Genomic DNA, 72,089 nt, shown 5'->3' on the forward strand with positions numbered 1-72,089 from the left:
AAGCAAACATCTAGAAAGCCAAAAGCTTTCTCAGCCCTGAAGTCTTTTTCCTTCTGATATTGGTTCTGCCCTTTTAGCAGTTGCTTTGGTAAGTTGCATAATGGTTTTTAGATATTTCAAATCATATTGTGACTCTGCTCTTTTACCAAAATGTCTCTAAGAAAATTACCAAGGAAAGACAAAAAAGAAAACTAAAGGGCTTCTGTGGTGGTCCAGCAGTTAAGAATCTGCTTTGCAAATCAAGGGATACGAGTTTGATTCTCTGGTTCGGGAAGATCCCACATGCTGCAGAGCAGCTAAGCCTGTGAGCCACAACTACTGAAGCCTAGTACTCTAGAGACCATGCTCCACAGCAAGACAGGCCACTGCAATGAGAAACCCGTGCACCACAACTAGAGAGTAGCCCCCATTTGCTGCAACTAGAGAAATTCTGAGAGCACAGTAATAAAGACCCAGTACAGCCTAAATAAATACATAAATATAAATTTAAAAAAAAGAAAACTAGAATTCAAATCAACATCTGTTTTACGTCAGGACCTGTTCTTAGCGTTCAGCTTGCATCATCTGATTTAATTTTCATAACAACTGTTATACAGATGGGAAAACAAACACTATACACACACACACATACACACACCCACACACATAGGGCTTTTAGGAATACACATTGTGTTTGTTCAGCCACTCGGTCATGTCCGACTCCTTGTGACCCCATGGACTGTAGTATGCCAGGTTTCCCTGTCCTTCACTATTTGCTGAAATCCATGTCCATCGAGTTGGTGATGCTAACCATCTCATCCTCTGCTGCCCCCTTCTTTTGCCTTCAGTGTTTCCCAGCATTCAGGGTCTTTTCTAATGAGTTGGTTCTTTGCATCAGGTGGTGGCCAAAGTATTGGAGTTTCAGCTTCAGCATCAGTCCTTCCAGTGAGAATTCAGGGTTGATTTCCTTTAGGGTTGACTGGTTGGATCTCCCTGTAGTCCAAGGGACTCTCAGGAGTCTTCTCCAGCATCACAGTTCAGAAGCATCCCTTCTTCGGCACTCAGTCTTCTTTGTGGTCCAACTCTCACATCTGTACATGACCACTGGGAAAACAATAGCTTTGTTGGCAAAGTGATGTCTCTGTTTTTTAATATGCTGTCTAGTCTTGTCATAGCTTTCCTTCCAAGGAGTGAGTGTCTGTTAATTTCATGACTGCAGTCACTGTAAATAGTGATTTTAGGGATCACAAAAATAAAATCTGTCACTGCTTCTACTTTTTCCTCTTCTGTTTGCCATGAACTGATGGGACCAGATGCCATGATCTTGGTTTTTTGAATGTTGAGTTTTAAGCCTGCTTTTTCACTTTATTCTTTCACCCTCATCAAGAGCCTGTTTACTTCCTCTTTACTTTCCGCCATTAGAATGGTACCACCTGCATATCTGAGGTTGTTGATATTTCTCTCGGCAATCTTGATTCCAGCTTGTGCTTCCTCCAGCCCAGCATTTCACATGATGTACTCTGCATATAAGTTAAATAAGCAAGGTGACAATATTCAGCCTTGATGTACTCCTTTCCTAATTTTGAAACACTCTGTTGCTCCATGTAAGGTACTAACGGATGTTTCTTGGCCTGCATAAAGGTTTTTCAGGAAAACAGGTAAGGTGATCTGATATTCCCATCTCTTGAAGAATTTTCCACATTTTGTTGTTTTCCACGCAGTTATAGGCTTTCATGTAGTCAAGCATAGTTAATGAAGGAGCAGAAGTATGTGCTTTTCTGGAATTCCCTTGTGTCCTCTGTAATCCAGTGACTGTTAGCAATTTGATCTCTGGTTCCTCTGCCTTTTCTAAACCCAGTTTGTACATCTGGAATTTATCGGTTCACATACTGCTGAAGCCTGGCTTGCAGGATTTTGAGTGTAACCATACTAGCGTGTGATACGAGTGCAATTGTCCAGTAGTTTGCACATTCGTTGGCACTGCCCTTCTTTGGGATTGGAATGGAAACTAACCTTTTCCAGTCCTACGGCCTCTGCTGAGTTTTCCAAATTTGCTGACATATTGAGTGCAGTAGCTCAGTTGGTAGAGAATCTGTTTGCAATGCAGGAGACCCAGGTTCAATTCCTGGGTTGGGAAGATGCCCTGGAGAAGGAAATGGCAACCCACTCCTGTATTCTTGCCTGGGGAATCCCATGGACAGAGGAGCCTGGCAAGCTATGGTCCGTGAGGTCACAAAAGTCGGACACAGCTTAGTGACTAAGCCGCCACTGAGTGAAGCACTGTAACGGCATCATCTTTTAGGATTTTAAATAGCTCAGCTGGAATCTATCACCTCCACTAGCTCTGTTTGTAGTAATGCTTCCTAAGACCCACTTGACTTCACACTCCAGGATGTCTGGCTCTAGGTGAGTGACCACACTATCATGGTTATCCCAGTCCTTGAGACCTTTTTGTATGGTTCTTTAGTATATTCTTGCCACCACTTCCTAATCTCTTCTGTCTCTGTTAGGTCCTTACCATTTCTGTCTTTTATTATGCCCATCTTTGCATGAAACGTTCCTTTGATATCTCCAATTTTTTTGAAGAGATCTCTAGTCTTTCCCATTCTATTATTTTCCTCTAACTCTTTGCATTGTTCATTGAAGAAGGCTTGCTTATCTCTCCTTCCTATTAATGGATATAATAAAGCAGTATGTTAAGGAAAGCAAAGCAACGAAGAATACAGGATTTAGGGTGATGGTTATTATATATGAGGGAAGGAAGGGAAAGGAGTTGGTCAAAGGACTTCATAGCTAGATGAATGTTATTGTCAAGGTCCTAGTTCAAGTTCTGAGAAATGGTTTCATGAATACATGCATCATTTAAAATAGCTAATTATATAGTGAATGAAATAAAAGTGGCTCATGCAAAGATCAGTGATCAAAATGTGTCATGAACCATTAGGATTAATTCAGTTTCTATTTACCTGTGGTCGCCTAAGAACAAAACAAGTCTCCACAAGGCATTTTGCCTGGCTTTCCATCTTTGGGCTAACTTCTCCTGTGCATAAAATCACATGAAGGTTTAGAGGCTCTCCTCCATCCTGTAGTCACACCAACTGGACTATGTGACCTCCCAGGTAAGTAGGGGCAGAGAAGGGTAAAAGAAATACACTGGCTTTTAACTATCTCAGTCTGCAAATAACACATGTCACATTTGCTCATGGTTCATTGGTCAAAATCAGTCACATGACCCCAGAGTAATTGCTGGAAAGACTGAATGTAGAGGAAGAAATGAATATTTAGAGAGTATGATCTGTCTCTGCCACATTTCAATTTTTTTCTCCTTGTTAGAATAAAGATGAACAATTCTGGATAAGATTATATTTTTATCTGTCCTTCCTGTGAGCTTTCATAGACAAGATAGCCTCCCTGAAATGGTTTAAAGTCAGATATGCCTGTGTTTGGGTCTTCAGTTCAGTCACTCAGTTGTGTCCGACTCTTTGTGACCCCATGAATCACAGCATGCCAGGCCTCCCTGTCCATCACCGACTCTCAGAGTTCACTCAGACTCATGTCCATCCAGTCAATGATGCCATCCAGCCATCTCATCCTCTGTCGTCCCCTTCTCCTCCTGCCCCCAGTCCCTTCCAGCATCAGAGTCTTTTCCAAGGAGTCAACTCTTTGCATGAGGTGGCCAAAGTATTGGAGTTTCCGCTTCAGCATCAGTCCTTCCAATGAACACCCAGGACTGATCTCCTTTAGAATGGACTGGTTGGATCTCCTTCCAGTCCAAGGGACTCTCGAGTCTTCTCCAACACCACAGTTCAAAAGCTTCAATTCTTTGGCGCTCACCTTTCTTCACAGTTCAAGCCTTCTTCACAGTCCAACTCTCACATCCATACATGACCACTGGAAAAACCATAGCCTTGTCTTAGCTCTCCTCTAACTGAATTTGGTGAACTTGGGCAAGTTATGTTCCTTCTCTGAGCCTGTTTTCTTATCTGTAAAGTGGGGATAAAATCTAAATGTTATAGGATTAGTGTAAGGGTGAAATTAGCCAAGGCTGTAAGGAGTCCATTAACACATTGGAATCTGAGTAATTTACTAAATGGTAGTAATTATTACTATGAAAAGCTGCTATGAGGTCATTGTTTAAGTTATCTAATTCTCAGTGTAGTTTTAGGGGTTGTCAACAAAATTTTCCCTAATCGTTCCATCAAAATAAGGCCACAGAGCCCTCTCTGTGTTGCTATCTTGAACAAATTCTGTCTGGAATGAGAATGGCATCTATGAGTGTCAGATGCCTGGTACAAATGAAATCGCTATCTCTTTCTCTGACCTTAAGAATGCTTAGGATTGGGAGCCTCAGAAAAGCAAGTAAATGTATAAGGTCAAGTTGTGTCTTCAGAACTCATGGTATATTTTCTGCAATGCTTTGTATTAGTCAGGATAAACTAGGTTATGCTGCCATAACCAACATTTCCCAAATCTCAATAGCTTGACACTAGAGATGATTCTTGTTTATGAAAAATACACATAAGACCCAGGAAATTTTCAGAGCCACTTCCACTCCACATAGCAATTCACTAATGCATATGTAAGCAGCCTCCACTATGTGGTAGCTATACTATTTGGAAAATAAAACCTTTTCTGTTGACATGGCAGGGACAAAGGTGCTGGATATTACTGAACTGGCAATTTCTCTGGCCAGGAATTGACACTTACCATTTCTATAAACAATGCATTGGCCAGAACTAATCAGATAGCCCTTCCTAATTATAGGGGTGGTGGGAAAGTAGAATCCTCCCGTGTATCTAGGAGAAAAAGAAAGCTTGTTCTCTACCCAAAATCCGCTATAAAATGACCATCTTTCATGCACAAGGGCACAACAATGTCGTGTGTATATAGGGTGTACCACATAGTCCACATACATCAGATGACTTACTTTTTTTATTTTAACTTTTTGTTTTGTATTGGGATATAACCAATGAACAGTGTTCTGACAGTTTCAGGTGAACAGTGAAGGGACTTAGGTATACATTCAAACTCCTTACTCTTTAAAATCCTTTGAGTGTTTTGCTTCCATGGGACTGTTCATGTTTTTCCACTAGCCCCAGAATACACTTCCCTTCCATTTCTACATTTTCAAATTCTACCTATCTTTCAAGCGTCTTAATTGCCACCTCTTTATTCCTCACCTCAAAAATTTCACTTTTTCAACTCTTCTCCAACAGCATATTATGCTTCTCTTGAGATTCTCCGATCCATTTGCTTTCACTCTACGTTTTTGTTCAAACATTCAGATGAGCCAAAAACAGAGTACTGAAAAGGAACACGTGGAACTTGGAATTACAATCAAAACCTTAAGTCTGGGGATCAGGAAATAGAATTGTGTTCTTTATATGGGTAAAATTCTGCCTGCCTCTTAGAGTCACAGTTTGACTGGAAACCGAAAAGAGAAATAAGCAGAAAAGCAAGGATAGCTCCAAGAAGAAGCTCTTCCCTGGACTTAATCATTGTATCACTTAGGTCAGTCAACTCATCTGGCTGATGTCTGCTCCATACCTAGGGCGGATGACACTTGGCAGCCAGCTGCTACTCGCCAGATGAGCCAAATAGTGAGACCCAACTCAGGACCAAGATAGCAGTTTCTGGCAATTATGAAATTTCCTTTGGAAAGTGCCACTGCTTTGCCATCCAAATGAAACTTGGTTATTAATCGTAGCAAGAGCAGGTACCCGAGTAGTTTTCTAAAATTGGCAGCGTTCTTGGATTTCTTACACTTTTGGGGTCAGATTCAGAATACCTACTGGTGATCTCTCAACACTTTCCCTAGGGACAGACACTATTCCCCAGCAGCAGTTCTGACAAAGTTTTCCCCATAGATTTACACATGGAAAGCAGAGCCCTTCTTGTTCCATGCCCCAGTGGGATTCTCCCATGCGAAAAGCAGTGGCACAATGTATGCAAACCAAACCAAATTTTCAAGACTAACACATGAGGGAATAAACACCCCTTGAACTTCCCTGATGTTCTGGGCACTGTGCCAGTGTGTTCACACATTTTCTCTTACTTAATCCTTACAACAGCCCTGTAAGGTAAGGAGGCAACTATCAGTTCTATTTTAGAAGAGAGACCGAGGTTCGTACAGCTGTCTCACATAGCTAGAAGGCACAGCAGCCGGAGAGAGGCATGAACTCGCTTTCACGGTTCTTGTGATCACAGTGGACCATCACAGTCCTGACCTCAAGTTATTCTGTATTAGGCAAGTGGATATGGTCAGGCTGCTGCTGCTAAGTCACTTCAGTCGTGTCCGACTCTGTGCGACCCCATTGTCAGCAGCCCACCAGGCTCCTCTGTCCCTGGGATTCTCCAGGCAAGAACACTGGAGTGGGTTTCCATTTTCTTCTCCAATGCATGAAAGTGAAAAGTGAAAGTGAAGTTGCTCAGTTGCGTCCGACTCTGTGCGACCCCATGGACTGCATCCTACCAGGCTCCTCTGTCTGGGATTTTCCAGGCAAGAGTACTGGAGTGGGGTGCCATTGCCTTCTCCAATGGTCAGGCTGGACTTCAGTAACTAGGTCACACTCTGAGCAGTCTCTTTAATTCTTCACTGAATATTAGCAGGATGCCTGCCTCTTTCAGAAGATGACTTAGTATCTGAGTGAAGGACTCACAATGTTCCCTGTGACTTTAGTAACAACCTTCCCAGGGGTTAGATGCCCTGGGCTGTAGGAGAATACACATGTATTGTCTTGGTTAATCTGCACAAACACAGAGGCAGAAGTCAAACAGCAGGAAACTGTGGCTCAGAGCAGGTTAAGGTCAAGGTCCAAGGGCACACCCCTGTTTGGGGTGGTGCTGGGATTAGGATCATGCTCCTACCATCCAGGGGTCCTTCTTTGAGTGGCCACAGTCATAATGATAACAGCCAGAGCGATGCTATAGACCAACAGTGTGATGCTTGGATGAGCCTGTGCAGAGAGAGTCAGTTTCTCCCTTCCCACCTGGCTGTGAAATGGGAATAATAATTCTAACATGTCAGGCTGACTGTGAATAGGAACCAGAGATAATGTCAATGAGAAAGCCTCTGGCCCAGCTCCTGGCACAGAGGAGATACCTGAATTAACTTGTGCTGAATATTAGCCGATCTTCCCCGATGATTTCTAGAAGGCTGGAAAGAGGCTGCTCTGGGCTCTTCTATAAAGCCTAACTCATTATCATATGGGATTCTGGGTTAGGGTTCAGTTCAGTTCAGTCGCTCAGTCATGTCCGACTCTTTGCGACCCCATGAATCGCAGCACGGGGGAGGAGGATAGACAGGGAGTAGATAAATCACTCAGGGATGACCTTTGCTTCTCACTTACTCCTTCTGGCTCTGCTGGTTTGTAGGGCAGCTGGGGAGGGAGAAGAGAATTCTTCATTAATGACCTTATAAGAATTTTGCCCTGTCCTGAGAGGGGCAGGCTGTGCCAGAGCCCTGGGAAGCAGAGCTGCGGGCTCTCTGGATAATGGCTGTATTTAAGCATTATCTGGCTTTTCACAGCCAGCTGACTGATAAAAAGGATCTTGACAGCGAACCCACCCCAGCAGCGGGTAGTTAATGGCACTTTCGGCTGAGCTCATTCCTGGCTCGAGATGCAGAGGATCATAAACCAGAACTCTAACCTCAAGATGGATTCGATTTTCCAGATAGGGATGATGGTTTCTAAGCCTTGAGCAATGTCGAAGCATCCTATTTCCAGGAGAAGTTCTGCCCTGATTGGTGCTTCCCTGTTTGCAGAGCAGGCTACTTCACATAAACACTTTGATCCTCCTGGCAGCTCGGCAAGATAGATAAATTCCCCAGAGGTTATCACTCTCTTTCCTCCAGAAGGAAACTGAGGCTCTGAGAGGGTAAAGGGCGTGCCTGACCTTGCACCGCTGGTCCTGACCCTTGACTTTAAGACCCCCTGACTAGAATTCCTTTCCCTTATGATTTTGTTTTCAGCGTAGGATTCCAGGAGGTTTTCTCACCTTTAATCAGTACGTTGAGGAAATTGAGGCTTTAGAAGAGATTAGGTTCCCTGCCCCAAATCACACAGCTGTAAATGGCAAAGCCAGGATTAAAATCTGACTTCTGACTTCTGAATTGCCTTGCTAGTGTTTCTCCAAAAAAGGACTGATTTGTGGTTCATTCTTAGAGAGCCCATGGTTTCATAGTTTTACACATGTTCATTTTTGTTTTAATGATGTTCTTCAAAATAATTTTACATATTATACATTAAAAAGTACTTTAAACAATACTAATGATTCATTTGAAGTGCAAGGATTTTTTTTTTTAGTACATAAAATGAGCCATTCATTGCTTCAGTTTGAGAATCTTAGAGACCATATCCCATGCCTGTGGCTATTTTCTTAGGGTTCTATGAGGAGATTTTTTTCCCACCATCTGAAGGAGTTTATACATATTATACAAGCTTCAGGAGCTCAGAACTGAGTCCCAGCATCCTTGTCGAGTTGTAGAAATATTTCCACGTTCTCTCCTTGAAGTATGTGAGTGATTATCACAATCATTTTGAAGATGAGAAATCAGAAGAGAGGTTTATATTCATACCCAAGGTCACACCCCCAGGAACTAGCAAATTCTAGCTCCAATCTCTGACACCAGATCCATCCACAGTACCTCTTTATGAAAAATCCAGTTTTCTAGCCAGAGAATGACTAAAAGTCTCCAATTTCTCCCTAAAAGGCACAGATTCAAAGAGGGAGGGACTGCAAATGAAGAAAGTTAAAATCTTCCTGTTGTCAGGTAGAGTCCTCATAGGAGAATGAAGGGCTGTTGATCTCACTGGCTTTGGCCATTCACTTGTCCCAAAGCAGAATCATCTCCGTCTCTAGGCTTTGACACGGTAATGATTCCCCAGATTCACTGTGGTGTTTACAGTGCTGCAGCCAAGCACTCGTCTTACTTCAGATTTGAGCAAAGACTTGCAAATGTCTGCGTCCACTCTCGTATCTGGACCGGCTCTCCACGTCTGCTCCATGTGGTTTTCATGTGGCTTTCATGAACGCCCGAAGTCTGTTCCAGCTTGTTCTAACGTTGCAGTGTTTTAACTGCCATAGCTCAGTGGTATCAACAGATAAATCAACTAGATATGCTGAAAAGATGGTGGGCAACCATCCTGTTCTCTTCACCCTGCCTAATTCATCCATGAGAAGAATCTGCCTGGGGAGTCGCAGGAAGAAGAGATATGTGGAGTACAGACCAGAGAAATAAGCCAGCCCAATGATTCTGTTATTCCTAAACTTCTGGACTGTTTTCATTTAAATCAATAGCAATTTTCTCCAGAGTTGCCCGTTGTCTGAACCACGTGATTCCTCCGAGCTGCTTCTCATATTCGGCTGTCTCTTCTTTCTCCCTCAGTGGTTTCATTTGCTTAATGGGACTTTCTGCTGTGAATCATAGTACAGGTTGCCGACTCATAATATTTTTGTATCACTAAGGATGTGCAGACCTTAGATTCAGTCCTCTCACTTTAAGATTTCTGAGCAATTGTTAAGAGCACACAGTGCAAGGGGCTTCTTTCCCTGCCCTCCACAGCCCAGCATCCAAGGCTTTCCTCTCTGCCTCACTCTCAGCATCTTATGTAGAGTGGGATGTGGAGATTTGGGAAACATTAGCTGTTGGGAAGTAGGCTGCGTAATCCTTGGTCCCTGAAGTGCTTTTTCAATAGGAAATCTGAATTCCTGCTCTATGTAAAATGGGTCTCAGATGCTGAGAAATGAGTATTTGAGAATAATTTATGATTTGCTTTTCATAAATCAGTACTATTTTGCCTACAAATCATTCTGAGAACTGGATATGGCTTTATAAAAATATGAGTCTGGGCAGAGAAGACTGACTGGGAATTGAGGGCTGTATGTTGATCCTTGGTCCTGTCACCAATTAGTTATGTGACTTTGGCAAGTTGCCCCAAGTTTCTGACTTTCACAGAGGGTTGTAAACTTATTAAATTACATCCTTCAGCAATTAATTCATTAGTTCAACAAACATTTATTGCCCGCCAACTCCCTGCCAGTAACCATGCTGGCCCTTTCCAACTCTTGCATGTTATGAGAACCTGATCCTGTCATTGGTTACATTCTTATAGGATGGGCTTGAGAGAGAGGAACTGCCATTATTTAACATTTACTAGCAATCAGAAAGATAATTATATCTACCTTTTGCACTAACTCTGCAAAGTGCAGGCTCCACTTTACAGACAAAAGACTGAGGTCCAGAGAAGTTGAATGGTATTTGCAAGATTATGTGACTTCTAAGTGTTGAACCTGGCTTAGAACTCACTTCCACTGGTCCTTTCTCCAAGCCTTGTGTGTGTGCTCAGTCATGTCTGACTCTTCGTGACCCTATGGACTGTACCCCACCAGGCTCCTCTGTCCACGGGATTTCCCAGGCAAGAACACTGGACCAGGCTGTCATTTCCTCCTCCAGGGGATCTTCCCAACCCAGGGACGAAACCCAAGTCTCCTGTGTCTCCTACATTGCAGGCAGATTCTATACCACTTAAGCCATCGAACTCATTGACTCCCTAAGACAGCTAACTTTTATGTCCATTCTTAGTATTTTCAAGTGCCCTAAGAAACTTGGGACACAACTTTTTCTTCAGTGAAAATGGAGATTGAGTTGCTCTAGCTGACTGGTTTTGCCGCTTTCTTATACAGGGCAATTCCTTCCCATACCTGAAAATGGAGCTAGCTGCACACAGTCCATTGTATGGGCAAAGGGAGAACTTGGCCCATCTAGGACACGGGCTCAAGCTCTCCAGGATATTTTCACATCCAAGGAAGAGGAGGTGCCTGAAGTTTGGAGTCCATCAAAATGCCCTCTCTGCCTGGTGAAAATCATTTCACAAGTCATAAAGGAAGGTCCCAAAGAATGGTCAAACTACTGCACAATTGCACTCATCTCACACGCTAGTAAAGTAATGCTCAAAATTCTCCAAGCCAGGCTTCAGCAATATGTGAACCGTGAACTTCCAGATGTTCAAGCTGGTTTTAGACAAGGCAGAAGAACTAGAGATCAAATTGCCAACATCTTCTGGATCATCAAAAAGCAAGAGAGTTCCAGAAAAACATCTGTTTCTGCTTTATTGACTATGCCAAAGCCTTTGACTGTGTGGATCACAATAAACTGTGGAAAATTCTGAAGGAGATGGAAATACCAGACCATCTGACCTGCTTGCTGAGAAACCTGTATGCAGGTCAGGAAGCAATAGTTAGAATTGGACATGGAGCAACAGACTGGTTCCAAATAGGAAAAAGAGTAGGTCAAGGCTGAATATTGTCACCCTGCTTATTTAACTTATCTGCAGGGTACATCATGAGAAACACTGGGCTGGAGGAAGCACAAGCTGGAATCAAGATTGCCGGGAGAAATATCAATAACCTCAGATATCCAGATGACACCACCCTCATGGCAGAAAAGTGAAGAGAACTAAAGAGCCTCTTGATGAAAGTGAAAGAGGAGAGTGAAAACTAAGATCATGGCATCTGGTCCCATCACTTCATGGCAAGTAGATTGAGGAACAGTGGAAACAGTGTCAGACTTTATTTTTTGGGCTCCAAAATCACTGCAGATGGTGACTGCAGCCATGAAATTAAAAGACGCTTACTCCTGAGAGGGAAAGTTGGTCGGTCTGACCAACCTAGACAGAATGTTAAAAAGCAGAGACATTACTTTGTCAACAAGGGTCTGTTTAATCAAGGCTATGGTTTTTCCAGTAGTCATGTATGGATGTGAGAGTTGAACTAAAAAGACAGCTAAGCACTGAAGAATTGATGCTTTTGAACTGTGGTGTTGGAGAAGAATCTTGAGAGTCCTTTGGACTGCAAGGAGATCCAACCAGTCCATCTTAAGGCTGATCAGTCCTGACTGTTCATTGGAAGGACTGATGTTGCAGCTGAAACTCCAATCCTTTGGCCACCTGATGTGAAGAGCTGACTCATTTGAAAAGCCCCTGATGCTGGGAAAGATTGAAGGCAGGAGGAGACGGGGACAACAGAAGATGAGATGGTTGGATGGCATCACTGACTCAAGGGACATGGGTTTGGGTGGACTCCAGCAGTTGGTGATGGGTAGGGAGGCCTGGTGTTCATAGGGTCACAAAGAGTCAGACACGACTGAGCGACTGAACTGAACTGAAAGAAATAAGTTAGTTTGGGGTCTGGGCTATCACCCGAAGCTCTGGACTTCCTACAATTCTTTCTGTTTATGTTTACGTAGGAGACACTGACAAGTTAATGGCTTTGAGTTCCAAAGAGAAGTCTTTAAAAGGGTGGATTTCGATTGATGAAATAGATAGCAACTGGTTTAGAATCAGAAATCACTGTAGGTAGTTTAAGCAGAATAGGATTTAATATGAACAACTCTGTGCTTAGGGGCTTCTCAGGTGGCTCAGTGGTAAAGAATTCGCCTGCCAGTACGGGAGATGCAGGAGACATGGGTTCGATCCCTGGGTTGGGAAGATCCCCTGGAGGAGTAAATGTCAAGCCACTCCAGTCTTCTTGCCTGGAGAATCCCATGGACAGAGGAGCTTGGTGGGCTCCAGTCCATGGGGTGGCAAAGAGTCAGACGTGACTGAGCACATGGCAGATTGTGTGCTTACCAACTAGTTGTAATGGCTGAAGGAGCAGGCTCTAAGCTAGGTAATATAAAACTGATCACCAGAGAAGCTGGTACTTCTGAGGGTGCCACTGGTGCTGGGGAGATCTTGGGTGGGAGCCACCACCATTCCAGGGAACAGGAGAGCAGCTGCCCAAGCTGCAGGCTGGCACCAGAAGCCAGACCCAGAAGCCAGTACCACCACCACTATCTGTCAATACGCAAACCCTGGAGAAGAGACACTGCAACCCACCACAAGAAAATAAAACTTTCCTAACAGTAGAGACAGCCAGAAGCCGAGAAATGACCCCTGCTTCACTTCTTTCTTTCAAAGCCTATAAGTGATTCTAATTGGCTTTTCAATCTCTTTAAATATAAGAAGGGTAACATGAAGTTTTGCCTGGAAAATCCCATGGACAGAGGAGCCTGGTAGGATGTAGTCCATGGGGTCATGAAGAGTTGGACATGACTGAGCGACTTCACTTTCACTTTTCACTTTCATGCATTGGAGAAGGAAATGGCAACCCACTCCAGTGTTCTTGCCTGGAGAATCCCAGGGACGGGGGAGCCTGGTGGGCTGCCGTCTATGAAGTCACACAGAGTTGGACACGACTGAAGTGACTTAGCAGTAGCAGGAACATGAAGTTTGAAAGTATCTACCTTGATGGTGGAGGGTAATTCTTCAAATAGATTCTTTTTTAGCCCTACATAAAACTCCAAGTATAGAAAACTTCCTAAAAAAAAAATAAAAGGCAAAACAAAACCACTTGGACATTGAACATTTACTCCTTTGCGAGTAGAAACTAACCCAATAATGCAGTCGCTCCTGTCCAGTATTTATGTTCTCTCTGTTCTATTCAGGAAAGGCCAAGCCATTCGTGCTCAACCTAAGACTCAATGCTTTTTTCTGCTTCAGTTCAGTTCAGTCACTCAGTCATGTCCAACTCTTTTGCGACCCCATGGACTGCAGCATGCCATCACCTGTCCATCACCAACTCCTGGTGCTTACTCAAACTCATGTCCATCAAGTCAGTGATGCTATCCAGCCATCTCATCCTCTATTGTCCCCTTCTCCTCCTGCCTTCAGTCTTCCCCAGTATCAGGGTCTTTTCCAACGAGTCAGTTCTTCACATCAGGTGGCCAAAGTATTGGAGTTTCAGTTTCAGCATGTCTTTCCAATGAATGTTCAGGACTGATTTCCTTTATGATTGACTGGTTTGACCTCCTTGCAGTCCAGGGCACTCTCAAGAGTCTTCTCCAACACCACAGTTCAAAAGCATCAATTCTTTAGCATTCAGCTTTCTTTATAGTCCAACTCTCACATCCACATGTGACCACTGGAAAAACCATAGCTTTGACTAGACGGATCTTTGTCAGCAAAGTAACGTCTCTGTTTTTCAATATGCTGTCTAGGTTGGTCATAACTTTTTTTCCAAGGAGCAAGTGTGTTTTAATTTCGTGGCTGGGGTCACCATCTGCAGTGATTTTGGAGCCCCCTAAAATAAAGTCTGTCACTGTTTCCGTTGTTTCCCTAACTATTAGCCATGAAGTGATGGAACCAGATGCCATGATCTTAGTTTTCTGAATGTTGAGTTTTAAGCCAACTTTTTCACTCTCCTCTTTCACTTTCATCAAGAGGCTCTTTAGTTCTTCTTTGCTTTCTGCCATAAGGGTAGTGTTATTTGCATATCTGAGGTTACTGATAATTCTCCTGGCAATCTTGATTCCAGCTTGTGCTTCAGCCAGTCCAGTGTTTCTCATGATGTTCTCTGCATAGAAGTTAAATAAGCAGGGTGACAACATATAGCCTTGATGTACTCCTTTCCCAGTTTGCAACCAGTCTGTTGTTCTATGTCCGGTTCTAACTGATCCTTCTTGGAATGCATACAGATTTCTCAGGAGGCAGGTCAGGTGATCTGTTACTTCCATCTCTTTAAGAATTTTCCACAGTTTGTTGTGATCTACACAGTCAAAGGCTTTGGTATAGTCAATAAAGCAGAAGCAGATGTAGACATCAAGCCCCCTCTATTTCTCATCTAATACGACTTCAACCCAGTAGGAAATTTTCTTATCCAAGAAAGCCTAGTCCAATGGGAAAAGCGCAAGCACAACAGATGGCAAGTGTTGGTTCAGTTTCATTTAGAACAGTCTTGGAGCACCAGCTCTGTCCCAGGCCCAAGACACTGTCAACTAGGAGAGATAAAGTATAACATTCATGCTATGAATGCTACAATGGCTCTAAGTCAGAGAGAGTGATCATACAGAGCTAACATGGAAGGAGCCAGAACTCACAGCTCGTCTTTGTGCAGTCAGTCTGCTGCCCACAGTCCACATCTTGAGACAGGAATAAATTTTTCCTAGTGGCAATGATTCTGAAGCTCAAGATGCCCTGATAACTCCTTGTGGCGGGCAGCTTCTGCAGTGGCTCACCACAAATCTCACCTCCAAGTATTCATGCCTGTCTAAAACCCTCCCCTAAGCTTAGGGACTTGCTTCTAACAAATAGAACTTGGTAAACCTGATGGGAGCTTCCCAGGTGGCTCAGTGGTAAAGAATCTGCTGGCAATGCGGGAAATGGGGGTTTGATCCCTTGGGTTGGGAAGATCCCCCTGGAGAAGGAAATGGCAACCACTCCAGTATTCTTGCCTGGAGAATCCTATGGACAGAGGAGCCTGGTGGGCTACAGTCCATGGGGTCGCAAAGAGTTGTACACAACTTACTCACTAAACAGCAACAACAAACCTGATGGGATGCCACTGCTGAGATTAGATTATAGTCCAAAATGAGAAACACGTTGACATTGAGAAACCCTGGGCTAGAATGTGCTCTTTCTTCCCTGACTCCGATCTTGGTTTTCCTGGTTGACTAGATTCCAGATTCTCCCTCTGACTTGTCTACCTCCAGGCCCTTCTGGGAAAGCATCCATCCCTGCCAGCACATGATACCCCAATGCCAACTCCAAACACGACCCCCATTCAACGTGGGTCCAGGTGAACATCCTGTCCTACCAGTACTCTCTAACAGCACCCATTACTGATGGAAGCACATCCAGTCTCTTCTCTCTGCTTCTCCCAACCATCACCTCCCTGGAGACCTGAGGAACCCAAGGTGGTGGAGGCCAAGTCGTGGCCCCATGAGTCAGTCCTCTAGAAGCCAGTCCCTGTAGCTGTTTTCAGTTAGCTTCCCCACTCCCACACACAGCACCCTCAGTTCAGGTCCACTGAGCCCTGCAATGACAGTTTCGGGCAAGGCCAGATGTATTTTCCAGGAGAACACAAGGTAGCCAGGTTTTCTGGGGAAACCAGAAAGACAAACATTAAAATTCACACACACAAAAAGGAAACATACCAAAACATTCAAAACAATCTTTTCTGTTTCTTAAAAGCAGAACACTCATTGTTAACTTTGTCATTCCCTTTTATTTCTTCTGAAAGCACCAACTCGGAGAAGAATGGTTTCTGCCGACACCCTTACCAGCTGGCGGACTGAAACAACGGGTCTGCAGTGAGTAACCTGAGGGCAGGAAGGGAGTTAATGAAACCAAACGGAAGTTGCTGAAAGAAGGCTCTCCTTATTGTCACTGGAATCTCTGCTTTATTATGAGATGTCTTCCCAAAGCTTTTTAATTAAATTTTTTTGAGCTTTTAAATTAAAATTTTAATTTAATGAGTGTTTTAATGAGCTGCATGTATGGGGGAAAGGTCTACTCTACACATGGTGGTCATCTCATATTTTTCTTCCACATCTGAAGTCTGTTCCTTACCACTGGCAACCTATCTGTCAAGTTCAGGACGCAAGAAGTGGACCACATAGAATGTTCCACTCAATGGCATGCTTTTGCAGAAACTCAGTCCTACTCATTTCCCCACCCTGGGAAGGCAGAGAAGAGACTGGAAGGTTCTTGTCACCTTTGTTTGGTTCATTCATTCTTTCATGTATAGACATGGAAAGTCTAACATGTTGCAGACGCCATTGCTAGCTGGTAGAGGTTCACAGTTGGCTCAAACACATTTCCTAACCTCAGGAAGTTTCTGGTCTTTGGGATGCAGTGGGGATATGGACAAGGAAGAGTAGACCAGGAACACTGACAACAAAGGGGACGGAGAAGGGAGATCACAGATGGCCTCCTGGAGAAGGTGACACATGAACGGGGTCGCTAGATTTACTTCCCCTCTTTGCCTGTTCTTCAGCACTTGAGAAAGTTACAGCATGCTTGTATTCTGACAATTTTTCTATTTAAAATACATATACATACTAAAATATGCTCTTTTCTTAGAGATGATTTTTTAAAAAGCAGTTTTAGATTTTCAACAAATTTGAGATGATACAGAGATTCTCAAATATACTCTGAAACCAAGTCATATCCATTCTGGGAATTTATAGCATAGAGAAGACACTAAAACATAATGGCAAGAATATGCAGATTTTTTTTTTTTTCCGCAATGCTTATACTGGCAAAATAACTGGAAAATAAAAGAATTACTGAGCAATTAATCATACTTTAATCTCATGGGATATTTTGCAGCTATTTAAAAGAAGAATAAAGAATGAATGAAGTTCCAGAAGATGAATTAGAGGGTTGGTCTATGAGCTATTATTGAATGAAAAAAAGCCAAATAAGCAAAACTGGGGCAATATGCTGCCTTTTTTTGTAAAAAAAAAAAAAAAGGATAAAAATCTCATGTATGATATATATGAATATATAGGTATTTAGAGAATTAAATGGGGCTTCCCTGGTGGCTCAGTGGTAAAGATTCTACCTACCAATGGAGGAGACACAAGAGAAGAGGGTTTGATCCCTGGGTCAGGAAGATACCTTGGGGAAGGGAATGGCAACCCACTGAGGTATTCTTGCCTGGGAAATCCCATGGACAGAGGAGTCTGGTGGGCTACAGTCCATGGGGTTGCAAAGAATCAAACCAGACTTAAAGACTAAAACAACAACAAAGAGAATTAAATGTCTGCAGATAAATCTTTGGAAGAATGTGTATTAGGTTATGCTTGGTTTTTCTGTTTGTCTCCCACATCCATCCCCTACCTTCCCCAACCAGCTCTGTGCCCTCGACCCTGACCTTGATGAACTGTGCTATAGACTACTATACCCTTCAGCTTCCAATTGGTTTAATATGGGAAGTACCAGCACAAGACAAGAAAGAAGGAGGAATGTGAGGTCAAAGGATATTCCCCTGGCTTCATTCCAGCCAGTGGTGGTGGCTGCAGGTAGGCGCCACTCCTTCTTTGAAAACCCTAGTGCCTGGTGGGGGACCTCTTGATGACTCTTTTCTTTGTTTTATAATCTGTATTTTTGGCCCTTCAAGCTTAGAAGCCCGTCTGCTCTTGCTTCATCATCTTTTGCTAGTTTTTCCTGACCCAACTCACACTTTTAAAACTGTCTCTTTAATAAAATCTTCTTAGTCTGTATGAATGTGCCATCTGTTCCCTGTAAGGGCCCTGACTCATCTTGTTTAGAGGGGGTCCCTGGGGGAAGGGATCTCTTGCAGAGGCAAGAGATAGTGCTGGCAGGGAGAGGAGAGAGAGATGAGGAAGCCAAGCCAGAAAGAAAAAGAGGGGAAAACACACACACACGTATATGGAGTTGAATCAGTTTATGTAAATTGTGGGTATTTATAGAATGAAGCTAAGTAGAATAACAAAAAAGGATTTAAGAACCACTCCTGCTGTCCTACCTCTACTTTCCAGTAGCACTCTTGCCTGACTCTAGCCCTGAGCCCAGGCCCGGGCACTCAAGTAGTGTTCACTGATTGTGCATTGAGTGGAACTGATTTGTAAAGATTTCTCAATGGACTAGATCTCCAAGCTGGACCAGTCCACTTTGCTATGTGAGGTACGATGACTGAACTTCGAGAGGGACCGTAACACCCTTGCAGACGCAGAGCCGGCAGTGACAGAGCTGGTCGGGAGCCCTAGTCTGTTGCCTGTTTTGGGGACACAGGTGGCCTCATGGTCTGAATCCTCTCACTGCTTCCCTGCACATGCTCTCGGACTCAGGGGTTCTGGCTGGAGAGGTGTGCATCTTAAAGTGGCCTTTTCTCTTGCCACACTGAGCACTTCTCATTTAGCTCAGACTCGCTCCTCTGCTCCTGACAATCTCCATTCCAGGGGGGCTTCTGGTCACCAATCCCACAGGGAGAGGCCGCCGGGGGTGCCTGACTCCTGAGCCCTGACATATTTTCCTTTCCAGAAATCTAGAGTGAAGCAAGGGAAGATGAGAGTCCTGTTTTATTTCAAGAGGGAGAGGGGCTACTCACTCTGCACGAATAACCAGAAAAGCAAGGCTTTTTCATCTTTTCAGGCTTCCAGAAAATTTATATTCCTTCCAACCCAAAGCTGGTTACAAATATCTCCCTAAAGAAATGATGGGCCTGGTGATTTATGGCCCAAAGCTGACTGCCATCCAAAAGGATTATTAGACACTCTGGGCCGAAAAATGTAAGTTTGTGTCACATACACAGATACACATTCTTTCTCTCTCTCTCCCTCTCCCTCTCTCTTTCTGTCTTTTTCCAGTAAAACCTAGACACCAGCTCCATTACTAGGCTGAAGACTTGCCAGGGTCCACAATACCACTGTGGCATTAAATTCATCTCACTGTCACTTAGAAAGACTATTGTTACAGGTGTTTGGGTCCCTTGAACAAGACATCCTGGGCTATACTTTGAAAACCATAAAGAAATGTACAAATATGAGCTATTAAAGTTAAGATGATTGTCTCATTCAGAAGGGAAATTCTCTTTTCACAATCGAATAATTTAGGGAAAAACATTTTGACTTGAATCCCCCAGATGATTGCTTCAGGTCTCCAACACCCATGGTCTGTATTGACGCAGCTTTTGAAATTTGGCAAGGAATTCTGCCTTGGACATAAAGTTGGAAATTGCTTTCTCCGGGGTGTGTTTGCAGTATTTCTGAATAATCCTTCAGACTCTTCAGACTGGCTTTCTTATGACTAGAGTTCTCAGGTTGGCTAGAGGCAAACCCACCTCTTGTTAAACAACCCTGCTCCTCTCTACCTGAAAGAGAAGTGAGAGTAGGCATGCAATACCTTTAAACACATAAGGTGGTGCCCACCTTTATTTACTGGCTAGAAAAGAGAGTTATCTGCAGGGCAACGTGACAAAATCGCATTGTGATTTCTGGTTCTCCAAAGAGGAAGAGGGAACACAATTCCTCCCCAAGAATTCTTTGGTTTGGCAGTTGGGATTGTTTGAGTTGTGATAAAGGCTAATATTTATCCAACCTGCTTCCCAAATCTGACCTGCTACTTGGAATCTGCTCAGTAATGACCAATTGGTTATCTCAGAGCCCTGTTTGTTATCACAGCCAAGAACCTAGGCTGGTATCAAATACCAGTATATCATCCATCTGGGACTGGCTTGTTGAGCCATGTGGCAAGGCATGAAGGGAAGTTTCTTTCCAGTTTAGTTCATTCAGAGTTTGTAGAAAGATAATGCACAAAATAATGAAATTTAGGAGTTGACTGTGGGTTTAAAAACAAACTGATGGTCCCCAAAATATAGCAGATGGAGAATAAGACGCCCAGAGAGGATTAATAACTTATATGGGTCACGCAACTGGCTAGTTGCAAAATCATAGCTAGAGTTGTCTTGGCTAGTGTTCCTATTTATTAACAACTATGTGGCAGGCCTTGGGCACTTTGCATTGTAAGTAATAGAAGATCTTTTATAATGGAAGTAATAGAAGATCTTCACTTCAAGTGGCTTAGTGTATAGAGGAAACGCACCGCTTACAAAATTGCATACAGTCCTAGTAAGGCGGGCTTCGGGGTTTGATTCAGCAGCTCAGGTGAGTAATTAGAGAGGACCTGGCTTCTCTTTTTTTCTCAATCCTTCTTCCTTAGCATTGGCTCTCTTCCAAGAAGACTTTTTGCAAGATCACTGACAGCAACTTGTGCGCTACCAACTCCAAGGTTCAAATTCAACAGCTAATAGAAATGTGCTTTGCATATAGCTCCCGGTTAAGTCTCCATTGGTCCCCACTGACCTGATTTGGTTTTTGAGCCCGTTGCTGAACCAGTCACTGTGATCGGGGGATGGAATTTGTTGATTTATTTAAGTCAATCAAGGTACACTTCTGTGAATGGATCCAGAGCCAAATCCATCCATATCCACATGCTTACTGTCCATGTTAACTTGACTTTATTATTTGACTGTCTTTACTAATATGACTAATGTGAGTATTCATGATGTAGTTTCACCTTAATAGGGAACTTTTGCCCAGAAAGAGAATAGTTTCAGGTGATTTTATTGTTCATTTCAGGAAATTCCTACCTAGTCTTTATAAACAAACAAGCAAAGAGACACAATTTAAATGGACATCAAACTTTGAATTTTAAATATAGCATCAAATGACTGTCTGTTCTCCAAGACTGTTTGAAACTCTGCCTCAAAACACTTGATTGTCTACCAATCTCAAGCTCTTATACCATGATCCTGTTCTAATCCTAATTAAGCCTCCCCATTTAAAGCTTATCTTAAACCAGACTCCAGAATCTTATAAACATCTCAACTCTGCCCCTGTGATGTTAGTATGACTCTCTCATGGTAGATTCTCCCTTACCTTGATAAAAATATACTCAGCTTTGTCTTATCCACTTTATTTTGATGGCATTTCCAGGGAGTCAGCATTCAGGATTAATTCCACTCAAAACACTTTATTGGGGAATTCAGGGCAGAGTTAGGAAGAGGTGAAAAAAGGGATGGATGATGAGGATAACCGACAAATGTCTACACGAGCTCCATGAGTGAGGGGCTTCAGCCTCGGCATCTTACCTAGGAAAATGACTAAGGAAGTGGCACAGAGAGATCAAGCATTTGGTATTTCTCATGTGGCATGTATTGTAGAGAAGGAAATGAATGAGAAGCCAGATGAGCAACGGGGTGAGAGATGACAACACAGACTCAGCTGGGATGATATGAGTGCATGGTCTTTCCCTCACTGCCCCTCAAGAAGTTAAGGGCTTTAAGATAAAAAGTCTGAAGCATTAGGGAGAGTCTGGGTTTATTTCTAGGCAGCAGGAAGTACACTGAGCTTAAAGTCAGAGACCCTGGGTTCCAGCTCTTGTCTCCCTTGGCAGTTATGCGACCCTGGGCAATCACTTCACACTCCCTCTCACTCTAAGTGCCCTTATTTGCAGAGTGAGAATGTAAAACACATCCTGTTTTATTTTGGAGATGCAAAGTAGACAATAAACAAGAAAAGGAAATTTAAAACACAGAAATGTCATACAGATGTTCTTATTCATTATTAATTTTGTTAGCCATCCACAAATTCTTACTCAGTTACGACTGTAACCAATTTGGCTAAACTCTCCCGGTTTGGTTAAACTCTCCCGGGATTTAGTTTAGGTCACTTGGACAGAGAAAAGTTGATTGCCCTGAACCAAGTCCACAACCTTGTTGCTTCAGTTTTCCCACTTGCAAGGGACAGAATTTCTCTCCTGCTTTGATTCCCGGTTTGGTCAGTGGAAAGAACACAGTACTTAAGAGTCAGAGAAACAGGGTCTAAGATTTGATATGACATTTACTGGATGTCTAGTTTGGGACAAGTTGCTTAGCCTGTTGAAACCTTAAGTTCAGTTCAGTTCAGTTCAGTCGCTCAGTCGTGTCCGACTCTTTGCGACCCCATGAATCACAGCATGCCAGGCCTCCTTGTCCATCACCAACTACTAGAGTTCACTCAGACTCACGTCCATCGAGTCCGTGATGCCATCCAGCAATCTCATCCTCTGTTGTCCCCTTCTCCTCCTGCCCCCAATCCCTCCCAGCATCAGAGTCTTTTCCAATGAGTCAACTCTTCGCATGAGGTGGCCAAAGTACTGGAGTTTCAGCTTTAGCATCATTCCTTCCAAAGAAATCCCAGGGCTGATCTTCAGAATGGACTGGTTAGACCTCCTTGCAGTCCAAGGGACTCTCAAGAGTCTTCTCCAACACCACAGTTCAAAAGCATCAATTCTTCGGTGCTCAGCCTTCTTCACAGTCCAACTCTCACATCCATACATGACCACAGGAAAAACCATAGCCTAGATTAGACAGACTTCAATCGGCAAAGTAATGTCTCTGCTTTTGAATATACTATCTTGCTTATATGTAAAATGCCTATGCAGCAGCCAGTTCATATGCTGTTGCAAGAACTGTTTGAGTATTCTCAGTATTCTCAGTATCTCAAATTCTCCAATTTGAATCTGACGGTCAGGTCACTTTGTGTGATGTTTGTGTGGCAAAATTACACTTTTGTGTTTGGACGTCTTGGTGTATCAGTGACTACAGAGAAAGGAAGCATATGAGGGGTGCTTCTGTGTCACTGTGAAGCTAACTGATTACAGCAATGAGAACTTTTGTAATCCTGGGAATGAAACATCCGGTGAGTACTGCAGAGAAAATTGCTATGCATTATAGTTGCTGGTATTCCTGGACAGGACATTTCCTGGTACCCTGGAATTCTCACAGAGTGGCAGAGGTTGGGATAATTGCTTTGCATGAGATAGTCTTACATAGCAAAGCATTTCACAATGACATATGTTTCGCCCTCCCACACCAAGAACCCTGGTGTAAATGTCCCTTCCCTTCATGGTTGTAGACCTTATTTTCCCTCAACAGACTGCTCAAGGAGGCACACAAATTTGTCTGAAATGTTGGCAGCAGCATGGTTCTATCTGTACAGTTAGCAGAGAGTGTGGTTCTGCCTGTATAGCGATGGTATGTGTGGGTTATTTAACTGATATGATAGCTTAGGTTTTTGTGGTAGAATAGAATGGAAATTGTATTCAGTATAAAAATTGAAGAATCAGGGACTTCACTGGTGTTCCAGTGGTTAAGACTCCACTTTCCATTGTAGGGGGTATGAGTTCGATCCCTGATCAGGCAGCTAAGACCCCGTGTATCTCATGGCAAAAAAAAAAAAAAAATCCAAAACATAAAACCTAAGTAATATAATGACAAATTCAATAAAAACTTTTAAAATTGTCCACATTAAAAAAGAAAACCATATTGCACTAACATACGTGAAATAGCTAGCGACTGGGGATTTGCTATATGACTCAGGGAACACAAACCTGGGCTGTGTGACAAACTGGAGGAGTGGGATGGGGTGGGAGACGGGAGGGAAGCTCAAGAGGGAGGGGACATATGTATACCTATGATTGATCCACGCTCATGCATGGCAGAAACCAACACAATACTGTAATTATCTTTCAATTAAAAATAAATAAATAAATAAAAAGAAATGGCTCCCACCTATTAAAAAAATAATTTAAGAATCATAGAGAAGAAATTCACTTTACTAAGGGCTCTGTGTCCTTCCCTTTAAGTGGAAGGATGGAGGACCAGGAACATGGAGCCTTGGGATTCTCTAGTTATCCTGCATCAGCTCAGCGTATCTTGTGTATGGTGAGAGAAATCTGATGGTCACTGCTAGTCAAATGTCAGGATGGGAGAGCCCAATGGTCAGTGTAATGATGAAGGGGTAAAACCAGCATGGCATTGAAATACACAGATTAGGAATGAAGGGAAAAGACTGAGAGATGGAGAAAAGGAAAACATATCTCAAGAAAGCTTGCTTTTTGGTGGTTGTATTCTTTCAAATATTTGCCTTGATTCCTTTGAGAAAACCTATAGTGTAGATCGGCATTAATTCTAAGGGTTTTTGGAGTTTAAAGCTGTTATTGAAGACAATTCCATGTAGGAATTAGCCCGTGTAAGGATATAATAGATGGGAAGGTTGTGATTATGAATTCTTAAGAGAGTTTTTACCACTTTACTTTTTACCAGAATGTGTGATGTGCAGTTATCTTTGTGGTCCCCTTTGAGGCAGTAGAAACCAAGTTGATATCGAGCTCACCATTACAGTGAGGGTGTAGACATCTGGAAATCCAACTTTATGGATTCTTATTAGGCTCCTTAGAACCCTAGGCTTATTCTTTCACTCACCATAAGGAAGCAAAATAATGTTCACATTCATCAGTCTTTGAAATGAAACTTGGTTCCAGGGCTCTACCAGTCTTTCTTAGTTTTCAGCTTTATTCAATCCCTCATATGAATATTCCTTTATTTCTTGATAGCTCATGTATTGGATGTCCCAACCAGAGAAATTAGACCAAAAAAAAAAAAAGGCATAAAGAGCATCTACATTGAAAAGGAAGAAGCAAATCATCTCTATTCTAAACAATAGAAGAAAAATAGACTGGAAAAAAAAATTGAACAGAATCTCTGGGAGATGACAAAGACGTAACATTCATGCCGTTAGCATCCTGGAAAGAGATGACTCCTACACAGAATCCTATACTTTGTAAAAATATCATCAATCAACCAGATACAATTGGTACTTGAGGTGTATATTATAGCCTAGGATATACTCTGCATATGTTCTGTGAACCCTTGAAATGAATGGTTTTATGGAACAATATATACTCCTTTCAAGGGCTCACAGAACATATGCAAACTATATCCTAGGCCATAATCAGTTCAGTTCAGTTCAGTTCAGTTCAGTTGCTCAGTTGTGTCCAACTCTTTGCAACCCCATGAATCGCAGCATACCAGGCCTCCCTGTCCATCACCAACTCCCGGAGTTCACTCAGACTCACGTCCATCGAGTCCGTGATGCCATCCAGCCATCTCATCCTCTGTCGTCCCCTTCTCCTCCTGCCCCCAATCCCTCCCAGCATCAGGGTCTTTTCCAATGAGTCAACTCTTCGCATGAGGTGCACAAAGTACTGGAGTTTCAGCTTAAGCATCATTCCCTCCAAAGAAATCCCAGGGCTGTTCTCCTTTAGAATGGACTGGTTGGATCTCCTTGCAGTCCAAGGGACTCTCAAGAGTCTTCTCCAACACCACAGTTCAAAAGCATCAATTTTTCAGTGCTCAGCTTTCTTCACATTCCAACTCTCACATCCATACATGACCTCTGGAAAAACCATAGCCTTGACTAGACAGGCCTTTGTTGGCAAAGTAATGTCTCTGCTTTTCAATATGCTATCTAGGTTGGTCATAACTTTTCTTCCAAGGAGTAAGCGTCTTTTAATTTCATGGCTGCAGTCACCATCTGCAGTGATTTTGGAGCCCCCCAAAATAAAGTCTGACACTGTTTCCATTGTTTCCCCATCTATTTCCCATGAAGTGATGGGACCAGATGTCATGATCTTCGTTTTCTGAATGTTGAACTTTAAGCCAACTTTTTCGCTCTCCTCTTTCACTTTCATCAAGAGGCTTTTGAGTTCCTCTTCACTTTCTGCCATAAGGGTGGTGTCATCTGCATATCTGAGGTTATTGATATTTCTCCCGGCAATCTTCATTCCAGCTTGTGTTTCTTCCAGCCCAGCGTTTCTCATGATGTACTCTGCATATAAGTTAAATGAGCAGGGTGACAGTATACAGCCTTGACATACTCCTTTTCCTATTTGGAACCAGTCTGTTGTTCCATGTCCAGTTCTAACTGTGGCTTCCTGACCTGCATACAGGTTTCTCAACAGGCAGGTCAGGTGCTCTGGTATTCCCATCTCTTTCAGAATTTTCCACAGTTTCTTGTGATCCACACAGTCAAAGGCTTTGGCATAGTCAATAAAGCAGAAATAGATGTTTTTCTGGAACTCTCTTGCTTTTTTGATGATCCAGCAGATGTTGGCAATTTGATCTCTGGTTCCTCTGCCTTTTCTAAAACCCGCTTGAACATTAGGAAGTTCACAGTTCATGTATTGCTGAAGCCTGGCTTGGAGAATTTTGAGCATTACTTTACTAGCATGTGAGATGAGTGCAATTGTGCGGCAGTTTGAGCATTCTTTGGCATTGCCTTTCTTTGGGATTGGAATGAAAACTGACCTTTTCCAGTCCTGTGGCCACTGCTGAGTTTTCCAAATTTGCTGGCATATTGAGTGCAGCACTTTCACAGCGTCATCTTTCAGGATTTGAAACAGTTCAACTGGAATTCCATCACCTCCACTAGCTTTTTCGTAGTGATGCTTTCTAAGGCGCATTTGACTTCACATTCCAGGATGTCTGGCTCTAGGTGAGTGATCACACCATCATGATTATCTTGGTCATGAAGATCTTTTTTGTACAGTTCTTCTGTGTATTCTTGCCACCTCTTCTTAATATCTTCTGCTTCTGTTAGGTCCATACCATTTCTGTCCTTTATCGAGCCCATCTTTGCATGAAATGTTCCCTTGGTGTCTCTAATTTTCTTGAAGAGATCCCTAGTCTTTCCCATTCTGTTGTTTTACTCTATTTCTTTGCATTGATTGCTGAGGAAGACTTTCTTATCTCTTCTTGCTATTCTTTGGAGCTCTGCATTCAGATGCTTGTATCTTTCCTTTTCTTAGGCCATAATACAAACCTCAAAAAAACTGAAAACAACAGAAATCCCATAGAATGTATGCCCTTACCACAATGGACTCAAAGTAGACGTCAATGACAGAAAGATTAGAGAAAAATCTCCAAATACTTTGAAACTAAGCTATATACTTCTAAATAACCCCAGGGTCAAAGAAGAACTCTCAAGAGAAATTTTTAAAAATACATTGAACTGAGTGCAAACGGAAATGCAACATATCAAAATTTGTGGGGCAAAACAGTAGTAGCCTTGCAGCTATTAAGGAAATTGAATTTTTAAGTTAGAAACTAAAGAAAAAAAAATCTCCAGGATTAAATAGTTTCACTGGAGAATTTTACCAAACATTTAAAGAATTAACCCAGAAAATACAACATCCTCCAGAAAATAGAAGAGGAGGAAATGCTTCTCAAATCATTTTATAAAACATTTATAGTGCTGGAGTTCTAGCCAGTACAAGAAAGCAAAATAAAGGGGGAGGGGAATAAAAGGGATATACAAAGAGGGAAATAAAAGGCATACACATATGTGAAGATATTCAGTTCAGTTCAGTTCAGTCACTCAGTCGTGTCCGACTCTTTGCGACCCCATGAATCACAGCACGCCAGGCCTCCCTGTCCATCACCAACTCCCAGAGACCACACAAACCCATGTCCATTGAGTTGGTGATACCATCCAGCCATCTCATTCTCTGTTGTCCCCTTCTCCTCCTGCCCCCAATCCCTCTCAGCATCAGGGTCTTTTCCAATGAGTCAACTCTTCGCATGAGGTGGCCAAAGTACTGGAGTTTCAGCTTTAACATCAGTCCTTCCAAAGAAAACCGAGGGCTAATCTCCTTTAGGATGGACTGGTTAGACCTCCTTGCAGTCCAAGGGACTCTCAAGAGTCTTCTCCAACACCACAGTTCAAAAGCATCAATTCTTCAGCACTCAGCTTTCTTCACAGTCCAACTGTCACATCCATACATGACCACAGGAAAAACCATACCCTTGACTAGATGGACCTTTGTTCGCAAAGTAATGTCTCTGCTTTTCAATATGCTGTCTAGGTTGGTCATAACTTTTCTTCCAAGGAGTAAGCGTCTTTTAATTTCATGGCTGCAGTCACCATCTGCAGTGATTTTGGAGGCCCCAAAAAATAAAGTCTGACACTGTTTCCACTGTTTCCCCATCTATTTCCCATGAAGTGATGGGATGTGAAGATATTAGTCACTCATATTTTGGTGGTGAGAATGTAAAACAGTGCAGACACACTGACAAACAGTTTGGCAATTTTTTAAAAAATTCTAATATGTCAAGACCATATATTTCAGCACTCCTAGGTACTTTTCTCAGGGAAATGAAGACCTATGTTTACTCAAAAACCTGTAGACAAATGTTCATAGCAGCTTTATTCAAATAGCGCCAAACTGGAAACAATACAATTATTCTTCAACAGGTGAGTGGTCAAACAAGCTGTGGTACAGCCACACCGTGGACCACTACCCAAAAAGAAGAAACTCCTTACATAGGCAACATCGTGGATAAATCCTCTGGAGTATCATAGTGAGTGAAAAAGCCAATTCTAAAGGTCATATACAGTTTGATTCCATTTATCTAACATTCTTGAAATGAAAAAAAATGTAGAACTGGAGAACAGATCAATGCTTAGTAGGGATTCTAAACGGGGTGGCGACAAGAAGGAAGTGAGTACACTATAAAAGGGCCACGTGAGGGATCCTTGTAGTGATGGAAACGTTTTATATCCTGATCCTATCAAAGTCAATATCCTAGTGGTGATACCGCACCATAGCTTTTCAAGATGTTACCACTGAGGGAAATAGGGTAAAAGGTGCATTACAAATCTCCCTGTATTATTTATTACAACTACCTATGAGTCTACATTCATTTAAAAAGAAACAGTTTTCTTTTTTAATTAGATCAATTAGAATCAATCCTAATTGATCAATCGCCTTCATGTGATAAAAGGACTTGCCAGCTGCTGCTTGACAACAAGTACACAGACTGCCCTGGCAGTGCCAACAGATGTCATTTGTGCAGCCTGTTTGGTAATCATACCTCTTGGTTTCCATCATAATTACAGTGGGGCTCACACTGTATTTCCTAGGCAGGAAATCACCATATCCCCTTAGGAGTTACTCAGGGTCGGACACCTTTGGCTGTGAAGAGTTTGCGGCGGATGGCTGACAATCTGTCACGAAATCAAGAACTCAGCTTAATTTGGAGGCTGCTGCTAAGTCACTTCAGTCGTGTCTGACTCTGTGCGACCCCATAGATGGCAGCCCACCAGGCTCCTCTGTCCCTGGGATTCTCCAGGCAAGAACACTGGAGTGGGTTGCCATTTCCTTCTCCAATGCATGAAAGTGAAAAATGAAAGTGAAGTCGCTCAGTCACGTCTGACTGTTTGCGACCCCATGGACTGCAGCCCACCAGGCTCCTCCATCCATAGGATTTTCCAGGCAAGAGTACTGGAGTGGGGTGCCATTGCCTTCTCTGAATTTGGAGGCAAGACTGGGCAATGGTCTGCACTCCTAATATGTCTGCTGTGACTTGGGGAAGTGTGAAGAGCATTCTAATCATAAGTGTGTAGTTTGTTTTCAAGAATGATAGATCCCAGATAGTGCTTAATTTTTCTCTTTACAGCAAAAAAAAAAAAAAGCATAGCTCAAGGAGGACACGATGACAACTTAAGTACATGTGGTCATTGTCCGTCCTCACTTGTCTCCCAAAGAGGAACTTTGGCCAAGAAGCCTCCAGGAGAGAGGTGATGCTTGGTTGACTGCCTGCTAGGTTCGAGGTATGTCACGGACTTCATTCCACTGAAGCCTCACAATACTACCATGGCATCCTTTTTCTGAAGGAAAACTTAAGTCCTCAGGAAAGTAACATGATTTCTCTGAGGTTACAAGTGGAGTTAATGAGAGTCGAAACTGGAGCCTAAGTCACCCTCACCACAAAATTCTATTCGTCATTGTTTTGCCCCATGGTAGCAGATGCTGTTCCAACTTCCCCAAGACACTGGTCTCACAGCTGAGAATAAGAGCAATGTCAGCATTAAACAGAAGCCAGAAGTGCCTTGTATTCTGGAAAGAGTACTGGATTTTGAAATCTAAATCCCGGATTCTTGTACTGCCTTCAGCTCCAAGGCTTTTACATAAAGCCTTTCACTTCTGGGAGCCTGGGTTTCCTTGTTTGTGAAATAGTTATTGCAACAATTCAATTAGATAACAAATGAAAAGTATAGTATAGGGCTTGGCTCCTAGTTCAATTCATGATGGATATTGCAGTTGCTGTTAGGAATTCCTTGAGCTTAGGACAGGGCAGGACACTCTGGGCCTAGCTAATCATTAACCCCTAGTTTGCAACAAGTACCTCTAGGCCACCTGCTTCTCAGGGATTTGTTCCAGGTACATGCAGTGTAGGAGTCTCCGTGTTTCCTCTTTGGAGGTTGCAGGCTCAGAGCCTAATTTAGCACTCTTAAGTCCTGCCAATCCATGTGCTCCAAAGGGAACCTCATTGACTTAAGTGTTATCTTCTCTAGAAGACTTCCAGAACTGAGATTCATCAGCTGTTTGCTCCTGTCTCTCTCAAACCACAGTTACATGGCATTTATTGTATGTCTGTCCCCCTGTAAGAACGTCAATGCCCTGGAAGCAGTTGTTGGCTTCAATAATGTGGCCTCAGGACCCAGCACAGGGCCTTGGAAAGCGAAGGCAGGTGATGCATGTATAAAAAGAAGTAGGCAAATGACAAGCACAGCTATGATCTCCTGGAGGCTGTGCTGGCTTTTTGCCTTATAGTGATCAATGTCAGTCCTCACTGCCCTGGGGTGTTTAATGTCGGAGGGAGAATGGGGATGTGTGTTGGCCTTAACTGAAGCATTTTGTGTTGGGCAAGCAGGAACTTCTCCAGCAGAGCCGATGTTATCACACCTGTCAATTTTCATATTTACCATTAAGTATATATAAAGAGGGCGTCCCAGGTGGTGCAGTGGTAAAGAATCTGCCTGTCAATGCAGGAGACCTCGGAAATGTGAGTTTGATCTCTGGGTCAGGAAGATCCCCTGGAGGAGGAAATGGCAACCCATTCCAGTATTCTTGCCTGGAAAATTCCCCAGACAGAGGAGCCTGGTGAACTACAGTCCATGGGGTCGCAAAAGAGTCGGACATGACTGAGCTACTGAGCACCCACACATGTAAAAAGAAGCTTCATGGAGAGATTCAAAACACTCTGACCCCTGGGCTCACCTCTGTAACAGTTGCATGTGTTCTTAACATCTATTTTTTAATTTCTTTCCTAAAAGCAGAATCACAGCCTGCTTCTCAGCTTGAGCTCCTAGATGAGTGGCAGGACCAACAACGATGGTGGAGGAGGTCTTCTCCCAGTTACTCCCACACTTTTCTGATGTCTTGGCAGCTGGTCGTGGCTGCTGGTGGGGAGTGTGATCTGAGAGAGTCCAGCACAGGCGATTGTACAAGAGTAACTCCTCTTCTTTACTCTCTTCCCTGAGGGGGAGACCTGGTGTTTTCGAATCCCAGCTCGGTTGCTTTCCAGTTTTCCATGACTTTGTGCAGGAAAGACTGATGGTGAGTTTCTGAACAGAATAGTAACAGTCACCCTTACGGGGTTGGGGAGAGAGTTTATCTATCAGTTCCACAGTGTCAACTGACTGTCTGCTATGTGGCAGGCATTGCTGTAAGTGATGGCAATACTTCAGGGAACACATTGAACAAACGTGTCTGCCTGATGGTTCTTACATTCTAGAAGAGGGTAACAGGCAGGGAAGAACACAGCAAGCAAACGTTCTAGAAGGTGATTAGTGACACTGGAGAAAATTCTGGGAGCAGGAATATGGGTACTGGGAAGAGGGGGTTCAGTTCAGTCACTCAGTCTTATCTGACTCTTTGCGACCCCATGGACTGCAGCACGCCAGGCCACCCTGTCCATCACCAACTCCTGGAGTTTACACAAACTCATGTTCATTGCGTTGGTGATGCCATCCACCCATCTCATCCTCTGTTGTCCCCTTCTCCTCCTGCCCTCAATCTTTCCCAGCATCAGGGTCTTTTCAAATGAGACAGTTCTTCGCATCAGGTGCCCAAAGTATTGGAGTTTCAGCTTCAAGATCAGTCCTTCCAATGAACACCTAGGACTAATCTCCTTTAGGATGGACTGGTTGCATCTCCTTGCAGTCCAAGGGACTCTCAAGAGTCTTCTCCAACACCACAGTTCAGAAGTATCAATTCTTTGGCACTCAGCTTTCTTTATAGTCCAACTCATATCCATACATGACTACTGGAAAAACCATAGCCTTGACTAGACAGACCTTTGTTGGCAAAGCAATGTCGATGCTTTTTAACATTCTGTCTAGTTTGGTCATAACTTTCCTTCCAAGGAGTAAGCATCTTTTAATTTCATGGCTGCAGTCATAGTCTGCAGTAATTTTGGAGCCTCCCAAAATAAAGTCTGCCACTGTTTCCACTGTTTCCCCATCTATTTGCCATGAAGTGATGGGACCAGATCCCATGAGCTTAGTTTTCTGAATGCTGAGCTTTAAGCCAACTTTTTCGCTCTCCTCTTTCATTTTCATCAAGAGTCTCCTTAGTTCTTCACTTTCTGCCATAAGGGTGGTGTCATCTGCATGTCTGAGAAGAGGGAGTATGCATTATTAAATAAAGCAGACAGTGAGGCAGGGGGCTCATTGAGAAGATGACATTGGAGCAAAGACCTGAAGTTGGTAAGAAGGGCAGAGACTTGGATACCTGGTAGAAAGTGTTCCAGGCAGGGGGAGTAGCAAGTGCAGAGGCCTTGGCCCTGGGATGTCCCTGAGTGTTTGTGGAATGGCAAGAGGCTTAAAACTGTGTAGTGTATGCGTGCTCAGTTGTTCAGTTGTGTCTGATTTTTTTGCGACCCCATGGACCATAGCCCTCTAGGGTCCTCTGTGCATGGAATTTTCCAGGCAAGAGTACTTGAGTGGGTTGCCATTTCCTTCTCCAGGCGATGTTCCTGACCCAGGGATCGAACTTGAGACTTTTATGTCTCCTGCTTTGGCAAGCATATTCTTTACCACTAACACCACAATTTTCTAACCAAATTTTTTAAAAAAATATTTTACAATTTTAATTAAAAGAATCAGATCAGTTAGGATACCAAGTTCACACAATGAAAGGGCAAGAGGCAAGATAGTAAAGGGAGAGAAGTGAGACGTGAAGTCAAAGGAGATGGGGAGAATGTGTAAGACCTACAAGCCATTTGAGCATTTTGATCAGAAGAGAGAACTGACCTGATTTGAGTTTTAAAAAGACTCTTCTGATGACTGTACTGAAGGAGGCTATAGGCTGACAAGTGAAGAAGCAAGGAGGACACGCTGTAGGTGAGGGTTGGAAATGATCTGTGTAAAGAATATTGAACCGTGTCGAGAATGGAGCCTGGCAGGTGATGGAGTATCAGTAAACGTTAGTGTTATTATTCTAGTGTTAACAAGGGACCACTAGCTGACACACATGGGCCAGGTGATGGGGACACTTAACCACTGTTTCACCTTGGCCTTGGAAACCTGATGAGCTCTTTAGAGGAACAGTCTCCGTTGCCAGTGGGGCAAAGAAGTAAAAGAAATCCATGATGTCTGCAGTTAAGGCATGTCTATACTAGAATCCTGGCACTAAAGCTTTCTCTATGACCTTGGGAACATTCCTTCACATCTTCTTGAGCTACAGTCTCCTCTCTGGCAAACTTAATAATAACAGTCCGCTCCATATAGGGTTATTGTGAGCACTTATTACAATGACATACGTAAAGTGCCTGGCAATAGCGTGCACTCAAAATGCTAGTTTTAGTTGCCATTCATCATGCTCATTCATGCTGGACTTATTTATAGTCTATATTTCTCCAAGTGGTGCTTATTTCTTTTAAGTATTTTCTGATTCAGAGTCCTTCTGAAATAAAAAGCCTTTAATGTTTCCTAAACTTTCATGTTTAATAAAATAGTCTCTTTAATTTTAAAAGGACGAATGGTGTAGGCATGTACTAATCACTCCTGGCCAGATGCCCATGGGAAGCTTGTTTGTTCAGATTACAAGGCTGAGCCAGCACCCAACTGAGTGCTGGGCACGTATTAGGTGCTCAGTAAATGTTTGTTGAATGAATGTGTCAGGCTATAATCAAGGACCCACTAGTCACATAACTGATGGCATTGTACCCTAATGATAGGCAAAAGGGAAGCTAAGGGCTAATTAAAATAATAATGCTTCGTTCCTATAGAAGCTGTCAATATATTCATTAGGTTGGTTCTTACAGTTTTTTTAAAAATTGGTCTTTTAAAATGTTTTTCTGTATTACACAATTTTAGACCCTCAACACAAGAGCACTGAATTTGGAGTCCAAAACTCTGAACTGCTATTTAGTCTTCTCTCTTAACTCCCCTGGTGGCTCAGATGGTAAAGAATCTTTCTGCAATGCAGGATATCTGGCTTTGATCTCTGGATCAGGAAGATCCCCTGGAAAAGGGAATGGCAACCCACTCCAGAATTCTGGCCTGGAGAATTCCATGGACAGAGGAGCCTGGTGGGCTACAGTCCACGGGGTCACAGAGAGTCAGACACAGTTGAGCAATTAACACTTCACTTTCACTTGGTGCCTTCTGCCTGGCCCTAGCATGTGACCTATAGTGTCTGGAAAAATCATGATTAAAATATAAATGATCCTACATAACAGTGGAGCTGAGAATATCCCAGAAACAAATGACCTGTGAAAGTCCTTTATGGATCCAAGCCCAGGTGTAGTGCATGGGAGAGGGGGGCTGTGGAAGGGTGAACCACTCTTTCCTTCTTCACAATTTAACACTGAGGTGAAGCTATGTGGGCCACATGTAACTGTGGGTAATATTTATTTCTTATAAATAATTTTCTTCTCTTGACGGTTTCATATTATGAAAGCAACACATGCTTATCACAAGACAAAGGCCCCAAAGCTCTCTTTGCCCACACTAATCTCTCCCTTCCTTTCGAGATAGCCGAGGTCAACAAACCAATGTCAATCCTTCCATCATTTTCCCTTTTCTCACTCAGACACAATCAAATATAAAGACACATGCATAGGGCTCTTTTTTTTTTTTTCCTGAAATGGAACCATACTATGCAGGTTAGTGTATATATGAAAACATAATGCACATATACAGATAAGAGGTTTATTTCATCGGTACACAAATGTGGGATCATATTATACACACCTACCTATATCTGGCTTTTCTCACTCAACATGGCCTCTAGAAAAATCCCTTCCTAACTTTCATGCATTGGAGAAGGAAATGGCAACCCAGTCCAGTGTTCTTGCCTGGAGAATCCCACTGACGGGGGAGCCTTGTGGGGCTGCCATCTATGGGGTCCCATAGAGTCGGACACAACTGAAGCGACTTAGCAGCAGCAGCAGCAACTCAACTGCTATAGTTTGAATTTATTCTTTACAGTGACTGTTAGTTCACGGCTAAGATAAATCATGATTTACTCAACCGTTTCCCTATTGATGAGCATTCTTTCAGTTGCTAGTCTCAAGGCAAGTTACTTCATTTCTTCATGTCAATTCTTTTAACCTAATCAAGCTTAAAATGTTTGAAACAGCAAAAGAAACCATCAATCAAATGAAAAGACAGCCTATGGAATGGTGGAAAAAATATCTGCAAATGATGCAACCAGTAGCATGTTAATATGCAAAATAGACACACAACTCATGCAACTCAATGCCAAAAAAGCAAGCAACCCATCAAAAATGGGTAGAAGACCAACAGGCACATGAAAAGATGCTCAACATCGCTAAGTATTAAAGATAAGCAAATCAAAAACACGATGAGGTATTACTTCACACTGTCAGAATGGCTATCATCAAAAAGCCTACAAATAACAAATATTATCTGTAGGATGTAGAGAAAAGAGAACCTTCATATGCTGTTGGTGGGAATGTAAATTGGTACAGCCACTATGGAGAACAGTATGTAAGTTCCTTAAAAAAAGTAACAATTTGAAATACCGTGTGTGCGTGTGTGTGTGTGTGTGTGTGTGTGTGTGTGTGTGTGTGTGTGTGTTAGTCACTCAGCCATGTTCGACTCTTTGTGACCTCACGGACTATAGACCACCAGGCTCCTCTGTCCATGTGAATTCTCTGGGCAAGAATACTGAAGTGCATAGCCATTCCTTTTTCCAGGGAATCTTCCTGATCCAGGGATCAAACTTGGGTCTCCTGCACTGCAGTGAGATTTTTTTCCATCTGAGCCACCAGGGAAACCCATGATCTACCAATTCAAATCCTGTGTATATCTGCAGAAAACAAAACTGTAATTCAAAAGGATGCTAGTATTGTTCATAGCAGCAGTATTTACAATAGACAAGACATGGAAGCAACCCAAGGGCTTTTTTTTTTTTACATTCAAAGACCTTGATATTTTGGCTCTTTTAGAGTTCTCATACCCAATTACAGTATTCCCTTTTCTTATGTTTTCCCTATCCTTTTAATGGAATACCACCGAAGTCTTTCTCTGTGGTTATTTTAATCGACCCCTTTTCCTGTTATCTTGGCTTCTCCCTGGGGCATGGCATATCTTCAGCTCACACATTTCTATTTGTCCTTATTGAGTAAAGTTTATCGGGGAAGAAAAGGCTGCCTGGGCAAGGCAGGGGCCAGAAGGGCAGCCCACCTTCCCAGTTGGAAGGAACATCCAAGGGCAGAATCTCCAGTCCAGAGGGACATGCTAGTCCTGGAGGGAAGTTCAAGTCAGCATGTGGGGAAAGAAGGCCAGGCATGCCAGGTGTGACGCTCCATTCAGCACAGGGTCACAAGCCCTTGGAATAGGCAATTACAATATCAGCTGAAAGGTTCTTAATCACCAACATGTGGCAAACAGGACCACTTCACCAGTGGGGCTCCCTGGGACAAGTCTTTACCACTGGCATGAGCCAGGTAAAGTAGAAATATCCAGACACATAGATTCCATAGCAACAGTGAAATAGCATGCTTGTCAGAGGGACTGAGATAGAAACCCAGTCGTGTGGGCCAGACTAAGGCACAAGGGAGAGGGTACAGGGTTGGTAGGCAGTGGACTGGTATGTGGCCTTCCCTAGGATTCCCTGAGGCTGGAACCAAGGCCCTTGGTGTTCTGGGCTGGGCTCAGAGACAGAGGGCAGAGGTCACTGTATTTGGGTGGGTCTGGAGAAAGAGGAAATAGTGCCATTGTCTTAACCAAACAATCCACATGGCTGTCTGTCGCCAGGCTGCACCTTCCAGACAGGTAAACAAATAATGATACCTAGTGTGACTCTTGCTATAATAGATGTAAGTATAGGGATTGTGGGAGCACAGTGCAGTTTACTATACAAGGCCCTCCGCAAATGTTTGTGAATTGACTATTGAATGAAGCCTCTGTGCTTTTGAAAGAAACAGGAGAGAGCCTCTGCCTTTCCCTAACGAAGGCAGGAAGTCTTCCAGAAGAGTTAGGGTTAAGTGGGTCTTAGGGTAAAGAAGAAGGAAAGAGAATTTTGTGCAGAGGGAGCTGTGCACCTGAGTAAGGCGATAAGACTGAGATAAGACTGAGTACATATGTTAGGAAAAGGCCAGAGGTTTGATGGGGCTGAATCACCGCATGGATGTGACTGAGAGGAAGTAGGAGATAGAGTTAAAGAAGCAGGTAAGGCCCTGCTGTAAAAGGCCTTAACTGACAAACCAAGGAATGTGAATTTAAGAGCAAAGGAAATCACTGTCACCAAGAAGACAGTGAGAGAGTCAGTGATGTGGTCAAACACATCAAGAATGTGTTTCTGAGAGGCTAAGTATGAATCAGATGGAGACACATCAAATTATTTTTGTGCTCTGTTGTGGTACAATGTTTTTTATCTTTATGGCTATTTGAATGACTCCTAACACTTGAGCATTTCATGTCATGTCATCCTCAAATACTGCCAAAATAGTAAGGTGGTCATGACTTGGTGTAAGAAGCCCTACCAATGAGGCCATCAGAAACTAAGAAAGTTCTGAGCATCGGAAAGATTCAGAACACAAAATCAGGAGAGATGGAATACCACTCCTGGGAGCCCCTGAAATATTTAGCATTTCTATTGGTTATTTGACAGGGTGCCTGGAGAATGCTAAGGATACTAGCTAGGGAATCAACAAGCTTGACTTATCCTACTCCCCTGGTAGCTCAGACGGTAAAGAATCTGCCTGCAATGTGGAAGAGCTGGGGTGGATCCCAGGGTCAGGAAGATCCCCTGGAGAAGGGAATGGCTACCCACTCCAGTATTCTTGCCCAGAGAATTCCATGGACAGAAGAGCCTGGTGGGCTACAGTCCATGGAGTCACAAAGAGTCGACACGACTGAGTGACGAACACTTTCACTTTCATCTTGCTTTAAATAACCCCAGAGCCACATGGAACTTGGGCCTCATGCAGTGAGAGACAAATCCTGCAAAGTGAATTGAATCTGGAAGTTTCTGGAAAATATGTGAAGTTCCCACCTTCTCTTTCTGTCACCAGAGTTGGGACCTGGAATGCCATAACAGGAGGAGTAGGTCATGAGGAGCCCAGTGCCACTCCTGGAGCTGGTGGCCCATGAGATGACATTTTGGCTTTTAATTAGAGCTCAGTTATGCAGGCTTCCGTGGTGGTTCAGCTGGTGAAGAATCCGTCTGCAATTTGGGAGACCTGGGTTCGATCCCTGGGTTGGGAAGTTCCCTTAGAGAAGGGAAAGGCTACCCATTCCAGTATTCTGGCCTGGACAAGTCCATGGACTGTATAGTTCATGGGGTAGCAAAGACTCGGAAATGACTGAGCAACTTTCACTTTCAAGCATAAAATATAGTAATAGTTTAGCTTTTAAAAATTATGAAAACATAAGAATCAGGATAACAGTTGAGTGTAATCTAATAAAAATTGACAGAAATAATTACATTTGTTTTCCCTTTTTGGGGCGCTTCCTTGGTAGCTCAGCTGGTAAAGAATCTGCCTGCAATGTGAGAGACCTGGGTTCGATCCCCGGGTTGGGAAGATCCCCTGGAGAAGGGAAAGGCTGCTCACTTCAGTATTCTGGCCTGGAGCATTCCATGGACTGTATAGTCCATGGGGTCACAAAGAGTTGGACACGACTGAGTGACTTTCACTTCACTTCTTCACTTCACTGGCAGAAGCTAAGATTTATTTAGCATTAATTGCCTTAGTCCTAGAAATGAAACCTTGGGAAGTAGGGGTTGCTGTTATCACTTTTCAGGTGAGGCTCAGTGAAATTAAGTGACTTACAGAGATCAGACAGCTGATAAGGGGCAGGCCTGAATTCAAACCCAGACTCTAAAGCCTGTGCAATCTGCCCTTACCACTCCTGCCACTCTTTATACATAATGTGGCTGTTTTTCACTTCTAGAGTTAAAAAAAAATACTCTTAGGGGAGCCCTTAAAATTATCAAGTTCCATTCAGTGTTATTCTGAAACTCTATAATATATTTTAATGTTAATGTTATTCCCCAAGTTGTGTCCGACTCTGCGACCCCACAGGCAGCCAGGCTCCTCTGTCCATGGGATTTCCCAGGCAAGAATACTGGAGTGGGTTGCCATTCCCTTCTCCAGGGGATCTTCCCGACCCAGGGATCAAATCCAGGTCTCCTGCATTGCAGGCAGATTCTTTACTGTCTGAGCCACCAGGGAAGCCCAGTATATTTTAATAGTGGATGCTATATTTGTGGCTCTTCAAAACAGTGGTTTTGAACACTGTTCCTGGAAGCAAGGTCACACGTTTGTTTCTTGAGATTTTCTAAGAATTTTAATATCCTTTTAAATGTCTTTTAATAAATCTGTTTTCTGCTTAAATTAGCCAGAGTGGATTCTGTCAGCTTTTTTTAAAAATAGGCTTAATTTTTTTAGAGCAGTTTCAGATTCACAGTAAAATTGAGCAAAAGGTACAGAGATTTCCCATGACCTTCCCATGACCTCCTGCCCTCAACAAGCGTAAACTCCCCCATTATTGACATCCCCTATCAGAGCGGCACACTTGTTACAGATGGTGGACCTGAATCATCCAAAGTTCAGGATCTAAGTTATCATACAAAGTTCAGGATCTACATTAATGTTCAGTCTGTGTTGTACTTTTAGGGTTTTGACAAAGGTATAAAGACACTAGCCATCATTATACAGAGCAGTTTCACTGCCCTAGAAATAGTCTATGCTCTGCCTATTCATCTCTCCCTCCACACCATCTCTCAACTAATCTTTCTCTGGGACACTCTCCTGATTCCCAGTGTAAGGATCAGAAATCCAGTTTTCAGAGAACTGGCAGTTAGATCACAGTGTATTCTGGGCTTCATCGTTGGATACATCCAAACAGGACTTCAGATTGGAAGTGAGCATCCTGAAGCAATGGGATCTTCCTAGGCATTGCATGTGCTCATGTGAAAGGTGACAGAGGTCCAGAGTTTTTAGGGGAGCCAGTGCTTGCTTGACTGAGTCCCCGAGGCAGGGCTGGCACCAGGAATGCTGAGAGTGGAGGCTGTGCTAAAGCTAAGTTCTTGGCATCCTATATTTGGCATTGTTAGTGATGACAGTAATAATCCTCTTCTCATCAGCCTTTGTAGGGAGTGCGTGTGTGTATGTGACAATTTTTTGAGATATATTCACATATCATACAATTCACTCATTTAAAGTTTTAGAGCATTTTTATCAGCCCTCCAAGAAACTTCATATCTCTTAGCTGTCACTTTCCAACTTCCCACCCTCCCCCCCGACCCCAGACCTAAACAACTATGAATCGACTTTCTATTTGCCTATTCTGGACATTTCATATAGACGGAATCGTACAATATGTGGTCCTTTGTGACTGGCTTCTCTCACTTGGCATGAAGTTTCCGAGGTTCGTTGATGTCGTAGCCAGGATCTGTACTTCGTTTCTTTCTTCTGCCAAACAATAATCCATTGTATTGTGGTTTTGAACACTGTTCCTGGAGGCACAGCCACAAATTTGTTTCTTGAGATTTTCTAAGAATTTTGATATCCTTTTGAATGTCTTTTAATAAATCTGTTTTCTGCTTAAATTAGCCGGAGTGGATTCTGTTGTTTGCAACTAAGAAGCATCACTGACACATTTGGGGTCAATTAAGATTGCGATTTTAAAAATTTACTTAGACCAAATCAACCATAAGCTAGGTAGTCTCAAAGGGCCATTCACTCTCTGATGTTCTATGAGTCTATAAACTTGAGACCACGTGAAATGATCGCTGGCCTCTGACAGTAGGCTTTCTTATGACTGAATTTGGTTGGGGACAAGAACATCTCCTCCTTTTGGACCAACTCCTTGCTGCCCACCCGCTTCCCTAGGGGATCCCGGTCTCCACTCATTTCCACACTGAGCTCCTCCACCTTTATCTGGGGCCCTCTTACAAGCCCCAGCCTCACATCTCCAGTCCTTCAGTTTCTGTTGCCTTACTTTAAATCCCATTAGTCAAGGCAGAACTGTTCACCTTTCTCTCCATCAGGTCTCCTTTCTAACCAAGCATTCTCTTGGCCAAGGATTGAAATCTGACCACCACCTTTGCCTCTTCCTTCTTCTCTAGTAACTTTCTCTTTATGTCTCCAGATGACCAAGTCCTGCCTTTTCTTCCTGTTTGATAGGTTCCTGATATTCTTTCCTTTTGGTTTCTCCTTAAGCCACTATTATATCCAGGCTTCTACTAGCTCACCCTGAATGTCATAAAGAACTTTCAAATGGAATTCTGCATTTGGCTCTTCCCTTCTAATGCAGTGAGTAGGCTTCAAACTTCAGATCACGTGCCCCTATCAGTAAAAATTTTGCTTTTTATGTTGATTTTTATGCCAAACAATAATCCATTGTATTGTGGTTTTGAACACTGTTCCTGGAAGCGCAGCCACAAATTTGTTTCTTCAGATTTTCTAAGAATTTTGACACCCTTTTGAATGTCTTTTAATAAATCTGTTTTCTGCTTAAATTAGCTAGAGTGGATTCTGTTGTTTGCAACTAAGAATCCTCACTGACACATTTGGGGTCAATTAAGATTGTGATTTTAAAAATTTACTTAGATGAAGTCAACCATAAACTAGGTAGTCTCAAAGGGCTATTCATTCTCTGGTGTGAATATCACATAAATATCATATTTTTAAAATATGCTGCTACTGCTACTGCTGCTGCTAAGTCGCTTCAGTCGTGTCCGACTCTGTGCGACCCCATAGACGGCAGCCCACCAGGCTCCCCCGTCCCTGGGATTCTCCAGGCAAGAACACTGGAGTGGGTTGCCATTTCCTTCTCCAATGCATGAAAGTGAAAAGTGAAAGTGAAGTCACTCAGTCATGTCCAACTCCTAGCAACCCCATGGACTGCAGCCTACCAGGCTCCTCCATCCATGAGATCTTCCAGGCAAGAGTACTGGAGTGGCGTGCCATCGCCTTCTCCAATATTTGCCTTTAAAAACATATACACAAAAGTCATGTCTAAAAGTAAATTTTTCAAAGGATGAGAATTAGAGAATAGCAAAGAGATGTTATAAAAATTTTCTTCCCACGCCACAGTGGATTATCTTGCCCATCAGTTGCTGATACTTGCTGTCTTTGGTTCTCTGTGCTGGTATCACAGTTAATCTTCACACGGCAGATCTGTCTAGGATGGTTCCTTGCTCAAACCTTCCGCGGCTCCTAGGTGAAATGAACTTCTAATCATCTATCATCCTCCTTTCCCATGTATCCCTTTCTTTGGTTTTATCTCAAGACGACTCTACTCCAGCCGATTGGCTGGTTTTTCTGCTCAAGCCCAAGACAGTGCAGTCTCCAGGACCTCCTTCTTGCTCCTGCTCACCCGCCTCAGAGAACACTCATCAGAACACACAGCCCATATACTGTTGAGCTGAGCCACGTGTGTAGTGAGCTTTAACAAAAATATCTTAGATCTGTTGACTGAAACTTCAATAATCAAATGACTTTAACACGCATTTTATATTTACCAGCTTCCCTGGTGGCTCAGTTGTAAAGAAGCTGCCTGCCAAGGAAGGAGCCGCAGGAGATATGGGTTTGATCCCTGGGTCAGGAAGATCCCTGGATAAGAAAATGGCAACCCACTCCAGTATTCTTGCTGGGGAAATCTCATGGACAGAGGAGTCTGGTGGGCCACAGTCCATATATTCACAAAAGGGTCAGACACAAGTTAGTACAACAACAACATTACATTTATAATTCTTATCATCAGCCCCACTTTCCCAAGGGAAAACTCAGTTTCACAAAAGTTGAGGGACTTGTCCAAATTCACAAAGCTGGAGAAGCCTAGTTTCAGCTGGTACCCAGATTTGGCTTGTGCTTCTCTCACCATCCACGGTTCTTCTGGTGGAATGAGAAACAAACATGAGCATTAAATTTAGTCCAATCCCTGGGGCCTCTCTTCAACCAGGCACTAGTCACCAGCCAGAACCCCTTTTCCCCTCGATTTCAATAATCCCAAGTGAGGATAAGACATTCACACTAGCCACTTCACAAGGCTGCTGGCGGTATTAATGAGTTAATGTTTGCAAAATACTTTGAGCTTCAAGAAAAGCCAGGCGCCAAAGAACTACAAAGGACTATTAAGACGGTAGACTTTAAATCCCCTTAACAAGCTCCCTCCCCTCAGAGCTAATCTGGTGTGGATCCTCCTTTTCTTCCTAAAGCCCTGGATCATTGCTCACCTCTGTACCTTAAGGGTGAGAGTGATGTCTTTTCTGCTTCCTCCATTTCCAGGACTTTCATCGCTTATAAATTGTTGAGCCACATGTATTTTAATATGGCATGTGGAATCCTTCCAGTGTTCAGAATCTTATCATGATGAGGGTCCTTCAAGAGGATGAAGCCCATGCTTAGATTAGGACCAAAGACTCAAGGAGAAATAGATGCGCGATCAAAGATCATGGCAAGATCAGTGGCACACAGGCCATGAGCCTCGAGTTTACACATCACTGACGTGCTAAGGAGCGAGACTGGAGAGCCTTACACCAGTTATCTCTCACTCCTCCCCCAAGGCCAAGTCCATCGGGGGCCGCTGGGGGTGGGTTTAGGCTGCCAGGGTCCCTGAGACGTTTAGCCAGCCCCAGTCCATGGCTAGAGGTCCAGATGGGGAAGAGCAGTGTGGTGGAGGGAAAGAACACAGACTGGATCTCGCACACCTCTGAAATTCTTCTCCAGCTCCCTCTTCACTGTGGGATTTGGGGCTGGAATTGGTCAGTGGGCCCTAGTTTTCTGACCTCTGTTCTGGAGCACAAGTCTGAACGTGTCACTCCCAAGCTCACTGCCTTTAATCTGTCCTGTGGGGATCAGAGCTTGGGCAATATAGATGCTCTCTGCCTCAGCTTTTCCCTTTGGCATTTCTGCCAGCCCCTGATGATTCCTTGGACACCCCTATTTGCATTGTCTTCCTCATCCCTGCATCTTGTCACACACACAGTTGCTTCTTTTCTCCAGAGCAAACTTCCTCATCTAATTGGCTTGGAGAACCTCTTTGCTCAACCCAAAGGTTGAAAGTTCCCTTCTTCGTTGATCTTTCTTGAGACTCACCTACCAATTAGTTCTACTACTTGTCTTTTGTGCCTACCAGCACCAAGAATCCAATCAGAATCCAGGGAAGCTGGGATGGGTGGGACCCGCTGCCCTCCCGAAGTGGATGGGTAACTGGGTGACTGTAACAGTGCTGTGACAGAGTGCCGGGAACAAGGAGGGGCTGGGCAGAAGATAGATGCGTGTCAAGGAAAGAGGTGGAAGCTAAGCTGCCATCTGAAAGGCACACATGATTTAGCCAACAGGAGAATGGAGGATGAGAAGCAGAGAGATTCACACAAAGCCAGCAGCACCTGCGTAGATGAAGGATTCTCTAGAGGGATTGAAGTCTGCATGGCTTGCCCACTAGGATAGCTGCAGCTGCTAAGTAGCTTCAGTCGTGTCCAACTCTGTGCGACCCCAGAGATGGCAGCCCACCAGGCTCCCGCGTCCCTGGGATTCTCCAGGCAAGAACACTGGAGTGGGTTGCCATTGCTTTCTCCAATGCATGAAAGTGAAAAGCCAAAGTGAAGTCGCTCAGTCGTGTCCGACTCCTAGCAACCCCATGGACCGCAGCCTACCAAGTTCCTCCGTCCATGGGATTTTCCAGGCAAGAGTACTGGAGTGGAGTGCCATTGCCTTCTCCTCACTAGGATAGCAATTCATCCTTATTCACTAATGGAGAGACAGCACAACTTAGGCCAGGTATCAACAAACTACATATAGCCCAAGACCTGATGTGCATGATTTGTGAGGTAGAGGTGGCTTTACATTTTTTTAATGATTGAAAAGAAATCAATGAAATATTTCATAACTCATAAACGTTCTATAAAATTCAAATTTCAGTGTCGACAAAGACAGCGTTTTTGGAACACAGCCATGGACTGTCTATGGCTGCTTTTTGCTATGACAGCAGAGCTGAGAAATTGCGACAGAGACCAGATGGCCCACAGAGGGAAAATATTTACTATCTAGCCCTTCACAGAAAAAGTGCGTGGACTCCTGGCTTAGGCTGTGAAATCAGACTGCCAAGGAGCTAGGCCTGATCCCTCTTCCTACTGCTTATGTGACGCTGGGAAAAATCCCTAACCTCTTTGTGCCTCTGTTTCCTCATCTGAGGATTAAAACTATGGCTGTTTTTTTTTTTTTTTTAATTGAGTTAACATGTTAATAAACAAAATATTTCGAAGAATGCCTGGCATGTAGTAAACACTCGATAAATGTTCATTATCATCACCACTGTGGCTCCAGAACCCAGCAGTGGACTTGGCACACTCTGTTATTCCTTAAAGGATATCTGTTGAAAGGGAGAATGAGCGAGGAAGGGGATGGAGGTGCATCGTGCCTCACCTGATCCCATGCAGCCTTCTAGAAAGGCACGGGAGGAAACCCTGGCCTCCAAACGCCTTATTCCACTTGCCTTTTCTCTTGCCAGCACCCCCGAGCATCTGCTAGCAATCTGGGTCTTGCGGCACTTTCCTCCTTGTGCTGTTAATTTTTAAATGGATTTTCGGGCTGTGGATGATGGAGGGAAAAGCAGAGGGCGTGGGGAGGGAACCCCTCCACTGTGGACAGTGGGAAGCCATAATTGCGGGGTGTGTGCCTAAGAGATCATGTTTCCAGAGGGTAGGGGGGCCCCTAACATAAACAATCCCTACAAGAAAAAGAAAAGAAACAACTATTTCTCGGAGTCCCCTTGTGAGTCCCATTGGGAACTGTTCCTCCTCAGCATTTGGAACTTGCAGCAGCCTCCTGGGGAAATCAGCCCCAGGACCATAGAAGAGAAGGGCAAAGTCGCTCAATTGGAGGCTGAATGCTTCTGTCGCCGCAAGGCTCTCTTGTGGTTTGGAATAAGGCTCCTGTCCTTGGTGTGGCATCTGTCCTTTAAAAACTAGCTCAGAACGCTCTGAACACCTCCAGTGGAGCTCTGAACTCATCCTTCAGGGAATATTTGATCTTTCAACTGATTGGAGCGCCAGTGAATCTGAGCCAAGCCTTCTGGGTCATGACAGACCTCGCTTTTACTATTTTCCACATTCACCCTAAGAGTACTTCGGGAACCCCGCAAAGGACAGAGTGAGTGGATTCATGTCTGCCTTATCTACCTATTCACAAAAGTTACCAGCATGGACCAGAAGAGCTAAGTGCCACCAAGTGTGTGTTAAAGAATCCATTTCAACGCAGTGAATCCCACACAGGCTGAGCCCTGCCAAAGGAGAAACACCACAGCCTATGGGCCGACGGCTGATCACACTCTGTTTATTTCCACTTCCCTTGTTTTCAGCCACACAGCCCATCCTGAGATGGGAAAGGATGCAGCGTGTGACTCTTACTCACTCACCTCCTGGTACATCGAGAACTGGAATCTCGCTTCAACAGTAATTACTATGATTACAGGTCCCTGTGGAACTCGTAGGGTGAGCTCCAAACACAATTCCTCAAGCTTGTCAAATCACTGCGTCGATTTGCTTATGAAAGGTAGTTCTAATCAAAAGGAGTAATTACAATATTAAGTGCCAAGCCTTGGTGTGCAAACTCTTGAGTCATAAGATATTAAGCTTAATTTAACTCCACTGAAGGAGGCATGTAGCATCATGTACTCAGCCTTCTGAATGGAGGTGAGCCCAAAACTTCACTCCAGGAAAGTGGACAAGCTACTTGGTCTATTAGCCACTCAACTATCGCATACTGTACAAGCCTGAGCACCTGTCTTAGGCAGCGATTTACTCTCGGAAGTCCTAATGATTTAATGGGTTACTGAGTAAGACCCCTCATGCACTGACTTACAAAGCTGTTAGTATTTCAGGGCTGTAACTACACTTTGGCCTGGCCCTATACCCTAACATCTATTTACTCACTCATTCATTCATTCAATGTATGTTGAGATACTAGGCCCTATGTTGGGCACGGTGGATGCTGAGATAAATAAAACATGCTCTGAGTCTTCAAGAAACTGACTGCTCATTTGGGAAGACAGGCTCATAAACAGGTGATTAACCTATAGTGCGAAAATGCTATAATTTAAAAAAAAAATGTGTTCTGGAAGAGTAGGAAAAAGGATGCCTCCACCGAACTTGACGAAGTCCAATAAGGCTCTGAGAGGAGGTTCCACCCCAGCTGATTCTATAAGGATGTGAGTGGGTGTGAGAGACTGTCCAGAGTCCCAAGAAGAGGGACCAGCACAGCCGAGGAGTGCCAGTGAATAACGTGACGTATCTCAGGAAGCTATAAACAGTTTACTGTGATTTTTAAGCATAGTGCGTACGCATACACGTGCGTGTCCACAGATGCCTGGACGGAGGTTGTGAAGAGGTCCAGGAGAGGGAAGCAGGAGCTAGTAATTGGATTCCTGTCCCATGAGGACCATCCAAGTTCTTCTCCCCAGAAAGGGGGTCAGGATCTAAGTGCTGTTACTATTTTGAGGAATCTACTCAAAAACATGGTGGCAGTCAAAAAGATTCCACAAACCAAACCCTGACACATGTCACACACGTAGACACAATCGCCTTGCCCCGCAGAACACACAGGTGCTCCTGCTCTGTGGGGATAGCACCGTCTTACACACACAATGACCCGGGTACCCTCAAGGGTATGCTCTCATCTCAGAACCAAGTCTTACCTGGGGTTCTTTAGCAGCAAGGAAGTCTTCCCATAAAATAAGTGGAGTGATCAGTCATACTGATCATTCTGATAGATTGCCTAGTGGATGAATGGGCCATGCTGCTTATAATGACCTGTTTTCATTAACGATGGAATCATCCTTCAGTTTGGCTAAGGCACTGGAAACAAGGACAGCACACATTTGAATCCATTTAGTTCAGGACTTCTTCTTCTTTTTTTTTTTTTTAAAGAATATGAAACCAAAGACTTCAGGAGAAGGAGAGAAAAAGAGACACTACATGCTCTGGATGTCCCATGTTTTTAATATTTTTAAAGCTAATTTTAAGCTATCACTTAGGGTGGAGAAACTATTTACCATTTCATTAAAAATGAAGACATGAAGGCTCAGAGAGAGTAAAGTATTAGCCAAGATCACCCAGAGAGTGGATCAAGGACTGGAACTCAAGTCTGATCATTAAAGCTGGACTCTTACAATAACATGCTGCTCTCTCTTCTGATGAGAATGAAGGAAGATAATTATATTACTTATGCATTTTTTTCCTTCAGATATTTATGTGAAATAAACGAGTCTCTTAAAAATTGGAAATAGTGGCTACCATATTAACTGTTCACTGAATATTTTGGCTGCTCAAGCGAGAAAGTACACAATGCTGGAAATGACACGTCTTGTTTTGTCTTGTCTGAAATTATCATTTTTCTTATTGTCTTCTCTCATTCACACATTTCCCTAATAAACACTGAAAATTTTCTCTCTGTTTCCTGGCCTGCACTGTGTACAATCATTCAGTCATGTCCCACTTTTTTGTGCCTGTAGTCTGCCAGGCTCCTCTGTCCATGGAATTTTCCAGGCGACGGGTGCAGGTTGCCATTTCCAGCTCCAGAGGATCGTCCCTACCCAGGGATCGAACGCACTTCTCTTGCATCTCCTGAACTGGCAGGCGGATTCTCTACCACTGCACCACCTGGGAAGCCCTCTCTGTTCCCTGCTAGGTGGCAGTTCTCTTTTCCTGAAGATCTCTCTTTCACGAAGTCAAGGCAGTCAAAGCACGTTATATAAGAATCTCAGCGGTGTGTAAACAAAGACTTGCAAGTTCCAGCACTTCAGGCAACAGCATGGAATCATAGAATTCTCAAGGTGAGAGATACCCAGCAGGTCGTTTGTAGTGACACAGTAGGATTTGAATACAGCTAAAACCAGAACATCTGGTTAGAGTTGCTTAAGACCATTAAAAATATAATTACATTAAAAAATCAAATAAATCATTTAAGTAAATTGTTCAGTATCTCACCAAATTAATGTTATTTATTTTTTACCAAATTAATCAGCCACAGGTCTAATGTTGAGACATGGCCCGTAAGAACTGCAGAGCAGTAGGTATGCGTCATTGCCTTTCTTCCCCTAGCGCCCAAATGAGACATGTTTGAACCAGCCAACACATTTACCGCTGGTCCTGTGCCACCCTACTCAACATCTTAACTGCTCCACAGCAACATTTAGAAATGAGACCTGCTGTGGATCCTTGGCTGAGGAGGTTCTGGGGATAAGAAGGCCAAATTCACGAGCCTGATCTTCTCATTATCCAGTTAGCCTCATCATATTTTTCCTTCGCTAGACTGCAAGAGAGAGGCTGGAGAGAAAGTGTACGGTTGGGCACAAAGCCATCCATTTACAGGAATGATCATCCTGCCTGGGGTCAATGACCAGGATGTTAGGCCCCAGCACAGGTCTAATAATTTGAGACAGAAATATGGACTGTCTGTTTTCAAGGCTTGAAACTTCCAAAGTAAAACTTGCTAATCTTTTCTTTCATGTTAGGAACAATCAGAGACGTTTTTGGTTGGATCAGATTGGAAGGATAAGAGTTCATTTTTTTAAGCTCTTTGAATGAATAATAACTGCCCAGAAATCCTGTTTTTTCCACTTGAGACTTTCCTTTTGTTACCAAATGAACAAAGGCAATAATTACTGGTGCTTCCATTACTTCCTAATGTCATAAGCAATGCTGACATCTGTCCTTATTTAGAACCACTTCTATTCCTAGGAAATGTAAAAAAAAAAAAAACTATGAACTTTCATTGGACTTTTCTCCATTTCAATTCAAAGTTAGTTGGAATACAAGGAGAATACATTCTTGCTCCTTCTGACTCCAGTTTAAAAGCCTGACTAATATAATTCCATCCTAGGACTGTTCCAGTACTGTTGAGTTTTCTCTTGGGAAGTTATCAGAGAGGCTTAGAAATCTGGTAACAAGGTTAAACTGGGTCATTGTTGTTCAAGACTTTCTGATAGCAGATTTCATGAGGGGTTGAGATCTTGGATTGACCTGTCCTTTCCAGGCTTTAATATATAGTATGGAAAGAGAAGTAGGAGGTTAGTTAAGTTACAGAGTTTCTAGATTCAGGCCTCCTCCACTCACAAGTGACCTTGGATAATTCAGGTCCACTCTCTGGACTTAAGTCTCCCTCTCTGTAGAGTAAGGGCGCTCTGCCTGATTGTCTGAGAGAAAACTATTATGTTTGTGACATCATAAATTTAACAAGATGGCAAATATTTAATTGAGCATCTACAATGTTTGGGACACTGGACTAAATGCCACAGATAAAAAGATGAGTCATAAATGGTCTTGTCTCTGAGTTTTCTGGATCTAGAGGGAAAGGTACATACAGTCAGTGTTGACATAATATGGATTAGAAATATATACAGTCCATTATTCTATGAAATGTTCTGGTTTACAAGGGCAACATGGCTTTTGAATCAGTGGAATAAGAGGAGATTACATTGCAGAGGTGTTCAGGAGGAGAGCTGGAGTGAAAGATTGTGGAGAGATTGATTTATTGGGGGGAACTCATTGGATTCTCAATGTTGTTGTTTTTAATCTTCAAGCAACAGTGTCTCCTGTGTAAAGGCAATGGCAAGCTCTGGAGAGGGAAGCTCCATAAACAAGCCTGCTATTAATCATTATCTTAATGACCTGAGCCAACCTGCTGAGCCTTTTGATGTTTGCTCAACTCCAAGGATTAAGATGCAAATCTGGGTGTGATCTCTATCACCACTGCATGAGGATCCGTGGTCCATTAATCTCAGGCTACAAATGAGCAGAGCTAACCTCAAACAGACACAGTGCATTTCACCTTCCACCCAGGGGAGGGGGCTCTATGTACCACTCCCCGCTCCTTACCCTAGCCCTCACAAAACCTGGGGAGGGCTTTTTTGGGTGGAATCCAGTCTGAATGGGGTCCTTTCCCTCTATTCCAGTCATAAAAAATATTTACCCAGTGCTTCCCTTCAAGTTGAATCCCCAGTGGCCATGGGAACCTGCCAAACCAGATACTTTCCAAGAGGAATATCTTCATAACCAAATCTGCAAAAAGATGAAAGAAAAGGAGGAAGGCACTCAAACATCAAAACAGCAGGCATAAACCCAAGATCTAAACATATGGCAAAAGGATGTCAGGTGACAGCTTTAGGAAATGAGACCTGGTTCAGATCTCAGCCTTGCCCCTGATTCATGTTTGCCCAGATGGTGGGGCAGTTAGGACCATAGCATTGAGAAACAGGTCAATATCCAGGCTCTGTTACTTGCTCCGAAGCCTGGCTCACATAACTTGACTTCTCTGGGCCAATTCTATCAAACAAGAATTTTAATATATGTACACCTCTATAGGGTGAGATAATAGTATTTCTAGAGCCATTGAATGTAGATTGTAAAGAAGGGATCTCACAAATGGGAGATGTCTGTGAACTCAGAGCAAAGATAATCCCACTTATAAGCCTTTCAGTTCTTGCCCACTCATCAGGCTTCCAGGCAGTAGGGTTTCTTCTTACAGTAGGGTTTCTTCTTCCCCAGATTCTATCACCCAGCTTCACTTGCTCCTGGGATGTGACCATGCAGATGAGTCAGCCTGGGGGATATGGTCTCGCCTAAGTTTTGCGTTCCTTAGGGTGGATGACATAGGCGATCAGGCAGTTAGCACTCCAAAGGGCTTTCCCAGTGTAGATTCCCTGACATTTGCGGCCCACATCAAAGTATTTGTTTACCTCTATCACTACCCCGTTAAAAGCTTCTGACTGTACTGGCTTTCCTTTAGAATAAACATCAGCCAGTGATCAGTGGGTATCAGTGATTCTGCAAAGTCACTGGACTCCTTTGGAATAGTCACCCTTGTACCTGCCCTGTGGTGATGTTTTCCTATGTCTGGCCTTTGTTTTGGGGGCAAGCTGAGAAACAAACCGCCGCAACAAAACAACGTTAAAATGGCTAATAAGGTAGCAGCCAACACAGTTTAATGAGAAAATGACAGGAAAATGGAAAGGCCACACAAACCAAAAGATAAAGGAACGTTCTATCTCATAATGTATCAGAGTTTTGTAAACTTGAGTGTCTGTGCAGATAGATGTCAGGTGTGGTTGTTTTACCACTGTGATATAAGTACTTTTGGCCTCATATTTTGGTGATCTGAATGAATGCGCTGCTTGGAAAAATCCTGAATTTCTAACAAACAGCCTGATTGTAAGCTGTCTTGAAACTAACTGATGGAAGATGACTCAATTCAGATACACAAAAGGGACGTCCCCAAGAAATTCTCTTTTCACATCCACCCCACCATTTGCCCAGGCCCAGTAGAGTACCTGACATCAAGCAGGCACCCCATGAATTAAGAATTTAGCTCATTCTGTCAGTTTATTTAGGATACTTGGTAAAGATCCTTCACATTATTTTTTATTCCTCATCTCCCATGAACCATACTTAAACATCCATTTTGAGATTATTTCCAATGGAGTGACACCATAGCTAACTTTGGCAGAACACGGATTATGCAAACAGTGTTATGCTTGGTGGTTCCTTTAAGACAACCAAGAATTTATTCTGGCAGGCTTGTTCCTTTGAAGGATGACTCCCTTTAAAACTCCCAGAATACACAGAGTGCGTGTGTGAACATAGGCTCAGGTCCCCACATTTTATGGAAATGACACTGAATCATTTTGCAACAAAGGAAGGGCTTTGGATGCTTTTTGGAGGTGTGGCAGGGTGGCAGGATCCGGGCAAACCAGTCAAATGGGTGCACCCCTAAGCAGCCAATGGCCTACTCTGGAAGGAACTGGGTTCAGAAACCAGAATGAACTGTGATTACGGAAGATTCTAAGCATTCTCACCTATAATCCAGGGATGTTTGTACTCTTCATGACCATGTAAGGAAGTTCCTAACCAGTGGATGGCCTTCTGCTCACCAGAATGAGAGCTACTTACACCTTCCCATTTAGAGTCTCTTGGCTAAAGAGGCCTTTACAGAACTCCAGCCTAGTAGTTTTGGGTCTTCTTTCCAAGAAGCCAGAGCTGCCTTTGTGTCAGCTGCAAGGGCAGAGGTGGGACTGCCAAAGTCCTTAAAGCCCCTGCTTCACCTACAACTGTTCTGATTTTGTTCTATTACATACCTTTGGATTCTTTTAATGCTTTAAGAAAAGAATACTTCTGCTTTAAAAATGTTTGAAAATAATTTCATTTTTTTTTAAACATAGACAAACTGGGCCCAAGAGATGAACAGTGAAACTGATCCCCTCAAGGTCACCATGTTGCCAACTCCAATCCTCTTCCTAGTTGACCTCATCTGAAATTCACTGCTTGCATATCTACAGTCCTCACCTCTCCCTTGAACTCAAGCACTGAATAGCTAACTTTCTGTCTTTTGCTCTTGGATATCTATTGGGCATCTCAAACTTAACAATTTGAAGACAAGACTTGAATCTCTCGCCTTCAGTCTATACCTTGTCTGCCTGTTGTAGCCAGTAACTGTAGCCTTGCCTGTGACCTTGAATATGGACTGTGCTACTGGCTGTGGAATACGTTGCCAACAGAACTGCCTCAAATACTCTGGGCAAAAACTTAGGACCCATCCTTGATTCTCCTCTTTCCCTTGTCCCCACATTCAGTTGATCAGTATCAGGACTCGGGTTCATTAAATCCTTCTCCACACATGCCATGTGAACTGATGCTCTTTCTTTTTCACCTGCGTTAATGGAATAGCCTCTTACCTAGTCTTGTTGCCTCTTCTGCCTCCACTTCCCTCATAATCCATTCTCTCTACAACAATATAATTTCCTGAAAACGAGAAGCAAACCGTATTCCTCTCTTGTTCAATACCTGCCAAGAACAACCTGTTGCACTTTGTATAAAATCTGCATCCTTTCCTCTGCCTATGGGGCCCCTGCCTTCCTCAGTGACCTCGAGTGGTACAGCTCTTACTCTCACTCGCTCCCCAAGTTCTAAGCACACAGGTTCTCTTCTGACACCTGGAGCATCCAAGCTCAAGTTTCACACTGAACTCTTATAGTGAGTGAGTGAAGTTGCTCAGTCGTGTCCGACTGTTTGCGACCCCATGGACTGTAACCTACAAGGCTCCTCTGTCCATGGGATTTTCCAGGCAAGAGTACTGGAGTGGGTTACCATTCCCAACCCAGGGATCGAACCCGGGTCTCCTGCACTGCAGGCAGATGCTTTACCATCTGAGCTACCAAGGAAGCCCAACTCTTATAGTAGCTGCCCCTTATTTCCTGGAATGTTCCTCCTCTAAGTCTCAAGCTCAAGTCTTAATGTTATTGTTGACCTTCAGAGAAACCTTCCTTACTTTTCAATTGTAGCCTTCCCAGACACTTTCTAACATGTTTTCTTGCTTCATTTAAATCATAGAACATACAGCTTTTCAACTTTTCGTTCTTCTTTCTCTTATTCATTGCTGAATGTACTTTCTCTCTCTGAACAAGGACCGTGAGAATAGAAATCGTGCCAGTCACAAACCTTGTGCAATGTTTTCTCCCCAGCCCCTAAAACAGTTCCTAACACATCACTGATATTCAATAAGGATACATTGAGTAAATGAATGAAGGTGATTTGTCTAAAGACACATAGTCCTGGTAGAACAAAGACTCTGATCAGGCTTCCAGACTCCTACTTCACAGAGAGACTCATAAGATTAACTTCAAATGTCTCTATTCAGGGTAGCATTTTATGGATTCATGTGACGTTTTCCTTTCCATAGAGTGAAAGAAGGAAATAAAGTTCCTTGAGTTATAATCTCTGAAGTCATGAGGATATTTTACTGCTTAGAAAATAATCAAATTATTCCATAAACATTTATTGAGAGGCTATTACCTAGAACTATTAAGCATGAAGAATAAAACCATGAATAAGAAATAGTCCCCACCCTCTTCTCTAGACAGGGAGAGAGAGGCACCTAAACAGATGATGACAGTATTAAACTTTTAGTGGATATAAAAATAATTGGTAATACTTACTGAGCACTTCTTGTGAATGGGATGCTCTTCTGAGCATTTTAACTGCTTAACACATTTACTTTTCATAGGAACCCAGTGTCATGTTTACTGCTATTCCTCTAGTTTTGCAGTTGGAAGAGACTGAGGCATAGATTAGGTAATTTGACCAAGGTCAGGCAATGAGCATGTGTAACCTACTATGGAGTGCATCCTGTTAGTCACTGAGCTATACTGCCTCGCTTATAGAGCTGTGCAGAAAGTGATAGGAAGATAGGGAATCAGTCCCTCCATCTTTGGTGGCCAGGGGGATCAGTGAAGTCTTTACTGTGGAAATAATGTTTGACCTTGGATCTTGAAGGACAAGGGGGAGATTCCCTCAAGGGAGAAGTTGTGGAAGCATGAAAGGTATAGAAAACAACTCATGCAAAGCCGCTGAGTTGTGAAAGAGCCTCTGTCTCAGAAACTAGCCACCACATTGTGAGTAGCAGAGAAAGGGTGTGTATGTGTGTTCAGTCATGTCCAATTCTTTGAGACCCTATGGACCTTAGCCTGCCAGGCTCCTCTCTTCATGGGATTCTCCAGGCAAGAATACTGGAGTGGACTGCCATTCCCTCCTCCAGGAGGTCTTTCTGACACAGGGATCGAACCCATGTCTCCTGCATCTACTGTATTGGCAGGGGAACTCTACCATTGAGCCACCTGGGAAGCAGAGAAGGGATGAGAGGTAAAACTGGAGAAAATGCAGGGGCCAGGATGCAAGTTTTCTTCTCCTGAAAGTGAAGGAGAATGAATTTTCCACTCAATGAGAACAAGTGGAGACTTTCAAGCCAGTGATTTACACATTCTAAGCTTGCTTTACAAATTCGACAGTCTTTATGCAAAGAGTGGCTTGGCGAAGGGGGGAAAGGAGTAGAAAGACTAGGAAGTCTTTGCAGTGGTCCAGATGGGAGAGGCAGAGAGACTGCAGGGTATTGTGGCCCCTATTTCCTGCAGGTGAGCAAAGTGAGCCTGATGCTACATGTGAAAGGAAGGAAGAGCAGCTGCTTGGGGTGAGCTAAGCGTGCTCGCCTAAGGCGTGTCTGGGACCATTTCTCCAGCAGCCAAGGAGGTCAGCATAGGCTCAGCTGCCCCACCCTCTGACTCCAGCCAGCTGTTGCAAGGGCTCCAGGGATAGAGCCTCTTCCACACTGCTGTGTCTTCAGGGCTCTTAGGAAAAGGCGGCTGTCCTCTTGGTAATGCCTGTGCCTCAGCCCAGCACAGAAGTGATGTCAGTGCATTTTTCTCCTGCCTGTCTGTCACTGTTCTTTCACAACAGGTTTTAAAAACATGCTGAGGTCATATGAGAATGTGTTAATGTGTTTGGTGGATTATTATCATTCTGTCATTTCTGCAACTGGTTAGAGGGGTGAGTTCTTTTGGTGTTTAGACAAGAAAGCATGGAATTACCTTTATCTCTCTCTGCAGCTGATGCATGGAGACGATCCAAGAAGAAAACAACCGTATCAGGTGCTGTATCCTCTCATCAACTTCCCTTATCTCTCCTCACCTGAGCATTTCACAGGCCCTTACCTACATCCCCGTTGCCCTCACGGTAGAACATCTCAGGACAACACCCAAGTGTTTAGAGGAGAGATGGCTGAAGGAGAATTGCCCCCAGTATTCCCTGCTGGTTTGCAAGAAATTATATATATATAATAGTAAGTACTCAGAAGCCTGGATATTAGCTTTATTTCAACTCCTGATCCCAATGCCTAAAAATATAGCAGTTCCTGTTGATACGGTGATCATAACAAAACCTCTCTGTCATTGACTTGTTGTTTTTGTGTTTCAGTATATTGTGATTTTATCTACCTAACAGATACTTGTAGACAGTTACAAATGTTTTTAGACTTAGAGATCTTTTATCAGCCTGGGGACTCCCCTGATTTTGCCACATTAGGAAAGGATGTGTGCTATGATGTTTGAAGATTCCAGTACATTCAAGGACGGCTGCATAGATTAAGTATGTTAAAAGGATTATGGTTAAAATTGTTTAGGGCAGAAATTTTTAAACATATGTTTGAAAAACAAGTTATAGGAGTCGTTTTAAGGAGGAAAAAGAATTCCATTGTGTACTAACTCTAGGATATGGTAGGTATTTTTCTGTCTTGGAGATTCATAATATAACAAAAAGATGGTGTTTGTACAGTTTTGTGTAAGTATAGCATTTGCTTGTGTTTATGATGACCATGGTGTGTGTGTGTGTGTAAAAGAGTGCAAGACATTTGTAATGCATGATTTTCTAAGGTTTCTAAAAAATGCAAGACACGTAGCTACAACCAATATTCTATCCTCTGTATGGATTTTCCGTTCCGATTCTATTAACATTATCCATTTTCTTAGAGATCTTTTCGAGCTTTGGGTAGTTGGTTGGAAGTTCATTTTCATGATTTTTTTTCCAGTCTCAGATTTCCCACACCATGCATCATATGAGTGAGAAAAATATTCTAGGTTTCTCCTACCTCTTGTTCACTTTCCACTTGCTAGTTAATTGGACTACATCATCAGCAGGTCCCCTTCACACCACTCTCTCAGGCTATAATTATGCATGCATACGGGCTGATTCACTTTGTTGTACAGCAAAAATTAACACAACATTGTAAAGCAACTATACGCCAATAAAAAAGTATACACACTACTATATATAAAATAGATAACCAACAAGGATCCTACTGTATAGTACTGGGAACCATACTCTATATCTTATAATTGCCTATAATGGAAGAGAATGTAAAAAAGAATATATATATATATATATAACACAATCACTTTGCTGTATACCTGAAATTAACACAGCACTGTAAATCAACCACACTCTAATAAACATTTTTAAAAATTAACAAAAAAAAAACCCTCAAGTACCAATTGCAAAGATTTTTCTCACCTGCTTCTACCCTTTTTGAACCCGTTATTAATTGTTTCAAAATAATTTCACTCTGGGAACTCCAACTTAAGCTTTCAGGACACGAAACTACATTTATGTCCCTGCTGTCCCAGCCTTTTCTGCCACTACATGTCCCCCTTTCTTTCTTCCTCATTCAGATAATAAATGAGCTGCTACCTATTAAACATCTATAATGCATTTTTAACAGTTTATCTCATTTAACCTTTATAATGGAGATTGGGAGTACTCACCCCATTTTACTGTTGAGAAAGTAAAACTCAGAGAGTTTAAGACACCTACTTAAGGTCACACAGCTGGAAAGTGGCAGGCTAAGAAATTGAACTTGGATTTGTCCAGCTCCCAATTTTGTATCATTTTCTGTAATCCTGTATCGCAAGCTTGGATATGGGTATCCCTGGATGACAGCATAGGTAAAACTGTTAGGCCTAGGGAATCTATTAGACTAGCCACACTATCTCAACATTATGGGCAGAAAGGAAATATTTTAAAATACTTTTAATGGTAGAATGAAGTAATTCATAATATGGGCTAAAATACATATTTTCAAGATAATTTTTAAGATGTAACTGAAACTGCTATTAAATGTTGTGCTTTTAGAGATAACTTTGAGCCAAGTTCCTAAGCTCCCAAGGATATTGGTTTGTTCTTATATACCAGTTGAAGCTGAAGCTCCAGTACTTTGGCCATCTGATGTAAAGAGCCGACTTATGGGAAAAGACCCTGATGCTGCAAAAATTTGTGGGCAAGAGGAGAAGAGAGTGAGTGACAGAGAATGAGATGGTTGGATGGCATCACCAAATCAATGCAAACAAATTTGAGAAAACTCAGGGAGATAGTGAAGAACAGGGAAGCCTGGCATGCTGCAGTCCATGGGATTGCAAAGAGTTAGACACAACTTACTCAGATTGTAAAGCGTCTGTCTGCAATGCAAGCGACCCGGGTTCGATCCCTGGGTTGGGAAGATCCCCTGGAGAAGGAAATGGCAGCCCACTCCAGTATTCTTGCCTGGAAAATCCCATGGATGGCGGAGCCTGGTAGGCTACTGTCCATGGGGTCGCAAAGAGTCGGATACGACTGGGCGACTTCACTTCTCTTTAGAGACTGAACAGTGAATGACAGCTGTATACCATTAGGGTTATACCATGGAGAAGAAACTTCGTTTATACCTGTTACTCCCCATTGCAAAAAAACACTATGAAAAGTTCTAAACTCAGTTCTTGTCTAATATTTTTCTAAACTGTATTACAGTGGTTTCATTTACTCACACGGCCCTGTTCCTAGCTTCCAGTCTCTCTTTTGATACATGCCATTGATATGATTATTCATTAGTTCATGAGAACCTGACTATGCATCTATTAATAAACCACAGGACATCTTTAGTTCCATGTGTTTCTAGAAACATCTACCAAAACATTTAAAAATGAAATTCCTTATGCATCCATTTTAACACGTTTTTATCAATGAACTTTACTGCTGTTTTCCCAATCATTCATGTTTGAAATGTGAAGATTCCCTTAGACTTCATGTTAGCCTTTATCGTGATATATGTGAGCTGGAAACATCAGCTGCTCCACTGTCATCCTCCATTTCCTTTGTGGCTGCCCTGTACCTGTCCCTTATTGGTCCTTGCTTAGATCAGCAGTTCTCAGATGGGCAATTTTGTACCCCGCCACCTCATCAAGGAAACAGTTGGCAATGTCCAGAGATATTTTGGGGTGTCACAATTGGCATTTAGTGAGTAGAGGCCAAGGATGCTGCTAAATATCCTATAATATGTGGGACAGACCCTCACAACATTGAGCCCCCAAAGTCCAAAGTGTTGTGGTTGAGAAACCCTGGCCTGGTCCATGGGAAAATCTTGTTCACTGGTTCCTCCTCTCTGCTTCTGCTTCACCTTCCACCCAGCTGGCCACATCAAGGTTTCTAAAGCATATATCTTCTGATGTCATCCCACTGGTGACACCTTCCATGGTGCTTAGTGAATCTCTCATCCTGTTATTAAGATTCTCCAAAATAGTTCTAGCCCTGGTTCCCACTCCCTCCCTTCATGCCACACCATCATACCAGACTTCTTACACCAGCTCTTCCCCCAGGCCTCTACCCTGGATGCCTTTATTTTTCCCTTCCTCGCCCTCACCCCTCCTGTCAAAATCCTGCCCCTCCTTCCAGCCCAACCGCAAAGGCTACCTTCCTTTCTCAAGCCTTTCCTTATTCCCCCACATGGCCTCAGCTCTTCCCTACTCTTCTCTATGGGCTTCCATCATCAAGTTCTATTCCCTGAGGACAGCAACAGCACCCGGCTACTTACACTCGGATCCACACAACACTGAGCCTCGTCTGGCATGTTTCAGGGTTGCAACTTAAAAGGAAGAGGCAGGAAGAATGTGAAAGGAAGTGGGCACTCACACCAAGAAGGGCAGAGGGGAGCATGAAGGAGCACAGGGGGCTGATCACAGGGCCGAGAACTGGAGGCTCAGCTTCGCCTGCTTCTTGAGCTTTCATCTTTCATCACGGAATCACTTGCTACCTCAATCCACTCTCCCTCTCTCCCTCCTCTCCCTCCTTTCTTCCTCTTTTCCTTTTTCTCACTTCCTCCCTTCCTTTCTTTTAGAACATTCCTTCTTTAAGAAAGGAGCAGTGACATTATTACCAAGGGGATGGAAATTAATTCTTAGAATATGAAAAAAAAATTAGCTATTACAATGGTGTGTGACTTTCCAAAGCTCAACTCTACCCAAAGAAATCCTATTAATTTCCCTCATTAGGGGTAAGTAGCATTTTAATTTATGTTTTCTCTTAAGGGGGGATGGGGTGGTGCCAATCATTTTTTTTAAGGTCGAGAAACATTGTATTAGAAGAAGGTAAAGGGTATATGCACATACATTTACGTATTTTTAAAGCTCATGGACAAAGTTTTGGGTTTTTTTTTTACTTTAAAGAAATATTTATTTTATTTATTTGGCTGTGCTGGGTCTAAGGTGCAGCATGCAGGATCTTTGATATCTTGTTGTGGCGTGCAAAGTATCTTTAGTTGCAGCTTGTGCGGTCTATCTCCCAACCAGGGATCAAACCCAGGCCCCCTGCATTGGGAGCCCAGAGTCTTAGACTACCAGGAAAGTCCCAAAACCCACGGGCAAATTTTTGAAGGTTCGATTCTTTGATTCATAATTAGAGAAAATATAAAGTGTTGCAGTTTTGGTTGTGATTCACTTACATACTACTTTCTCCGTTTTATCAATAAGAAAAATGAGGCTCAAAGAAATGAGTGTATTCATTCATCAAGATCTCATCAAGACCTATAAATTCATAGAGCAAGGTTTAGGAGAACTCATTGGAGTATTTAGGAGCAAGACTGGCACATGCTGGGCATCGGTAATATAGCCACCTGCATCAGCCCCATTATTGCTGCTTTCATTACCTCCCAAGCTCTGCACTGAGGGGCTGGGAATAAGACAGTGGTAGAGACAACAGATACAGTCTCCACCCTGATGTAGCTCACACTCTAGTGGGTGAGACAGAAATCACCATAGGGTATGTAATTGCAAACCGTGTTGAGTGCAGGAAGCCTGAGAATGCATAACAGGAGGAACAGATTTAATGGTGGGAGGAGGGGGGAGGAATGAGGAAGGCTCCGAGGGCAAGGATAATGAACTGAGATCTGAAGAATGAGTTAAGTGGGTGAATTAGGATGTGAAAAGTGCTCCCTTGGGAAGGACCAAAGGATATGGAGGCTTCTGAGCAGAAGGGAGCACCGAGGGTTTGAAAGACAGACACCAGCACCAGCGTGCCTGGAGCCTAGAAACCCAGGTGGAAAGAAAGTCAGGATGAGTCTGCAGAGGGAGCCTGGCACAGGAGCCCACGGCAAGAGATTTAGTTTCATCCTAGGTTAAATGGAAGCTGTTTGCCAGTTTTAAGACAAGGATTGATGTGCTAGGACTTAAGCTGTTGGGGAAAAAATGAACTGGGAGAGGATAAACGGGGACCATGGAAGAGGAGTGGCAGGTAAGACTTCTTGCAAAAATAGGTCTAAAGTAATGGCAGGGCTTCCCTGGTGGCTCAGATGCAGAATCTGCCTGCAATGTGGGAGACCAGGGTTTCATCCCTGGATCGGGAAGATCCCCTGGAGAAGGGAATGATTACCCACCCCAGTATCCTTGCCTGGAGAGTTTCATGGGCAGAGGAGCCTGGCAGGCTACATACAGTCCACGGGGTTGCAAAGAGTCAGATATGACTGAGCAACTAACAAAGTGATGGGGTGAAGATAGAAATAGACAAGTTTGAAGATATTTAGGAGGCAGGATTAGTAAGAATGGATTGCCCGTGGAGGGTGATTGTCAAGGACAACACCTGGGAGTCTGGTTTAGGAAAATCCATGGACAACAGTAACAAGCTGTAGGCCACCTAGTTAGTAAACAGCAGAGCCAGGCCTATAATCCAAGACTTAGATCATCCTGTAACATTGTAACTGGTTCTCAGTGTCTGGGGTTGATTTATTTCTGCCCAAGTTCTCTTGAAACATTGTACTCTTGGATATAAACCTTATGGAAAAGTTCTTCCAAAGTTGGAAGCAGCTAACAACCTCTTGGATTTAGGGGAAATGAATTAAAATTCCTATAGCATGGACAGGTCACTCAATACTGTTGAGCTGGCATCCTCATTCTGTTAAACAGTTAAAATACCCACATCATTTTTTGTTTGGGTTTTTTTTTTTTTTTTTTTTGGTCACCATTTGGCATGCGGGATCTTAATTCCCCAACCAGGAATTGAACCTGTGCTCCCTGCAGTGGAAGCCCAGAGTCTTAACCACTGGAGTGATGGGAAGGTCAAAAAACATCCACGTCAGAAGGAGGTTATGGAGTAGAGGTTAGAAAAGGAAGAGTCAGTCTGCCATGGGTACATCTGACCTTGGATCCTGGGCACCTCATTCCATCCAGTTGCTCCAGTCACAGCCATGTCTTTTTCTCTATAGGTTGTTCCTGTGACATGGGGGCCAAGAGGAACTCTGGGTTTGGGTGTCTTTTTGTCCTGGTGTCCCAGGTGAAGTCAGCTGCATTTTCTTTTTTTTTTTTTTTTTTGCATGTTAGAGGCTCAGGAAATATGTGGTGACCAACCTTGCCCCACAATCTATCCCTCACCATCACCAGGTGGGCCACTGCCTGCTCTCTGTGTATGAGGTCTGAGATCAAATGTCAGTTAAGAGCCCAAGGCAGATCTCAAACTTTGCAGTGCATAAAAGTCACCCTCACCTGCGGTGACTTTTTAAAATACAGATTCCCGAGTCCCACCACCCTAGGTTCTAATTCAGAAAGCAAGAATGAAGCTGAGGAATCGGTATTTTCATCAGTTCCCAAGGGTGAATCTAAATTTGGAAAGTTGTCAATTTGGCTGTGATTTTTTGAGGGTTCCCTAACTTGGGGTCCAGTAGGGTGCTAAATAAGCATTTGAGTTCAATTGAACAAGCACTGAATTTTGTCAAGTTGGATTACTGTGCTGTGGCCCTATTGTCCTTCCCTTTGATCCCAAGTCAATTGTTGAAGAATCTGCTATGATTTTAGGAGCAATAAATTTTACTGAAAGGAGTGAGGGTCCGGAAAATGTGTGTGTAGGTATATATATGCGACATGAGGAGTTATAGCAACCCCTAAGTTACTACCAAGCAGCTTAAGAGGATTTGGGGTTCTCATTTTTAAGGACCTGTTGCTGATGAAACTCCACTTTGTACACCCAATATTTTTGTGAAAATAATTATAAGTAAATGAAGCCAGCCTCAGGCTGAATAAGGCACACTTTCTCATCCTGAGGCATCTTCTGAGAGCTGAGGTGGCTCAGGTCCAGGGGTCCCCTGAGCCCTGAAGGCAGCTGATTGCGGGCTGTCCAGCTTCTTTTTGATCACATAGGTTTTCATCCCCTGTGTCATCTAGTCTGCAGAAGCCCATGCATTTCCCACTCCTCTCTCCTGCCAGTATTGAAATCTTCTATTGATTGTGAGAGACAAATGTTCCAATCATTAAAGTTTGGTCTTGCTACCCCCATAGGCATGGCCACTGACTGGCTCTCCTGTTTAAACCTATGTCCAACCTCTGGGATCTGATAAGTTCTGTTCTGTTCATTTCAGTCGCTCAGTCGTGCCCAACTCTTTGCAACCCCATGGACTGCAGAATGCAAGGCCTCCCTGTCCATCACCAACTCCCGGAGTTTGCCCAAATTCATGCCCATCCACCATCTCATCCTGTCATCCCCTTCTCCTCCTACCTTCAATCTTTCCCAGCTCAGGGTCTTTTCAAATGAGTCAGCTCTTCACATCAGGTGGCCAAAATATTGCAGTTTCAGCTTCAACATCAGTCCTTCCAATGAACACTCAGGACTGACTGGTTGGATCTCCTTGCAGTCCAAGGGATTCTCAAGAGTCTTCTCCAACACGACAGTTCAAAAGCATCAATTCTTCGGGGCTCAGCTTTCTTTATAGTCCAACTCTCACAACCATACATGACTACTGGAATAACCATAGCCTTGACCAGATGGGCCTTTGTTGGCAAAGTAATCTCTCTGCTTTTCAATATGTTGTCTAGTTTGGTAGCTTCCCTAGTGGCTCAGAGGGTAAAGCATCTGCCTACAATGCGGGAGACCTAGGTTCGATCCCTGGGTCAGGAAGATCCCCTGGAGAAGGAAATGGCAAGCCACTCCAGTACTCTTGCCTGGAAAATCCCATGGACAGAGAGGCCTGGTAGGCTACAGGCCATGGGGTCACAAAGAGTTGGGGAAATGACTGAGTGACTTCACTTTCACTTTCTTTTCAGGTTGATCATAACTTTCCTTCCAAGGAGTAAGCATCTTTTAATTTCATGGCTGCAGTCACCATCTTCAGTGATTTTGGAGCCCCCCCCCCAAAATAAAGTCTATCACTGTTTTCACTGTTTCTCCATCTGTTTGTCATGAAGTGATGGGACCAGATGCCATGATCTTAGTTTTCTGAATGTTGACCTTTAAGCCAACTTTTTCACTCTCATCTTTCACTTTCATCAAGAGGCTCTTTTTCTTCACTTTCTGCCATAAGGGTGGTGTCATCTTCATATCTGAGGTTATTGATATTTCTCCCGGAAATCTTGATTCCAGCTTGTGCTTCCTCCAGCCCAGCGTTTCTCATGATGTACTCTGCATAGAAGTTAAATAAGCAGGGTGACAATATACAGCCTTGACGTACTCCTTTTCTTATTCGGAACCAGTCTGTTGTTTCATGTCCAGTTCTAACTGTTGCTTCCTGACCTGATCTCTAAAGTGCACAATGAATGTAATGTGCTTGAATCACACAAACCATACCCCCATCCCCAGTCCTGATATGTATTTGAAAAGCAAAATTTAAAACACCATACACTTGAACAAACACCCTCTTCCAACAAGACAAGAGAAGACTCTACACATGGACAACATCACCAGATGTTCAATACTGAAATCAGATTGATTATATTCTTTGCAGCCAAAGATGGAGAAGCTCTATACAGTCAGCAAAAACTAGACCAGGAGCTGACTATGGCTCAGATCATGAAATCTTTATTGCCAAAGGCATACTTAAATTGAAGAAAGTAGGGAAAACCACTAGACCATTGATGTATGACCTAAATCATATTCTTTATGAAGATACAGTGGAAGTCATAAATAGATTCAAAGAATTAGATCTGATAGAGTGCCTGAAGAACTATGGATGGAGGTTTGTGACATTGTACAGGAAGCAGTCAGAGAAGGCCATGGCAACCCACTCCAGTACTCTTGCTTGGGAAATCCCAGGGATGGAGGAGCCTGGTAGGCTGCAGTCCATGGGGTTGCGAAGAGTCGGACACGACTGAGCAACTTCACTTTCAATTTTCACTTTCATGCACTGGAGAAGGAAATGGCAACCCACTCCAGTATTCTTGCCTGGGGAATCCCAGGGATGGGAGCCTGGTGGGCTGCCATCTACAGGGTCGCACAGAGTTGGACACGACTGACATGACTTAGCAGCAGCAGCAGCACTGCACGAGGCAGTGATCAAGCCCATCATCAAGAAAAAGAAATGCAAAGGCAAAATGGCTGTCTGAGGAGGCCTTACAAATAGCTGTGAAAAGAAGAGAAGCAAAAGGCAAAAGAGAAGAGGAAAGATATACCTCTTTGAATGCAGAATTCCAAACAATAGCAAGGAGAGATAAGAAAGCCTTCCTCAAGTGATCAATGCAAAGAAATAGAGGAAAACAATAGAATGGGAAAGACTAGAGATCGCTTCAAGAAAATTAGAGATACCAAGGGAATATTTCATGCAAAGATGGGCTCAATAAAGGACAGAAACAGTATGGACCTAACAGAAGCAGAAGATATTAAGAAGAGGTGGCAAGAATACACAGAAGAACTGTACAAAAAGATCTTCATGACCCAGATAATCATGAAGTTGTGATCACTCACACTCACCTAGAGCCAGACGTCCTGGAATGTGAAGTCAAGTGGGCCTTAGGAAGCATCACTACAAACAAAGCTAGTGGAGATGATGGAATTCCAGTTGAGCTATTTCAAATCCTAAAAGATGATGCTGGGAAAGTGCTTCGCTCAATATGCCAGCAAATTTGGAAAACTCAGCAGTGGCCATAGGACTGGAAAAGGTCAGTTTTCATTCCAATCCCAAGGAAAGACAATGCCAAAGAATGCTCAAACTCCTGCACAATTGCACTCATCTCACATGCTAGCAAAGAAATGCTCAAATTTTTCCAAGCCAGGCTTCAAGAGTACATGAAATGTGAACTTCCAGATGTTCAAGCTGGATTTAGAAAAGGCAGAGGAACCAGAGATCAAATAGCCAACATCCTCCGGATCATCAAAAAAGCAAGAGAGTTCCAGAAAAACATCTACTCTGCTCTATTGACTATGCCAAAGCCTTTGACTGTGTGGATCACAACAAATTGTGGAAAATCCTTCAAGAAATGACAATACCATACCACCTGACCTGCCTCCTGAGAAATCTGTATGCAGGTCAAGAAGCAACAGTTAGAACTGGACATGGAAAAGACTCGTTCCAAACTGGGAAAGGAGTACATCAAGGCTGTATATAAGCTTCACCCTGCTTATTTAACTTCTATCCAGAGTACATCATGAGAAATATCAGGTTGGATGAAGCCAAGCTGGAATCTAGATTGCTGGGAGAAATATCAGTAGTCTCAGATATGCAGATGATACCACCCTTATGGCAGAAAGTGAAGAGGAACTCAAAAGCCTCTTGATAAAAGTGAAAGAGGAGAGTGAAAAAGTTGGCTTAAAGCTCAACATTCATAAAACTAAGATCATGGCATCTGGTCTCATCACTTCATGGCAAATAGATGGGGAAACAATGGAAACAGTGACAGACTTTATTTTTCTGGGCTCCAAAATCGCTGCAGACGGGGACTGCAGCCATAAAATTAAAAGACGCTTACTCCTTGGAAGGAAAGTTATGACCAACCTAGATAGCATATTAAAAAGCAGAGACATTACTTTGCCAATAAATGTCCATCTAGTCAAAGCTATGGTTTTTCCAGTAGTCATGTGTGGTTGTGAGAGTTGGACTATAAAGAAAGCTGAGCTCCAAAGAATATACGCTTTTGAACTGTGGTGTTGGAGAAGACTCATGAGAGTCCCTTGGACTGCAAGGAGATCCAACCAGTCCATCCTAAAGGAGATCAGTCCTGAGTGTTCATTGGAAGGACTGATGTTGAAGCTGAAACTCCAATACTTTGGCCACCTGATGAGAAGAAATGACTCATTAGAAAAGACCCTGATACTGGCAAAGAATGAAGCCAGGAGGAGAAGGGGATGACAGAGGATGAGATGGTTGGATGGCATCACTGACTCAGTGGACATGAGCTTGCTAAACTCCAGGAGTTGGTGATGGACAGGGAAACCTGGTGTGCTGCAGTTCACGAGGTCACAAAAAGCTGGACACAACTGAGTGACTGAACTGAACTGATACTCTTGAAAGATATATGATTTTGAAATATGATGAACAAGAGGATGTAGTTATAGGAAACTCATGGGGATGAGCAAAAAGGCCTTTGAAAGTACAAGGAAAACAATTCTAAGACTTTGGCACTAGGGACTGTTTTCATGGAAGACAATTTTTCCATGGACTGGGGGTGGGGGATGGTTTCCAGATGATTCAATCACATTACATTCATTGTACACTTTATTAGATCCCAAAGCTGGGGGACCTCTGCTGTGTGGAACTAGTCTTTTGCCTTCATCCCAGCCAGGCTACTCACTAATGTTGATTCTCATCACCTACTTCTTTATTACAACAATTGCTGTTCTACTTCTTTCTTCCAGACTGGTTCATGCTTTCTGAAGGAAACTGATTTTTCGCCTGTGACTTTTGACTGATCATGTGTCACTGATGGTAAAGAATCTGCTTGCCAAGTGAGAGACCCAGGTTTGATCCCTCAATTGGGAAGGTCCCCTGGAGAAGGGCATGGCTACCCCACTCCAGTACTCTTGCCTGGAGAATTTCATGGACAGAGAAGCCTGGCAGACTACAGTCCATGGGATTGTAAAGAGTTGAACATGACTGAGTGACTATCACTTTCACTTTTGATGTCATAGGGTCAATGTTAGATTATAGAAGGCCATCATATGGATAGGAAGAGATTGGTTGTAGATAGAACCAAGTTTGACTCCTGGATCCCTTTCATGAGTGACTATGGAGGAAATCTTCCACTCTAATAAATACCTGTGTTACGCTCCATGTCTTCCAGATGGGGAATGAACATTAGGGCAAGAAGAAGTGTTTAGCACTGAGTTTGTGACTCAGAGGGCATTGGAGGCCTGTCTGTTTATTAGAGGAGACACTATGGGCAGGATGTAGGCTTGCTTGCTAAGGTTTATTTTAGCATCAGAATTTCTGCTCTCCGTTTTAAAGTGTGTGGTATATTATTTATTTAATTGGCTGCGCTGGGTCTCAGTTGTGGCATTAGGAATCTTTTAGATGCAGCATGTGAACCCTTAGTGGGGGCAAAGAGGATCTAGGTCCCTGACTGGGGATTGAACCCTGGGTCCCCTGCTTTGGGAGCGCAGAGTCTTAGCCCCTGGACCACCAAGGAAGTCTCTAAAAATTTTGTCTTTAAATGTATTTGTTTGTTTGTTTTTTCCTCGGTAGTATTCTGTAACTTTATACTATATCCCATTGTACATCTGAAAACTCTCTCTAGAGACATTTGTTGGGTGGGCAGCTCACAAACTCAAAGATATGTGGAAAGCCATTGTATACAATTTCCAGAACAAGTTAGTGAGTCCTAGCCTAAACTGAAGGCACAACAATGGTAGCAGTCTTTCCTAATACAACCTTTCCCCTTGCATCTGAGAGAGACTTGGTTTCCCAAACTGAAAGTCACTGAGCAGAAATCTCCTGTTTTTCGAAACCGTGGTCAGTCTCTGGCTGAATATAAAGCAGTTCTGTGATGCCATGGTGGTGGTGATTTAGTCGCTCAGTCGTGTCTAACTCTTTTGCAGCCCCACGGACTGTAGCCCACCAGGCTCCTCTGTCCATGGGATTTCCCAGGCAAGAATACTGGAGTGGCTTGCCATTTCTTTCTCCAGGGGAGCTACCCGACCCAGGGATCGGACCCACATCTCTTGCACTGCAGGCGGATTCTTTACCACTGAACCACCAGGGAAGCCCCCTCTGAGATGCCATAGAGAGAAATAAGAACAAGCTCATTGGCACTGGCAACTTTTCTTGGAAGTACAGTCCACTCCTCCCCGCAACCCCCACCTCGCACAAGCTTCTCTGTCTGAATCCAGCCCCTGTTCTATCTGGGACAGAACACACCCTCTACTCTGTAATGTACTTTAGAACATGAGTGCATTAGCAAAGGAATGACCAATCTCCCGAAGGTCCAGAGGTTCTATTTGCCAGAGAGGTTGGACCGAAGAACATTCTGAGCTCCACCCAACCCCACATGAGTAAGAAATGTGTTCTCATAGAGGACAAAGGGAAGGCATCTTATCAGACAGGATTTTACTGACTAGGAGTGAACCAACAATTTAACCCAAAGAGTGTGAACTGAGGAAAGAAACTCCTACTCTGTCAGCCTGTGAACTCATTTCTAACATTCCAGCACCAGGAATACTATCCAAACATCCATCCGAATTCCTAAGAGCACTCGAGTTTGGCCTAGAACATGAGTCATTTATTGAGAACTGCTATCCTGTTCAGTTCAGTTCAGTTCAGTTCAGTTCAGTCACTCAGTTGTGTCCGACTCTTTGCCACCCCATGAATTGCAGCACGCCGGGCCTCCCTGTCCATCACCATCTCCCGGAGTTCACTCAGACTCACGTCCATCGAGTCCGTGATGCCATCCAGCCATCTCTTCCTCGGTCATCCCCTTCTCCTCCTGCCCCCAATCCCTCCCAGCATCAGAGTCTTTTCCAATGAGTCAACTCTTTGCATGAGGTGGCCAAAGTACTGGAGCTTCAGCTTTAGCATCGTTACTTCCAAAGAAATCCCAGGGTTGATCTTCAGAATGGACTGGTTGGATCTCCTTGCAGTCCAAGGGACTCTCATGAGTCTTCTCCAACCCCACAGTTCAAAAGCGTCAATTCTTCGGTGCTCAGCCTTCTTCGCAGTCCAACTCTCACATCCATACATGACGACAGGAAAAACCATAGCCTTGACTAGACAGACCTTAGTCAGCAAAGTAACGTCTCTGCTTTTGAATATACTATCTAGGTTGGTCATAACTTTTCTTCCAAGGAGTAAGTGTCTTTTAAAGGCGCAAAGAAAAATGAGACAATGTACAGGAACACCTTAGAATGGTATCAGGGTCTGGGACATAGTAGCTATTTAAAGGTATTATTTTTGTTGTTTTTGTTGTTGTTAGTTGCCTTTGTTCCTGGTAAGTTTTCTGTCTTGTACCGGAAGTATTTGACATTATTGATAAGGTACTGTCTTTTTAGAATGTGCTTGTGTTAGGTTTGCCTCCTAATTCTTGATCCATGACTCCCTGCATCTGCATTTTTGTTGTTGCTGTCGTTGTCATTGTTTGTTTTTTATTTCTGCCATCCCACATGGCTTGCAGGATGTTAGTTCTCCAACTAGAGATTGAACCTGCACCCTTGGCACTGAGAGCACAGAGTCCTAACCACTGGACCACCAGGGAATTCCCTTTCATTTGTTTATATAATAGACACCTTTATCTAGCTATTATCTATCTATCTGGCATCTCCCACATTTTATTTCATTCCTTTCTCTCCAGTTTCACTATGATTTAGTCTAAAAAAAGCAGAAGCTTCTTTTAATCTCTCTCACTTGAGTCTGTGAGCCCACTGAAGGCAGCGGCCAAGGATTATACCTTTTATATGACCAGAGTTTTGATAGGAATCCCGTAAACATTTGCTGAGTGTACATATGATCAATGAATTGATAAATGAATGGAGGAATTAGCTCGCTAGTCTTTCCACCACTAGTCTTTCTGTTTCTGGCTAGTCATGCCCACTGCAAGCATACTGTCTCCTGGAAATTTCATCTCTATCCTGTTACTCCCTTGCTTGAAAATAAAAGTGGCTCTCCATTACCCTTTAAGCCAGACTTCATGCCATCCCCACTCTCTTCTCTTGATCTACCTCATATCTCTCTACAAAGCCCTCTTCTACTCTTCTGCGTATAAATCCTAGGGCCATGCAGGTTGGACTTCTTTCAGGCACTGAATTTCTGTATACTCATTCTTTCCAGATCCATGCTTATGCCTTTGCTTCCTTTCTCTTTGTATATCCACATTT

Source organism: Capra hircus, chromosome 8 (genome assembly GCF_001704415.2).
Source record: "Capra hircus breed San Clemente chromosome 8, ASM170441v1, whole genome shotgun sequence".
In the NCBI taxonomy this organism is placed as follows: Eukaryota; Metazoa; Chordata; class Mammalia; order Artiodactyla; family Bovidae; genus Capra; species Capra hircus.